Genomic DNA, 71,004 nt, shown 5'->3' with positions numbered 1-71,004 from the left:
GCGACCGAGAAGATCCTAGGGCCGAGTTGCCCCCTTGTGATGCGCCCACTTGCGCCCATAATTTTTTGACAATTTGTCAATTTGTCATTGAAGATCATTGAATGTCGACCATGCTTAGTTTGTGTCCGAAGTCTTCTCTTATAGATAAAATAACTAAAATTCACGTTGCACGACTTAAACCACTGCAGAAAATTACACTTCAGGCAAAGATTGTTGGCGATCAAGGTGAAAGGTACGAGTCACACGCTCACTTCATCGCTGATAAAGATGGTGAAGTTGATGTTTGCCGTGACTCGTCTTTGGGAGGATCTTACAGCGGAGTTTCACCCATGGGATTGTTATGGAGCATGAAACCCGCACCGGGACAGAGAAAAGGAACTCGACTGATGAAATCAGATGTCACCAAACCATACAACATCGTGTTGAACTGTTTTGATGGCCATGTAACTTCGCACGAATCTTCGCTGCAGCCTTTGTCAAGTGTGTCATTTCAGAAGTGGTACATGACGGATGGAGTGAAGAGAATTTCTGTGAGAGAAGGAAGAATCCGTGGGACACTGTTTCTACCACCGGGAGACGGACCATTCCCAGGTAGTTATAGCTGACTGATTGCTTAAAATCAAAACCAAGATTTCTACAGAACCCTCTCACCAATTATAAAATTATGCACCTATAGTGATCTATAGTCATGCAGTTTTGTGAGTCTGTTTCAGACATTTTTGCAACGTATGACTCTATCATCCACAGAGGCCTCTTGTTTTTTCGTAAAGGGTGGGAAATGGGGAGAGGTGAAAAGGAAGTGCGCTGAGCCTGGAGAGAATGGCAATGAAAGTGTGCAGTGGACACTGGGAAGGGAAACCCTTCCTGTCGTTCGCCAGGCAAATCTTTGTTCTCTGATGAAAGGGGGGTACAATAACTGCAAAACCGCACAGAAAAACCTAAAAAAACCACAATACCATGTAGAATTTAACCAAAGATTTCCACACACTGCAAAACACTTACCGTATTTATTCGATTTTTTGAATAAGCGCCCACCCGATCGGTAGGAAAAGTTAATAAGTGCCCAGCCTCGAATAAGTGCCCACCCTGCCCCACTCCTCCAAAAAATCTGAAGAGTACAAGAAGAGTATTGACCTTAGTGACAATTGGGTTGAATGTTGTTAACTAAGTACTACTAAAAGACCTTTTCGAGGACCGAGTTTTCTTAGTATTTTACAGAAAAATTCAACAAACAGTTAAAATTCTGCTTTAGCGCCCACTCTCAAGGTCCCAAAACTTTATAAGTGCCCAGGGCGCTTAATCGAATAAATACGGTAGTCTAAAAAACCGTAATACTGCAGGTTAGAATAAGAAATTCCACAAAACCACACTAAAAATAACGCAAGACCGCAATACTGCGACCTTTACGATCATAGTACATTTTGCTCCTAAGTTGGCATGGAGAGAACCTAAGCCATATTGAAAGATAGGTTTCTGTTAGGTATAAGAGGGGGTAAAATCCAGGTGGGAAACTGACTCATATAAAAGGGGTGAGGTTGACTTACTTGACTTTGCCTTTACCCTAATGGGGTAAATGGGCCGGGGAAAAGGCTCCCGGTGGAGTGTACTGGGGCCACAAGTAAACCTCATAAATGCATTAAGCAACTAGGAGTATTTCTCCTTCCCCTCAGATGGGATGCTAGTCCATCGCAGGGATTCTCCCTGTCAAAAGCTGAACATTCTATATAAGCCATTTAGTATTTGAAACCGGAAGTGACATCGCATGAATTGTTGTATCCCCCTCTTGTGGGGTTGAAAAAGCATGTGCTTGGAGAACTAAATAAAAAGGAGTTCGAACACCCAAGCATTATTTTGCCGGTACCCATTCATACACCTCCGCCCCAGAGTCCTCATAAGCCCGATGAGGATAAGTAAGTAAGTAAGTAAGTATTCATACACCTGGGTGGAGAGAGGCACTATGAGAGTAAATTGTCTTTTCCCAAGAGGCTTGAACCTGGACCATTCCATGTGGAGTCCACCGCACTAACCATTAGGCCACTGTGCCTCCCTATCAGAACTGTTTTACTTACATGTTGAATGTGCAGTTTAACATGGTTTGTTTTATTGCAGGTGTTTTAGATCTACTTGGTGGTGCTGGAGGATTGGTTGAATTCAAGGCCTCTCTGTTAGCTTCTCATGGATTTGCAGCTCTAGCGCTGGCCTATTTTGCTTTTGATGATCTCCCCTCATCACCACAGTACATTGATCTTGATTATATTGAAGAGGCAGCAGAATGGCTTAACCATCATCCCAAGGTTTTACCAAATGGTATAGCCATTCACTCAGTCTGCATGGGTGCGTGGGTTGGACTCCTCCTTGCAAGTTATAGGACTGATCTCGTCAAAGCATTGGTGGCAATATCACCATGGCATAGTCCCCTTTGGAGACCTTACAAATATAAAGAAAAGCTCTCCAATGTTTTCCGTTACTCAACGAAAAACATCAAAACTACAGATGAAGGGGTCATTCTCAGATATTGCATGCCATCAGCAAAAGAGTACACTCTCCCTTCTGCTGAGTTGTCCGCAGTGACACCCGTAGAAAGAATCACATGCCCAGTTTTGCTTGTTTATGGGACAGATGATTTGTTAATTGATACTGATTTCACAGTAAGTCACATATCTGAGCAGCTGAAATCAGCGGGTAAGGAGTCTCTTTGTACCATTATGCGGTTTCCAGGTGCCGGGCATCTGATCGAACCTCCTTATACTCCACTGTGCCATGCCACTTTCATGAAGGTATTTAAGGAACATTGGGTCATGGGTGGGGAGCCCAAGTGTCATGCATTTGCTCAGGAAATTTCCTGGCAGAAAATTTTGTATTTTCTTCAGCAAACTCTAAACAATTCCAAGAGTAGTTTATAGCAAGTATATAAGCATAATTTTCCATTACAATCCTTAAATAGAACAATAAGAGCACATACTAACACAGTTGAGTTGAATAAGTGAATGGGAGTTATCAAAATAGGTATTTTGTGACTGATTGGAATGAAATGACACAAGAAATGATTTGCAATGAAATGACACAAAGGAAATCACTGTAAACACCGTGAGGTGCCGTGACTGCAACCTCTAATAAAATCTTTTAACTGCTTGTATTTTTCAAAAATTCATTAAAAACAAAAAGAAATATTGATATGATGTTGCCTGATGTTCCGTAAAACCGTTGTAACAGGGGGGCAGGGGGGCTGTAGCCTCCCGCCCCCAACAAATGTTGTGAGGGGCTCAGCTTTCGTTTTGACCCCCCCCCCCCCCGCCACATTTCAGTGCCGAGAATATCGATAGCGCATGCATAAAATTGGTTTATCTTCAAGAAATTCACCAGGCTCGTCTTTGGCAAAATAATATGGGGACAATGTTTGACTTACAACAACGAAATTCCTCGTCCCAAAATGCTACTGAGAGAGATTCGCATAAGTGTTACGTTTTACTTCACAAATTCCTAGATGGTATCGGCGGCTTCAGAGCGTTCATTTTTGCCCTTCGACGACTAAAACCAGCTTTAACCAAATCCTTCGACATGAAACGGATCGTCTGATCTACTTGTACCTAGTTATGTATCTTCATAAATCGATTACGGACACACCGTGTCGCTGAAAAGATTGCAAAGGAGGCAGGTCAAAAAAAAAATTTGGAAAAAAAAAAAGGGAAAAGCCCCCCCCCGAGGGGTGGGTGGCGCTTGGTGAACGACGAGCCCCCCCATGTTTCAAAACGCTCCACCTAGGTTCTGATCCTACAAAAAGTTGTAAAAAACTATATCCTGCTAAAAAGTGTTGATGCACTCTTCTTGCAAATTATTTATTGCAAAGGGAGGGGGGGGATACTAAAAGTGGTGGGGGGGGGGGGGGATGGAAGAGGGAGGGGGGATTATAACCTGCGATGGGACTTGGCTTGACTTGATCATGAGTTGGCAGACTTGTCGTGTGTTGTTACAAAAGTCAACCAGAAATCTACTAGAATTTTGGGGCTCCTATATCTGTGTAAATCAAAGCTTCATGAATTGCTTTGGAGTATTGCCACAACCTCTCTGAATGGGACGCTTTATGTAGTCCATTAAAGGTTAGTTTATCACGACATTTTGTCTGTTGGTGGCCCTGATAATTTTTCTTACAGGTAAAATCGAGGGGCAGTTGTTCTCACATTTTTACAATTGTCTTGGTCCTTCTCTAACGTTGCAGAAGAAGTGTTAGCTCAAGAGGGGATCATGTATACTTTTTGGCTAGAATCGTTGACAAAAGTGTTGACACATTATCAATTTAGGCGCTATTTTATTGTTATTTTGGACCAATTTCATCCTTGTGCCCCACTTTCCCAACCCCCCTTCCCCCTATCAATGTTGTAGTTTGTTTCTAGGAGCCCTTTGCTACCATTTTACAACATTGGATGGGGGGGGGGGGAGAGGTTATTTTAGCAGACAGTCATAAATTTAAAAACTAGTGGTAAATTTATCATAACAACAGCAGAGCAAAGTCAATGTGTACACTTCTTTTGTCAAAGATTGTAGCTATAATGCTAGCTGCAATTGTAGGTTGGCAAAAAAAAAAACGCTCAGCCATTTTCCATACGCGTCCACCAGCATATATTTCTCCTCAGACAAGCGTATGCTCTGTGCATGAATTACTTTTCCCTATGCTAGATTCCGCCACAAAAATTCAAACTAAACCCAAGGAGGCGATGTACATTAGTTGGAAAAACTTTATTCCGTTTTAACCAAAAACATTGTCCCTTTTTTTTGAAAACGTTTTTCATAATGCTTGTTTTCTTATTCCTTGCAAAATAGCTATTTTATTACCAGCTTCTGTTATAATTTTTTCCGTTATTATTGTTATTTATTGTGTTACTTATTCTTCTTGAAATGTACCACATTGTCATAACATTAACAAAATAATTAATTCAGATTTAACCAACATTTAACTGACGACAGACGTTTATGTCGAACTTAATCATTGTACTTTTTTTGAAACGTGAAGAGAAATTAGACATTATAACATGTATTATATATAGTGACGTTCATATACACTTCTGATATAGAATACTTAAGTTGTAAAAATATTATGTTAAGCTATAGCAATTGTTTTCCCTGGAGGAAAAAAAAAATCCAACATTAGCAACTGAAGATAGTTTTCACTGATTTATAAACCCTCGTTCCATATGCCCTGGGACCCAGAAGGTTGATTTTTGGTTTGCGAGGACGAAGTTTTTCTCATTTCATTTCTGATTTTCCCGTGACGTAAAGACCGACTGGGTATTATTATTGACGACAACAGTCTTCTGCTGAAACATGTCTTTAAAAGTTAAAAATGTCCTTTTTTCTGAAAATTCTGATTTCTATGTGTTTTACGAGTCTGTTTCTATCACGTCCTTACGTGTTGTACATTACCGTATTTAGCAGAAAAGAGATTCATCAACTAGGAATGTTTTCATCAGTTGTACCACTAAAATCTCGCAGTGTAGACGAAAAATGTATATATGTATGTAATGAAATGCATTCAGTACGGGAGAATTAATATTTCACATTCGGGAGACTGAATAAAAAAAAGAAAAAACTGAAGACGAAATACTTTGGCCAGATAGTATTTCAGAAATGTTTTTTTTTTCTTTCGCATATATAAGCGTTCTAGCGAACGTTGCAAAGTTGCAACTCAAAAAAGCCTCGAAAGTTTGAAAAACCGGAAACTTTTGAGACGAATGCACCTGCCTGGCTGTTAATATATACGATGATGGAAAAGAATAGATTTTCGTTTCCGCTTGTCTTCGATCGCTGTTGGAAATCTTAAACGAAGAGCAAGGAGGCGAAGCGTTCACCCAAGAAAAAAAGCCCTGAAAACGGTAAGTTTACATTATTTCACCGGTTTTATTTGAATATTTGTATTTTTGCGTTTGTTAGAAAAATTATGAAAAGCTGTATGCTCTTAAACGCAGTTTAAAACGAAAAAAAGGCGGTTTACCATAAGTGGGAGAAATTATCATTCTGAATGTTCAAAATGGCGGACACGATCACTGGATAAATATAATATACCTTTTGTTTTTTCTCTACGAATCCATGCCACATAGCATAAATATGACTGTTTTTGGATTATCAACCATTTACAGTTGGGCTTTTCTGAATTTGTGCGTGTTTTCATGATGAAATCAACAGCGGCCAAAATTTTACAGGTGTCTTCACCGAGATCTCGGTAAAATTTTTAACAGTGGTCGCAGTTCACCGGCAATGTAACATGCTGTATGCCTTGGGGTTTTATTAACCTTAAACATAATTGAATCTTGATGTTCTCAGTGTTTAGTTGAAACAAAATTAAAGTCGTAATCTTACCTTGCAACAACAGTCAAGGGATAATTTTTGCCGTATGGTTTCGCGAATGAGCAAAGAATCAAAGACATCAAAATAAATAAGGCGAAAATATTTTGCCAAAAATTCGGAGGTGAGGTTTTTCTGTTTGTATCTGTTAAGAAATGAAAACTTTGTTTTTTGACGAAATAATTTTTAAATTGCATGTTGTAAGTTGTGGCGAGGATGGCTATACAAATCAATAAGCTTTGTGATCGACTGAATCAAGATGAGCACAGACAGTTTTATCGTCGTCGATAAATTTCTCTTGCGGGCGATTGTGTCACATGTGCAAAAGCCACTGCTGTTCTACTCAATTGTATCAGATTATTTCAAAAAGCTTCTTCGAAAATCAAAAATTGAATTGAATTATCCTATAAATTAAATGGGCTGTGTCACGTAGTTTTTCGGACATGAAATGGCAACAAAATCACAGTGATTTTTGAATCACAAACATAACTAGGTTTTGTAATCGTATGACTTCAGCTCTTCTTGATATTTTTTGGTAACCTTTCCAACACTGAACTATTTGGAAGTTGTCTATTAATTGCAATAAAAAAGATTTTGCATTTTGCGAAATCGCTTCAGTAAAATGAAGCGATACTCAGGGAGGCCTATTGAAACAATCTCTAAAGACATGCGATAAAAGTCTACACCAACGTTATAAAACCATACAACCATGCATGACATGCATGTCATCGATATAGCTTTTACAATTTTGGCTAGAATTCAGTTTTAGTTAGGGAGTGTTTTAAACCGATATGATAGTTTAAAATTTCTGATAACATTTATTATGAATTCAAGATGTGGACAGCCAATAATAGATCACTAAGCGAGGGAAAAATCGTACACAAAAATCGAAGATCAATTGCCTTATTGGATTTGTTTTTGCTTCTGATTGGCGAGAGAAAATACTGTTCTATGCTCTTCATCTACGATTTGATCAAACATCTTTAAAAAAAAATAAGACATAACATAATATATTCTTTAGGCCGGGAAGCTCTTGTTTCCAATTGGCCGGTTCTTAAGGTACGGAAGTTAGCCTTTAAGGTTTTCATTTTGGTGGCAGATTCCAGTTATACAGAAATTATTATGCTTTATTATACAGACGCGAGTGTTTTACTGGAAAATAGACCACTCGAAAAATTCATATCGAAACTACATCCGGGACCGTAACTAGTGGGGAAAATCGATGACGTCATTTCCCGCCTTTGCACGGTTGTTTCGTTTAAAGTGCCACCAGGACCAAATTCTTCGTATATAATGTTTTTGCATTTTCGTAATCTGTATGTGGTTCTTACTCACCTGTCCAAACCGTTTTGCTGTCTGAGCACGGGAAGACCGTTTTTTTCGACTGTATTTCTCGGGGTTTTTTGGCCGCCATTATTCAAGCATGTTCCAGGGGAAATGACGTGGATCGTCGCGGATTTACCGGATGTGACGTCAAAGACTCAGCCTCGTACGCGATTTCGCTTGTATCTCTTCGAATCTCTACAGAGATGGCTAGAGTTCTCTACAGAATTTCAGCCTTTCGAGACTTCACAAATACAATTTAAGTCCACCAGGCTTAATTACATTATGCTGGGAATTTAATGTGTGGTACATTCAAATCTTCGAGCAGCTGTTGTCCACAAATAGTTAAAATTTGCTCGCACACACACGAGCGAACCTTCCGAATGACAGCCGGCTGCTGCATGAGACAGGTTTTGTGGTAGTTCATTTTATACGGGGATTGATCTCCGAACAATTTAGACGGACCATGCATAGGCCTTCTTCTGTGTGGTTTAAAATAAGCACAATGCCGTTGTTTCACCTTCAACTTCAACTTTATTACTTCCATCACTTACACGAACTACACGAGTTGTTTACACGAGCAATAGCATTAAATTACAGTGCCTTGCTGCTTATAATTTTATTGTCGATACATGTACTCATATTTAGCCAATCTTGCTTTCAAAATTCTGTTTTTTTTGTTTTGTTTCTGTACAGGTCATCAAATGTGTGCTTTAATTGTTTTCTTAATCTGTCAGGCGTTATTGGTACAATGAGGCCCAGGATACTGTGCATGGTTGTATATTTCAATATATTTAGGTTGTTCAACAATATTACAAGTACATACCATTTGAGAAATTACAAGTATACCATTCGAGAGCATCATTATTGAAAGCATACAATGTAGCATGGTAAAATTCAAAAATTCATTGTGCTATCTTTTATTGCCACTGAGAAAAACAATATCCTGAGATCTTGCTTTGAGGAATTTAATAAGAGCAACCAATGTTCACTTTTGCTGCCTCATTTTTGTGGTTTTCTGTGACAAGCTGTTACATTTATGTCTACATGATAAATTGGTTGTTATCTTTTATCCCATGCAATGATAAATACAATCAGTCCAAAGGTTGAGGTTGATAAGAGGAAGCCACATCAGTTCTTGCTGGTTTTCATGTGGGTCTTCTTTCCATGTCAAATTGGAATTTAACAATAAAGTGTAAGGTAATGTCAATAAAAATAAATATTTACCTGCAATGCTTCTTTGGATAGTATTTTCAGATTATCAAAAGCAAATACAGATTGCAATAATATTTACAAGGTTAGAAATGGCTAAAACTTCAGCCATTTTTAGCCTTGTAAAGATTTATTTTAATTACAAAGAACAAATATTATGGACAAATTGGTGGCCTAATGGTTGGTATGCTGGACTCTGGATCGAAGGGCCCAGGTTCGATCCTGGCCGGGGTCATTGTGTTGTGTTCTTGGGCAAGACACTTTACTCTCATAGTATCTCTCTCCACCCATGGCCAGTACCAGCGAACTAATGCTGGGGGGGGGAGTAAGCCCGTGATGGACTAACATCTCATCCAAGGGGGGGGGGGGTAGAAATGCTCCTAGTCACTTCATGGTACAGAAACCAGGATAAGTTCCAGCATGGTGGGCCACTAGGCTTGACATGGACTTTACCCTATTATGGACAAATACTTCCTTTAAAAGAAGCCTCTGGGTTTTGTTGTTCTAAATTATCTACAAAACCTTGGCTTGAAGCTGAACACTGATATCATATTCACAATTCCATAACGGTATTTCATTAGTCAAAGCCAGTTGTCCGTGACTAAATAGTGACATATTTTTATCCAGACATGTTTTTTAACAAACTTTAATATTTACTTGGTCCTTTGAAATGAGCAAGGGCAATGATCTCCCAGTATGGGCTTCAGTTGAGAGCTAACATTAATAAGAAGTTTATTTGATCATCAACCTTTTGTGCACCAGGGGGAGCACAGAATAACTGTTTTTCTCTAGCCAGGTATTGATATTGCCACCCTGTCTATTAGCCAATCACCATGTATGTTGTATCTTAACAAGCCCTAGCCATGTAAAATGTACTGATCAAATATAAATTTCAGAAATCCGCACCCCCTTCCCTGCAGCCCACGAGCATTTGAAGTTGTGGTTGTTCAAGTTATTATTCCCAGGCGAAGGATATTGTTCAAATGCCCCACATAACAGTCTCATTCTGTGATCAAATTCTCTTTTCCCCGAAAACCTACTGGTAGTAAATGGGCAAAATTGACCAGTCAAGCAGAAGTTTCTTTCTTTTCTGTGTATGATTTATTGGCAAATTAGATAAACCTGAAACAAACTATTCACTTTTAAATGCAAAACACAGCTTTTGCAGGCCCTTCTTTTGCAGCCACAATGTCACAAAAGAACACGGTTGATCAGCTTAAAAGTCAAAAGACCGCTTCCTTCCTAATCTCAGCCAATAGCCACTAACATAACTGTGAACGGTTAGGAATCATAAACAAAATCAAAGCAATTAGCTTAAATCTCCCCCACCCCTCCCATATGATTTCAATTTCCCTGCTGTAATAACAACCACTGATGTCAAATTGCCGACCCTTCAGCCTTGGGGTAATTGGGTAAATAATGCCCAAGGGAGGGGGAGTGGCTACATTTCGATTTTAGTCCTAAACTTCACCACAGCCTGCTTTCAGTGTGTTAAAATACCTCAAATGGCAATCAGATCAAACAACCTTAGGCAGAGACAAGTTTAGCCTGTGAATACAGCCGCCTCTCATTCGAGTCCCTCACAGAAGAGCGAATGAGAGGCAGCTGCATTCGCAGGCTAAGACAAGTTGTGTACATTAAATTTTGCCAGTGACATTTTTGCCTGAAATTATATCCCTGTAACACTCCCACAAGCACCACCCACCTATGACAATGCCTTGTGTTCCTTGAAAAGAAAAAAGATTGGAAAAAAAAAACAACTATGCATCATGATGGTGCAAAATGTATGTGTGATGAAAATGTTGTTAACAGAAAAACTAGCCATAACTTGACTATGATAATATTATTATGTCCCTTGTCATATAATAACAACAGTCATTTTATTTATGTAAATTTTATTGTCTGAGACGTGGCATTCCATTGTGTTCAGTCATCTATTTTTATTGTTCAACAATCCATAACAAATAATTGCTTAAAACTTCCGTACTGTTGTCTGGGAACCTGATCGTGATGATCAAGGAAGTACTCAAGAAAGTGGACTGTGAACAAGAAATGGGGAAATTATTTTGGAGTGATCACTAAGCAAAATACTCACTTAAAATCGATTCAAAACCTTGAGAAATACAAAGATAGTGAACATAGAGTTTAAGGTTTAAATTTCATGAATGATAAAGCTTATGTTCCCCCTGACGTACAACATTGCGAATCAGGCACTTGAGATATTTCTGCATGTATTTCTGCATGGCCGAAATTTGTAACCCTGCATTTCATATAAGCAAGCTTTGCTTTCAAAATGAACGCTTTGAAAAAAATAAAAGAAGAAAACGACAAAAAACCAATTAACGCACTACGTACCAATTTCTAAAATTAGCGTGTCGACAAGGCGGACCGAAGTGACGGGTATTCTGAAGTTGCTCCTGAGAATACAGACTCAAAAGCACACGAGTTCACGTGGCTGCCTTTAGCTTCTTCTCAAGCGTACTCCACGGCTTCTAGATCCTTCGCAATACCTGATCTGCGTTGTCGTTGTACTATTGAATGTTTCTATTTGGTTTGATGGAGAATAGCTTCCTCCTAAAGGCTTGGAGGACGGATAATTTCATCGAATAATCGCCACACTTTTCGAGTAAAATCTCTACAAAAACAACACAGGGAAGGTCACGTGTTGAGTCTTTGACGTCATAGTGAGACCTGCCGCTGTGAAATATGCGGGCTCACTTGGAACCAGATTCGAGCAATGGCGGCCGAAAATTTGCAGTTTTCGGAGCTCGCAATTTTTATGAAGGAAGGCTTTTTAATTTTTTCTTTCTGGATCAAGGTTCTCTATAGACCCCGGTGAGTTACTCTGTGGCAAAAAATGTCCGAAAAAAAATTGTGAAATTTGGTCCTAGTGGCACTTTAACAGTTTATCCCAATTTGTGAATTTTTTTTTTCTATATAATTAAAAACAAAACTGTACGTAGGTTAAAGATTAATTTTATTTTCTCGTGTTAAAAACAATATTTTACTTATTCGCTGCGATTATTAGTAAAATATTGTTTTTCCACTCGAAAATAAAATTCATATCTTCAACCAACGCGTAACATCCTCTATGCATATTAGTTGGACTTGATATTTGAACAATAAGATCCAAGCTTTATAAAAGTTCTCAATTTGCCATTTGTTCCAATCTTCTTTGGCAAGCTTAAGGTGTCGACAATCTACCTTAAATTTGTAATTTAATTTTTTTTTTGCTTCAGTCATTTAGACCGGTAACATATGTTTTATTTTGTTCCTTGTTGATTTATTTTTGTCCAGGGTGTCAAGTTTATTTCATGGGCAAACCGGCCTCGCACTATCATGTAGCGTATATCGATTACAATCCGGCTATACGTTGAGAATACTAAGGTATTTGTTTATTCGATGTCAACCGGCAGTTCCCATAAGTTTTGACATCAGAATGGCGGAGAAACAGTAGATAATCTAAAATGCAAAAAAGATGATAACCAATGTTTGTATAATTATTTTTTTTATGTATGTATAAAAATAGATTGGAAATCATAAATGTAGTCTATAATACACTTAGTTGTTGATGCAAGATAACTTTATTTGTTGGAATACTGTATTGTTAATTTTGTGTTTTTCCGGCCGTATACATTCAAGCCCGGCCGTATACATTCAAGCACGAAAAAAAGTGAGCGCGCTTAAACGGATCGTAAATTTACTTTGCCATTTCTGAATAAGAATCCCATAGATAAAAATCTGTGTAAAATCTCTTTTTTTTAGCCATCAAATTTTGACGATTGAACATTGAAACGATTACCTTATGAAAATCGCCCATTTGAATTGAAATCTTACTTTACACTGGAACCCCTTCAAAACACAGCATTTGTTGCTTATAAAGTGCTTCCTTTTATAATCTTCGGCAGTTTGTGTTTACGTAAATACGCTTTGAATAAATTAGCATAGGATCATTGTATGGATTTTTATTGAATAAGACGAAAATTTCGCTTGCTGATAGGTAAGAAAACGTTTTTGCGGTTCTTGAAAAATATCGCCAATTCCTTTAAACGAACCCAGCCAAATCTTTCGGTTTAAACCCTGAATTTTTCAGGAATCACTGGTTTAATTTGAAAACTCTCTCTTTACTTAGATTTGTTTATTTAATCTCCACAAGACCATAATCAGCGCGTACACAATTTCCCTCGATGTCTTATTCATAAGGCTAGCTTCCATCTCCGTTTGACAGCTCGGTATAAAAGCCATTGTCATTAAATATTAACAAACATCGAAGTTTTTTGCGTCCTTCTGTTCGAAAATTCGAACGAGCTCCCAGAAAGGTTTGTGTAAAAGTTTAAATACGCTATTTACTTTACTTTTTCACGAAATTTTCGTTTAAATCTCTAAACTAATTTTTATTTCGCTTGTCTTGCCATTGCAGCTGGCGATTGTCAAGTGTATGTTGGCCAGAGGATAAATGCAAATTTCGCCGGGATCAAGATTGTCAAGGAAAACTTAAAACACACGACTTGTGTATCGACAAATTTAATCAAAATCACGACTGGATCTTAAAAAGAAACGAAGGTAGCCGAAAGAAAATTTTAAAAGGCGTATTCAAGAGTCAGCAGCGTGGTTACTCGCCAAGAAACCGACGGGTCAACTTCATGAAAACTGCCGAAGGAAAAAAAAGCGACCATGGTTTATTTGATTAAAGAAACATTGGATTGAATACTTTGTTTTGAGATTGTAACAAAGTATCTGGCTTCATTGAAGGAGAACTTTGGGAAACAAAGCCTATATCGATCATTCTTTCAGCCTTTTCGCAAATCGAAGTAAATCCTACAACAAATCTCGCGACGAGTTGTGACAGCCCTACGGCGGCCATATTGTTTCATCTGAGGCAAAAGGTCATCGACAGTGTACAGAAGTTTCGACGAAATCTTCGCTAACAATTTCAAAGAGAGCCTTCGGAAGACAACGTTTAACTGACAAATACACTCAAAGGGCCTGGTTTACGACTTAACCGAAGGAAAAACGCATAGCAGTAACACTTGAAATATTATATTCAGGTGGATTACATCTGTGAACTGAGTAAATAACAAACTGCCATCATGTGTTGCTCGTGTCTTTGTAGCTGCATCCAGTCGTTTCTTTCAAATTGCTGCAAATGCCTTGGGAAAAGTTGCATGGCAATTTGCCGCGGCATCTGCCGTTGCTTCTGTAATGCTGTTTCCCCTGGTTGTGGATTCCTCTGCCAAATCATTCTCTACGCCTTGTTCCAAGGTTTCAACATTGGCACTGATGTCGGCGTTTTCCTGGAAACGTCTGCAACGTACTCGCGCTGTGACGAGCTCTCAACCGCGACGCTGCAACCCTTGAGCAACGACACAAACTTCACGCGCCCGTATTGCGTCGCGACGCCAAACGCTACCCAGGCGTTGCTAGGCGAGAAGGCGGCAACGCTGGAGCTCCTTGAAGGCGTTTTCTTCTTCTTTATTTGCCTCTCGGGCGGGATATACGTTGTCCATATTGTGGTGCTGTTCCCGAACACATGCAAGCACTGGAGAGATGAAAACTTCGAGAACATGGTCAGTGACGCTGCGCCTTATTACCAGAAGATTCTACAGATTCATACGCTGTTTCTTTTGGTAGAAACGCTGATTCATGACGTGCCCATGTCATGTCTGGCAGTCGAGCTGTGCGCGCAGATGTGGGGAGCTGGTGGTATCAACTGCTGGGAGTGCGCCAAAACACCAGACGAGGTACCCCTTGAACCGCAGGCGCTGATCAACTGTGAGTTGTGGTTAGGGCTTCTGCTCGGCTCTATAGCCATTGTCAGCATCTATAAGGGTAAGTTAAGACTTTACTTTAATGCCTTTTAATTTCTTGAATTTGAAGTTTTTAGATGAAAGTGTGTAAATCCAGGAAAATTACATACAGAGAAAACGAACATATTAAACGTTTGGCATAAAATACAAACAGTAAGTAAAAGCCAAATTAAGTTTGTGAAAATCAAATTCTTCAGTTTTTGTTATGCGTACCATCTTGGAACCAAATATTTTCCTTGAAATTTTGACCGATTTCTTACTACTATTTTTTTTGCACGAAATTTAGTGTTCGTAAAATCGTTGAAACACCTTTTGGTTGACTGGTTAATCAACATATGGTCAAATTAATATTTTTTTTGACAACTGGCATTCATACCATCCCATTTGCTTGTTAGTACGTCACTGCAAGATATTTAGTACTGAACGGACAACTTTGTTGTCGATAATCTAAGAATTCTACGGATGAATTTCTGCTCTCCGCAGACCCTGAAATATCCTCCAGGAAGACTGCCTTCTCGCCTATAGATAGCTTGTGAAGTAAAACAAGTTAAATTAATTGTTAATCATCGTTATTATCACCAGGAATCTTGCCACTGTATGCATGGATCGGGAACCCATTCTGTTGGGCTTGTTACCCGCTCCGCGTCTGTGTAGTGCTCCCAGCTGGGTTCCTTTACTGTGTGCTGACCCTAGCCCCTGCCATGGGAGTGGCCCTAAATCGCCTGTTTGACGTGGCGCCGCAGATGAAGGAAGAAATGGGAACCATAGCAGAGACCATTTGGACGTTTGGCTTGTTCTTCTGGGGTATCATTTTCTTATTGACCTTCCTTTATTGGTATTTTTGTGGCAAATGCCTCTGCGCCGTTTGCCTTCCTTGCGAGAGGAAGGAGAAAGCAGAGGGCTCAAAAGGGGGATGCTTGTGCTGCTAGTGAGACGGTAGAACAAATTTTTGTTTTGTTTTGTTTATTTGTTAGTTTGTTTGCTTGTTCCGGCATCATAGTGGGGGAAGGGTAGGGGAGGGGAGGGGAGCTGTGATGGATGGGGAGGAGAAGGGGATGGTGAGGGGGAGCGGAAGGAAAGTAGGTATGTTGCACCCAAGCCACATTAGTCATCTGTTTATGTCCATTGCTTACAAAAGCAATGCAAGTTGTTACTTTTGAGACTGTGTTTTGCTTAACTGGACTGAACTTCTTATGTATAGACCCCGACCCTCTTTCCCCATAAAAAAATGCAAAGCAAAAAGAATAAGGAAGAAAACAAAACAAGCAAAGAAAGAAAGTGAGTATAACGTATACAAAAATGTTTGAAATAAATGAGGCAGTAAATGTCCCCAAGACATCCAATGTCATCTAGAACTGACACGCTCGGTGAACATGGGGAAAGCGGATTACTAGGGATAAACAATTTAATTTTGTTTTATCAAAAGCGCCTCACCAAAATAAAATAATGAAGTTAGAAAAAATGACGAGGACACAAAAATACAAAAAAGTTAAAAGTTAAAGTAATAAAAAATAAAACTGGCAAGTGAAAAAGATAGATTTAATATTTGTTCATTTGTTTTCGTAAAGCGCTTTGTAGACCAAGGTCCGCGCCGCCGATCTTTGTTATTTATGCTTTAAATTTTTTGGCGTTTGTTTAGTTCCAGTAAATGGGACAATGGGTCTTGGTCTTGTAAAATGCCGCTTCTTGTTTGAATAGTATAAATAGATTTAATTTGCACTTTTTTTTTACAAATTCTTTTAAGTTTAGAAATATCATTCTTATTTTAACGCTTTGATGTCTATAATATCATTTTTGAGGAAATATACATAACAAATATACAGCAAATTCGTGACTGCCAAAAGCGAAATATAATTAAGTTATTAGCCATTTATTTTTGAAAATCCATGTAAAGTGTATCTTGTAAAGACATTGATTTTTATTTGACCAGGCATGGGCCATGTCTAGTTTTTAAGGAATTCAAGGTAGTATAAGGTAACTAAATTAAGCAAGGCAAATATCGAGCTATAATATACTTTAGTCGTTTAAGTACGATTTGCTTTCCAAGTTATACCTAGCAATGTGAGGATTTATGTATGCATTCATAATTTCTCCCTTTAAACTAGTTTTCCTCGGTCCGACAAATGTCACGTAAATGTGAGCTATTTTCATTATGAGTGTGGAATACATAAACAATTCAGAGGGCTTTAAAATAATCGTAAGGGGAGTTAAGTTATAGCTATATATTCAGTAAATATCAGCTAGTCACTAGGCGTTCTCTCTTGGTTCGGTGACCGCGTAGGCCCAGACTCCCTTGAGCCGAGCACGCCAAGGGACTAGGATGATTAAACAGTGTTGTGTGTAGCGGTTGTCGTATATAATTAATTATAATTAAGTCTATGTAATTTTTACAGGTCTGTAAACTATGTTATTGACCTAAAATGATGTAATAACCCTGAAACAATGACAGCAATAGGATAGAACTTCCATTCTCGGACTTCAATTGCAAAAGACCGCAATCATAGGAAGGCTATATGCAATGTGTTTTGGTAGCTATGGCTATAGAACCGCGCGTGTGCACTATGTGCTGACCAATAGTAGCAGAGATTTAGTTTCCAGCTAGTGAGATGCTAGTCTACGCAGCTCTCGTGGTCTACGTGAGTTTTCCCGCTCTATTTTCAATTGGTTGGTGACAATTGGGTTATAATAAAAGAAATTTTTTGGTTATAGCAAACTTATGTTTCACAGGATATCGTGATATCTTGTGATAAAAATGGTAGAGAAATTCGTGCAATTTCAGTTTCTAGCTCGCTAGCTTTCCAGTAAGCTGTCTTGATACCGCTTTCTGCTATTGGCCAGTACTAGCGTAGGATGCGATAACCAGAGACGACTCTCTGCGGGTTGTGATTAATGGCCGCCACGAACTCGTAAAATTAAAGGCTATGCCAGCTATGCCGACTCATCAATTAGGTAGTTTGAAAGAAGCAACTGAAGCAAAATTAAGGAATAAGCTTATATTTAGCATCGTTTGTTGTATTGTTATTGTCCTGTATTTAAGATAAAATTCATTGTTGTAAAAGTGTGTCGACTTCTGTGTATAAAATCAGTGTAACTTACGCAAAAAAAAAATAAATTATTATTTTCAAAGTCATTGAATGGTGAACATTATATTTGTATGTAGTGAAAGTAACTCTTGGCTATAAAATAATCCAGTCCTCAATTTCGGGATTCAAACGTACCTTGATCTCCGAGACACTGCCAAAATGCCCCAATTACCAGCTGAACTATGAAGCCAAGTTGGGAGTAGCTTAAGATAATCCCAATATCAGGGATTGGTTGAATACCCAGACTAAAATCGTAAAAATTAGAAGATTGTTTGAAATCGTAAAGGAATATTCAAGTCAAGGTGTCAATATTGCAACCCATATATAATAAATAAAATTAATAATAAGGGTCGGCATCTACACCTGTTATTTAATTTTATGCCTACGCCTTTTAGGTGACTGCAAAGAAAGCTTCAAATTCTGTCATGTACAACGAGTTACCCGCCGTAATATACTATGTCCGTCACAGTTTCTTGTTTCCCACGAATCCCGCCAATAAAGTATCGCGTCGTCACTACAGTTTCCGTATATCTTCCGCCATGAATGCTCCGTCGGTCAACGTTCTGTCTGTTTCCCGTCATACTTTGCCACGCGCATCATATCGCGACACGGGAAACACGCGCGCGGGAGAACGGACTCGCGTGGGATAAGAGCTCTTGGCTCGTACTTCGCGACCTACTCGCGCACTCACTCTGCCGATCGAGGATCTCGAAAATCTGCCTGCTCTACTTGATTATGTACACAATATTACTTTTATATGAATAAAGGGGGCAATCAAGCGAGCAGAACTTCTCTTCTTCAAATGATTTCCTATTGTCATCAAAATCTAATTTCTCCTTACATCTTCAATAGGGACGCAATACATTATCAAGCAGGCATGTAATGAGAATTGACCTGAGCAATCAACGTAGTCTTTCAGTTGGATTGTTGCCTTGCATGTTAAACCACTCATAATATATAAGGTATCAAGCAAACACTAAAACATTTTTACGCCTATTCAGTTAAATAATGGTACTATTTCTGCGTTCAGAGCGGAAGGAAGTTTATAAATTCGGAAAAATTGAAACTATTCAGTTCTATTCTCTAAAAAGGTCACGCTCGAATTCTTTAGCAGGCGTATGCAAATATTTTGTACTTCCACTCATCGGATCAATACAATGTTCACTTCACGGTCGCTTGAGTCCGTCGCTTTCATTTGTATAAACAGAACTTTTGTTTCTACAAGAGTTTCGTTACCTTCCCAAAACTAGCGGTAGTTTCCTTGGATTATTAACAGACAACAAGTTAACATTGCTAGTGCTTCAAGCTGACAAGCATTCTGTGGATTTGAAGGTATTTTTTTCTTTTTTATACTTAGTATTAAATCATGCGATAAACGCAAATACTTGAAAGAGAATAATATCTAAATAGAGTTGTTGAAACATACACACGTACAGATCTGTGGAAGAAATCAACAACAACTTGACACTGCAAACTTGCAATGAGTACAGTAAATCGAAAGAGAGTCCTGGACTCTATGATCCATTGTTGATTTGATTCAAAACATCATTAGCTGTTAATTTAGTTGAAGGATTTTTATAGCAAATATTGATCAAACAGTAATTGTCATCCAGAAGTTTGTATAAACTTATGCAATCGTGGTGTAGTTTAATTTCGCTTTAGTTTGACCATACTCTTTTTAATTCATTAGATCGACAAAACTTTTGACTCCCAAACTTAAGTTCGGCTGATTAGCAAGGAATTCAAGATGGCGGATCGACTTTGTGAGTTGTGTATAGGCTGTTGTTCAGCGATTTGCGCCGTATTCTGTCGTGAAATGACAATGAAGACCTCATACATTATTCAGTTCACCGTGTACAGCGTTTTACAAGGGTACAACGTCGCCTCAGATATAGGCATGTTTTTTGACGTGTTTAACGCTGTGAAGAAATGCAATGAACTCGAAAGCAGCTCATCGAACATAAATGGCACCCAAGTTGATCCGGGAGGGACAAAAGTGATTTACTGCAGAGAACCAGGCAATTATACATTGTCTGATCTTGACAAGCATATCACTACGCTGGAGATTCTACAATGGTTTTTTCTAATTTTTGCTGGAATCGGTGTGGGACTTTATATTGCACATCTGTGCACATTACTTCCAAATTTATGCAAGCACTGCCATGATCCAGAATTTGAGCACGAAGTTGCTGCGATGGACACACCGAAATATTACCGAAGTATTGTCCACATTCACACCGTATTCATGTGCCTGGAGACGTTTGTACACGACATTCCAGTGTCTTGTTTGGCCGTGGAGCTGAGTGTGCATTACTTTGGGCCAGCAAACTGTTGGGAATGCGCAGTAAGTGCCAGCTCGATTCCCGCAGAACTCTCTCTGAGTAGGAGCAGCCTGTGGATTGGGCTTAAAGTGTCAGCCGTGGCACTAATAACTATTTATAAAGGTAAGGCGATTTTAGCTGTATCAGCATTTAAGTTTTTATGTATGGAGCAGTTTAATTTTACTTGAGTGTCGAAACCAGTAATTCGCATTTGCTTTGGTTTTGCATTACTACGCTTAGTTATTGGTTTAAAAAAAGACTAATATACGTGTACTCGTGCCACTTTTCCACTTTCAGAAGTGAACCAAAACCAATCATGACACCCTCGCGCACGTTTTTCTGCGCTTTGGGCCAGCTACATGCAGTTGTTTCGAGTTTCAATTGGTTCACTGGATTAACCAACCAACAACCATTTTTTGCCAGGAAAAGAGAGAGTATAGTACAGCTTTTAATAAATTAACTTAATGGTAAAAACTAAACGAGCTGACTAGTGGCAAAAAATTAATATGTTCTGACTGGGTTGTACATTTTTTGGCATTGGTTTTTCGGCACTCAATTGGAAACTGCTCATAACTTTCAAAAGCTATGGATCTTGTTTCAGTAAGCGAAGTGGGTTACAAAGTTAATTTACTTTTAAATTCAGTCGAACTCCTTGCCCATATTAACTTATTGCATAGGCTCTAATTTGAAAAGGAAAACTCACCTAGACCATGAGTATTTCAAACCGTAAAGCGTCACACTCAGTCAAACCAGCTTCAGGGCCTCTGGCTTCCCGAGGTGGTGGTGTTTTTGTTTCTGAACTTAAAATTACTTACGAGAGACCGCGATAGGGCACCTAACACTGCAATTTAATGATAAACACTTCTGTCTATAATTATTCACAGGGATCCTTCCGCTGTACTTCTGGATTGGGAACCCATTTTGCTGGAGCTGTTATCCATTGAGGTTCCTGATAGCTATGCCAGCTGGACTTGGCTTCATGGTGATGGTCCTGGCTCCATGTATGGGCATAGCCAAGCTCAGAGTGATGGTAGAGGTCCCGGATTTGGAGAGTACAGTTGCTGGTCCTTCTGACATCATCTTTATGATAGGCCTGGTATTCTGGGTTATACTCATTGTTGGCTTCTTGGCGTACAAGATTTTCTATAGTTTTATAATGGAGCTGTGTCCCTGCCTCGCTTGGTGCCAGGATGACGACAAGAATAAGAAAAAAGATAAAGAGGAAAAGACAACGGGTTGCTTGTGTTTCTAGTCTCGCGTGACTTATAAAAAAGCCAATCAAATGCTCAGGCTAGTCTGAGGTAAAAAACAAGCAAACAAACAAAAACGCTTGACTCTGCGCGCTCAATTCAAAAGTCGTCTTTGCAGAGATCCGTGTGGTATTTCGATTGCCTGTTACTCGCGAAAAAAACTTCATAACCAAGCAACAATGAATCACAGATTTTTGTAAGGATACTGTAACTGTATGGAATACTTAATTCCTGGGTAGACTAACCCTAGAATTTTACGTTTATAACTGTTTTAAGATAAGGCGTTTAATGGATAAATACAAGTTTATCTTTTTTCGTGTAAGACTGAACTGGACTTTTTGGCGAGTAGCTCCTTGTCATGTGAATGTTTTGGTAATGTTTGTTGTTGTTATAATTAAATTTCCTGTACAGTCCTGTACATGGCTTCGGCGAAGAAGGGTTCACACGAATAGGAGGAAACGTATCAGCTTACTGTCAGTTAAACCGATTAGGCAATGGGGTGGGGGTGGGCAGCCGAAGTAACGTTAGCGGAGAGCTTGTTTTCCGATGTAGCCAAGAGTTTCTTTTCATTTTCTTGTCAAAGCAGGTGATAGAAATTTTTCGATTGTGTAGTACAATTGTCTGTTAAGTGTTCGTCTATTAAGAACAGTTAAGTGTTTTAGTAACTAAAGAACGAGAGCTTTTGAGTATTTTTAAGTCTGTGTAAATACTGCGACACTGAAATTATTTTTTCGCATTGAAAATAATAGAATTAATTAAAAAATAATATTCAGAACTTATTGTTTATGTGTTTTCGTTTTCAAACCTTCCTCCGGGGTCGCGGTAGTGGTGGGTGGGGAGGGTTTGGGAGTCAAGAGGCTAGACTACTCAATAGCTACAGGAAATTTCCCTCCTGGTAAAGTCTGGTACTCTTACAAGTAAATTACTCTACTGCCTGATATTAACCTGACGTGCATTGATGTTGTACTTTACCGAGAATGGTTAACAAACTAAAGAAATGTGTAGTACATCTTTTATAAAATAGTTTCCATTATCATATGTTTTGTTGCAATAATGAGCAATAGCTTAGCAGGAGGCGGGATCAACCGGGTGAAGCAAAGGCGGCGGAGCGTTTTGGAACGTGGGGAGAGGGAGGCGGGATAAGACTGGTTCAAAAATACTCGGCAGGTTTTCATATTTGGAAAAACTTTTTTCCGTTGTAGCGATTGTTTGTTTTCTGAGCAGTTTGTAAACCGAAAATTTCCGAAGATCATCCGATTGTTGTTCTAAGGCCAAACGAACGTTTCGATCATTTTTCGAACTTTTCCGAAAGTTAACGAAGTTTCGAAGATGTTTGAACTTACTTACGAGAAGGAATATCTTGATAAACCAATTTTACGCTGCCCTACGTTTTGGTGCCGGAAAACTCGCACCAAAACGTGGGGGCTGAGCCCCCCAAATTTTTGTTGGGGGGGGGGGGTGCAGGCCCCCTGATCCCCTGCTTCGCCGCTTATGTGTAGTGAAGTGAAATTTACCCAAAGCCAGGAACGGAACAAACTTGAGGGAAAACATAATGCCCTTTTCACGAGACTACAAGACTATGGCCATTCCAATGCTTTAAATGTTTAAATCGATCTTTTTTTTCGAGCCAACGTGGCTAGTCGAAAAATGGTATTTAAGTAGGCGGGGTGGGGGGGGGGGGGCGGGGGGGGGGAGGTTTCTTTTGTCTCGTGTTACGTCGCGGTCACGTCGTGAACGACGTGACCGTGACGTAACACGAGATTATCCGAGGGAACTTGGTAGCTCAGGATAGTGCTTTGTGTAAGACCTCTCGTAAGGTAACGAAGTGATAAAGTAGCAAGGAAACAAGGTAAGAAATAGGCATATTTACATAGATACATTTTGCTGATAAGATGCATCGGGATGCTGTTCTTCGTATTGCGCGTTTTCTCTTGTCGAGTTTTAAACGTGCTTATTTACACGTGTGAGACATGGTGTAAATGTTTGGATTGCTAAGGTATGTGAATAATGTAATATATTACATGAAGTATCATCTTTAGTAATACCGCCAAATCTGATAAGGAGATTTTATCTCACATATGTTGCTTAAATAGGTAGTTTTTTACATGGAAAATGAATTTATCTTTACGGTAGGTTTGTGTTTTGATATTATATTTGCGGTGGGTATTGTTAAAGTATGCGGCTGGCAGAAAAGCTGTTGTTAAATTTCTGTTTGCGTTACAAGAAAGCCATTTTGGTGCGTGTTAGGGTCGAGGGTTGTTGAAGTCAGAGCAGTTTTCAGATATGTCAAATGATGTGTCAAAAGGAGAATATTAAGTGAAGTTACCACGCAAACAAAAATATTGATGTGGTATCTCATCTTCGGCTTTGTTCGTTTCTTTAAACTTTATTCAGTAAAGAATAGGAAGGGCGTATTACGAATAGTGTAGAAACAGAATAAAAGGATTAAGGGAAGTGCGATTATCGTTATCTGAGAAACAGGAAATTAATTTGCTTTGCTTTGTTAATTGTATACGCTTTCCAGAACGTGATATGATATTTTGAAGACACTAAGGTCACAAGTCAAATTCATAATTCCTTTTTGTTTGTTTTTCTTAGGGCCGGGTCGCACTAAAAAATTTTTTGGAAGAATTTGTTTACTTTGCGGTGAAAATCTATCAACACGCGAGATTTTTAAGTGCGACCTCCACTTAAAAAAAAAGGCGAACCGATTTTCCAAAATTTTGTCTTTAATAACAAAGGAAGCCGTCTCCAGTGATAACAGAACCTGTCAGGGAAATGACATTGAAGGTCATGACACAAAGCGCGGGAACTTCGCTAGAACACTCGATCATGGATGGAGGTGGCTTTTTTCTCAGTTCAACACCATTTTATCCGGTTACTTTTTTGATCAGCAGCAGCAGCAGCAACAGCAGTTTGGCCCTTTTATGAATGAACTGCATTCGCAGTTAAACGTGGGTGAAGGCAGTCAAAGCAGGCCAGGGAGCGCATCGAGCGATATAACGAGCTCCCCGACGAGTCCCGTTGCTGTTGCAAGTACAGCATCTTCTCCCGAATCCGGACCGGTAAAGAGAACTTACGACAAATGGGTCCGACGATGATCAGAAAATGCTAATTCGTCTTTGGGCTGATAATTTCGATCGCCTGAAGAGCAGAGAAGCACGAAAGGTCTGGGATGAAATAAGGCGAGCACTAAACTCGAAATTTGGCACGAAGAGGACCAGGGATAAAGTCTTTTAAGCGTCAAGCAATCAAATTCATTTCCGGTTGTCACTTGCGAAGCCGGACCAAGATATATTAAGTGTAATACACAATACATCTTGCAACAGTATCAACAAAATGCAAGTAATCAACGTTTTCACGGAACATATATCTTGTCCTTCCACGGCGTAAATTTCGAGAGTTTAAAGCGTATTTTACAAATAGACTTGAGCAAAAACAAACTAAACTAGCAAAACATGTGGCAAAGAAGTGTGAAACAAACAGGAAACCACGCAGCGCAGACTATTTATGCAATGACCTCTAGACATTTCCTTGGCCACAATCTTACGGCTCTATTTAATACATAATGCCTCCAGATAAAACAGATCCCCATTAGAAAGAAGTGAGAAGCAAATTACGTCGAAAAACCTTCTCAGGAAACTAATTTTACGGTGTACGATGAGTATCATGCGTAAAAAATCTTGAAAAGTTACATGAAATCTTGAAAAAATACATAAAATCTTGAAAAGTGACATGAAATCTTGAAAAACTCGAAAAAATCTTGAAAACAAAGTGAAAAATCTTGAAAAACGCGAAAAAATCTTGAAAAACGCGAAAAAATCTTGAAAACGCGAAAAAAATCTTGAAAAACACGAAAAATCTTGAAAAACGGTAAAAAATCTTGAAAAACGCGAAAAAATCTTGAAAAACGCGAAAAAATCTTGAAAACGCGAAAAAAATCTTGAAAACGCGAAAAAAATCTTGAAAAACACGAAAAATCTTGAAAAACGGTAAAAAATCTTGAAAAACGCGAAAAAAATCTTGAAAAACGCGAAAAAATCTTGAAAACGCGAAAAAAATCTTGAAAACGCGAAAAAAATCTTGAAAAACACGAAAAATCTTGAAAAACGGTAAAAAATCTTGAAAAACGCGAAAAAAATCTTGAAAACGCGAAAAAGCTTGAAGATTAATAAAGGTCAAATGAGATATTGATCTCACGTGAGACGACGTGCTTGCATGTTGAATACATGTCTGTTAGGCCAAACACTACTCCCTTTGAGCTGTTTCGGTAAAAGTATTGGTTGAGATTTGCGTTTTGGAACTCAACTAACTGCCTCCATTTTTTTATTCGTTTTGTCTCGTTACTTGCATCCAACAAATAAATTCCATTACAGTTTGATTACTGCATTTGAAGTCTCCAGGATGCGGTAACGATGATCTCTTCTGGCAATTTTTTTATTCTTAAGCAAGACTCGAGTTTCGGTTCTTCAGTGGAACTCATCAGTTGCTCCTAAAGTCTCGTCCAATTATTTGAATCATTCGATTTGCCGTTTTTGTACAAATCTCAACACCCAAGCTAAGGGGAGCTTGAAAACTGAAATAACTCACAATGCTTTGAGACTGCATTACCCTTGAAAGGACTCGGATCTTAGATCTTCGCATCCGTTGAAAAGACATAATCCTGCGAGCTGACCGCACGCTTATGTAAACAAAATCATTGTTCGAGATAGCCTGCAGAACAGGCGGTTTTTATATTTTTCATTCGCGCTTCGCGCTCGCCCTCGCGTGACCCGCTAAATAAAAACCTAGCACTTCGCGCCTCGACCCGCAAAATAAACCGCCTGTTCTGCAGGCTATGTTCAAGAGGTCTACTGATCCGATACACGTTCCAGACAGTGAGACAACAATATTCTTTTAAAGGACTGATAAACGACTTTTAACTAAACATGCCACAGAACAAGCAAACAAAATGGCATTAATATTTTTACTGAAACAGCTCTAGAGATCTAGAGAACGTAAAATCCATAATTAAACAGACTGAAGGTTAACTTTAAGCGGCCAACGGGAGTCGCGTTTGGCCTAACAGCGGCCTGTCAGCGGCCTGTCAGCGTTTATATCAAGATTGTCGCGTGATTTTCAATGATTTTCAAGATTGTTTGGCGTTTTTCAAGTTTTCTCGCGTTTTTCAAGATTTTTTCGCGTTTTCAAGATTTTTCGTGTTTTTTAAGATTTTTCGCGTTTTTCAAGATTTTTTTCGCGTTTTCAAGATTTTTTCGCGTTTTTCAAGATTTTTTCGCGTTTTCAAGATTTTTTCGCGTTTTCAAGATTTTTCGTGTTTTTCAAGATTTTTCGCGTTTTTCAAGATTTTTTTTCGCGTTTTCAAGATTTTTTCGCGTTTTTCAAGATTTTTTCGCGTTTTCAAGATTTTTCGTGTTTTTCAAGATTTTTCGCGTTTTTCAAGATTTTTTTCGCGTTTTCAAGATTTTTTCGCGTTTTTCAAGATTTTTTCGCGTTTTTCAAGATTCTTTACTTTTTTTCAAGATTTTTTCGTGTTTTTCAAGATTTCATGTCACTTTTCAAGATTTTATGTATTTTTTCAAGATTTCATGTAACTTTTCAAGATTTTATGTATTTTTTCAAGATTTTAACGCATGATACTCATCGTACACCGTATAATTTGCTTTGCTTTTCACCACTTCGGCTTTAGATTTCAAGTGTAGTGTCAGGTGACGTTCTTGCTAAACAAAGACTGAATGTTCGGGCAACATCTGTCGAAGATACTGTGTAGTGGGTAGTCGGGGGGTAGTGTACAATCGGGTCGAGGGTTGTTGGCGCCAGAGCACTTTTCAGATACATGTATGTCAAATGATGTGTCAAAAGGAGAATATTAAGTGAAGTTATCACGCAAACAGAAAAATTGAAGTGGTATCTCATTTTGCGTTTTGGTAGGTTGAAACTTCATTCAGGCCATAATAGGAAAGCAGTATATTGAATACGCGGTAGATACAGAATAAAACCATTAAGGGAAGTGCGAATATCGTTATCTGCGAAACGGGAAACAAATTTGCTTTGTTCAGTGTACTTATGTCTTACTAATTAGGTACCTGTATCAACAAGTTGCGCTGGAAGTTCTAAAAAGCGTATTGAGAATTAATAATTTAATCAAGGTTATTATATGTGACTGAGGGCTTTTCATGCACAGTTCTAGTTTATTTTCACTGAGAATAATTTTAGTTGCAAGGTGAGTGAACGGTAGGGTAACATGTTTGTGCAGAGGTGTATATAGAACACTTCTTTTACATATTGGAAGCCCATCTATTAAACAAGTTAAAGTTACCTTAGTTATCTGTACAAAACTTTGCTGTACAACAGTGATATATCTATCTATATAATTATAAAGTGTATTGTTGAGTTATGCTGTTTTACAAACGACTCTGTTAGAACTAATGGTTAGTCCTGTGGAGAGATAAAAACATTTAAAGTGCGGGCTGGAAAATTCCAGTAACAGCAACGTTTTTCATGAACTACACGTGTATATTTGATGAAAATTTCAACTGCAAGCTCTAAGAAGCAGCTTAGCTATTTTATATTTTTTTTTCTGTCGATCATTTAACTTAAGAACTATTTGCTGTTCAACTCATGGAATTCTTGCCTGCATTTTATATAGCGATTGGGTACCTGGTTCTCAGTTTGCAGCGTAAATGTTGAACAGTTCTGTCTGGATTTCTTTTAACGATTCAATATCACAGCAGAAGTTCTGTAAACCACAATCAGGCAAAATATTTTTCAATCTTAAAAAAACTTTGTTCATAGACTAGCAAAGACTTAATTTCTTTTTTCAACTCAAGTCGCCATCTTTCAGTTTATGAAAAAGAGCATTTTGTTTTGTGTGCTTGTGGTATGGTCTCTGTTACACTAGCAACGTAACGTTAAGTATTCTGTGCTCGTCTGCTCCAAGCTTAACATCATTGCGAAGATTTTGTTGAGTTTTTGGAAGGACAGTTGGACAGGTTTGACTATTTGAGTAGAATGTGAAGAAAGGGCACATGGTGCGATGCTGGTATAGCACAAGCTGTTGCAAATGCTTGAGAATGAAATTTGAGAATTAATATTGTAGAATCCGGAGATGGTTTTTCTGAGCTTATATGATTGTTAGCAACGGGTGCTACTTTACTGATCTGTAACACGAGACAGCCCAACGGGCACTTTGATTTAATCGACCGACCGATCGACCCATCTTTATCGGGAGGGAGGGAATGTTAGGAACGAAAATAGGGATAGCGTTTTTGCAAAAGGGTATGATAATGAAAACCTGTGCATCACCTGGCGAATCGTGAGTAGTGTCTGTAGTTCTAAATTCCAGTTGACTTCCATAGATAAAGCGACTAGGAGTATAGCTCCCCCCTGGATTAGATGGTGGTCTGTGTGGTCAGATTTCCGATCGAAATCAAGTTCATAATGCAAAGACCGAAAAACTTTTTTTCCCATTACACTGAAGTTTTCTCACCAGGAAAGTCTCGTTTCTAGAGTGATTCTAAACCTCAGAAACGATGCCATCAAGATTCCGTGATACAGGTTTTAAAAGGCTTTTAAAGTCTACGGACAGATCAAGGATCAAATTACTTCTTTATCACTACGAGAAGCACGAAATATCTACCACCGTGAAATATCTAGCCCGTCTGCACAAGTCATTTTCTTGCTTTGTTGATAATCGACGATGGGAAAATTGGACTTTTGCAGGCTAAAAATCAGCAAAAAACATCAAACTAAAAAATTTATTAAAACAACGAAAAAGAAACTCGTGTCCCTGTGTTATTTCTGTTATATTCCGGTCTTCTAGTGTTCCGTACAACTGAGCTATTAAATTCATAATGCAAGGCTAGTCAGAGTCTTCTTTGAAGAGTATGCTTATGCAATGCATTGTCGTTTTTCTGTAACAGGAACTTGCCAGCTGTAATTGGAAATAAATCATCGGTAATTGTCAGCGCTTCACGTTCTTCGGAAAACAGTCAGGCATACAGTTTGTAGCTTTTAATTCTAATCAGCCACCTTTTGTTTACACAGCCTTTACGTCTTATTCGAATTCTTCGCTATCCGTCATTAAATTGTATCGAGGATATGTAGTAGCTAAAGTTCGCGGTGTTGTTATTGTCGTCGCCTTACCCGGCTACTTGAAATGACGTTCTACCATTAATCTAATTATTTATAAATATAGTGACATTATTTTCCGACCAAACACAACCCTAACTCTTGGGAAAGTTTTAAACGTCGCTTAATTTGCGAGAAAAATAAAAGTAAAAGCCATTTAAGTCTATACGTACGGACCGTTTTTTTCCGTCGACTTAAGTTCATTTGTGGATACAAAAGGAAGCTAAGATGAATAAGCTTTTTAATGCAATTAAAATGAAATTTTGATAAGAACTCGTATAAACGTCAGGAAAAAGTGACTAAAACGATCGAGAAGACTTCTGAATTTTACACGTCTAAAAATGCCGTGTAACAAAATTACGCTGAATATATTGGGGACCAAGCGAGCCATTAAGCGCCAAACACCTGTACGTTATACCTGTCCTATTAATTCTGCGGTTGAATTTAAACTAGCTGGCTTTTGTGCTTTTCTTTCGACTCACAAATGATCGAATTTTTCAGCTTCGTTTATACTCAAGCAGACAATAAACGCAAAATTGGCCGCTTTTGTTGTCATTAAATACTTCTAAAAGGCGGGCGGTTTATCACCCTAGAGTGCAATACCGCGAACAAAAATCACTTTTTTAACCTTGCCTTGTATGATAAATTTACAAGTCCATGATGACTTAGTAGATGGTCTAGCTCGGGGCGAAATTATATGCTGAATAATTTAAGCGACGTGTTTACAAAGCTACAATGGGAATATTTATCAATTAAAACTTTACTGATGGTTTTATATGAGCGTGGCAAGTCTCTACGGCTGTTGTCAAAACTGACCAATCACATGTCGTTCTCGAGCAACTGCATTGACTTCGCTTTGTTTCAATTTTGTATTATTCATAAAGGCGACTTTCTACCCTTGATCACAAAACTTGGAAAGTGGGGGATATTTGCACCTGCTGACGGCACGAATCTCAGTTATTAACCAGTCCGGAAATTTCTTATTTCTTAAAGGCCTTTAGCGGCGGGGTATATAACCAACACTTTACGGGGAGAGAGAGAGAGGGAAAAAAATCGCGGAGTTTTCCAGCGCGATTTAAATAGTCGTGAATTTATGCGAGAAGCGATGGCCTCAAAGACAATTCAAACACTTTCGAAGCAAAGTGTGACCCACGCGGAGACTTACGTTGATCGGCCAAGAAGGGTTTGTTCTCGCAAGTCGTATTGTGAAGAAGAGACTGATGATGAGTTTACTGCAGAAGACGTCAAGCAATACAAACCCAAAGGTAACTTAGTTAAAACATTTTCAATCACTGTTCCCTGATCAGTGATTTAGGATGTGGTAATTAGTCCCCTAGCTGGTAAAATGAGTTTCTCGGAAATTTATAAATATTGTGTCATGTTAACACATTTATAAGCACTGAATGTCTCGCGAGAATACAGCAATTTCTTCTTCGCCGCGACTGTCTATTTTTAATTTCAAAAACAACGTTCCACAGTGCTAACACGCTGAGAGAAAATTCTAGGAAAGTAAAATATTTTATCACCAATTTAAAAAAAAACCAGCCGATTTAATCAAAAGTAACAGCGTCAGTAAAAGTGCCAGAGTCAGTAAAAGAGATATTTTCGTATTCAAAATTCGAAGCAAGAAAAATAGCGAAAACATTTCGCCCATCGTTGTTGTACACAATGAATAAAAGAAAAAAAACACCGATATTATACTCCTCCATAGTCTTAGAATAACAATTTAATAGGAGCCCGGCATTGTTCTGTATCGAAGCAAGGTTATAATTTTTCTTTTGTTGAAGTAAGAGTGTTCTTACTACTGCGAACAGTTTATTTCACAAGAAGGACGAGTTTTCATCGCTCTGAAGTTTTGAGTTTCAGTGACAAGTCACAGCGTTAAAAAAGGCAACTTGCTGACATACTGTCGAAAAGCTTTAAATCCTGACAATAATAACATATTACTACGGCAGGACTTGCTATTAATTACGAATAAATTGCTGATTAGAATAACGAATACAGTTTTTAATTTTTAAAACCCTGATTTTTGATACAAGCACGCGTTCACAGAACTAAACTAAATCACAATTATTTGTCTTAAAGATCTCGTTAAAAATGGTTTTGTTTTTACCCTGAGTTAAAGTACCTACTTATTGCCGAAAATGTCGGATGGATTTTAAATGCTAATTTAAAAGTGTTTTAAAGTTATTGTTCGACACGACTGATAGAACAAGAGGAAGCTAGAATCGATTTAAATGCATTTTGTTCCTCTCGACATCAAGAGTAGTTTTCTGTTTTGTCATTTTGAAGTTTCTGATCGCCGGCATAATTTGTCGTTTAGGGCTATAAAAGTAAAAAGGGTAGTGCTATAAAAGGGGTTTATCAGCGATAGAGATCTTTTTGGCGTTGACTGTTTCGAGCCCGTCTGCACGGTTTGGAAATAAATTATATTCTGCAGCTGTCGAATACGCAATGGTCGATGTTCGTTTCACCGCTTCATTTTTGACAGAAAAAAAAGTGGCAACTTGGTTTCGCTTCAAGAAAGGTTTCCTTTAGATGAGCTAGTAATATGCAATTGAGACCTTAAAGATAGTGATTTTTAATTTAGCCGATGGCGGTGGTTAACTATAGATCTTCCCGTTAACTAGTTCTGATCAACAAACACTATTTCGTTCTGGGCTTAACATAAAATTTGGTAGCGTGTTTATCTCTTTCCCGATCCTAGTGCCGCTTAATTATTATTGTGGATCTTTCCGCTTCCGAGAGCTATATCTTTGTTAAATGTATACGCCCGCAAAACACAAACACAAATTTCTTCGTGATTTGTATAATGAAAATTCATCTTTTCTGCAAGCTATTTATGAGTTACACTGATCGGTTTTTATGACTTCCGCTTCGCTATGGCTTCCACCCGAACATAGAATTGTACAAATAAGCCCTTTACGAATTTTCTAATGACTCTATCAGCTTTGTTTGTGGTAGTTTATAATGTGAGAATAGGGAATTTGCTGCGATCCATTTCCTTCTTTCATAGTAAATTGATGAAAACCTCTTCTCTCTGTAGTAGTAGTTTCGGACAATTTTTCCTTCAACAAATAGCTGCTTTGTTGATCTAACTGTTCAAAATGTCATCGGTTTTTTTATAAGACTTCTCTGTTTATCATTGCGGGTATGCTTTTGTTAAATTGCGGTGCTTCCTTGTATTTTCCTTGTTATGTTTCTATGTATGTTCTCATAGATGTTAACCGTGCCAAAACGGTGTCGTTATAATGCCTACTTTTTAAGAGCCCCTCAGAGAAAAATCTCGCAAGTTTCGTTGGAAAACTGCAGAAGCTTCAATGTTTGCGTAGCCAAGGCTCTCCACACAGAATTTTTATAGACAATGGAATTTTAGTCATACCATGTGAAGTATACACTGCTGTCGAAACATTGATTGTTTTGCTTGGCAAATTTTTGCATACGTTTTTTTAAATTTTTCTTTGTCTTGGCTTTTTTTCCCGCTACTCAAACTTTAGTATGCTCTGCATGCCTGTACCACATGGAATTTAATTGTAACATAATCATGTTGGAAAGGCGAGCATATTTTTTCACCGTGATTCATGTATTTCCTTTTGTCCTCTTGTCTGATCGACTTCCTATCGCACTGTAATTTTGAATTCTTTCGTGTTGTACGGTTCCAGAATGTCTAGTCCTGCTTTGACTGTCACATGGAATTAAATTGCCGCATAATTTATTGGAAATGTGAGCATTAAAACAATAAAAAACATACGCATCGTGGAGGCTAATAGTAACGATTTGATTTCGTAGAATAAGTATTCAAAAATCGATAAGAAGCTATTATTCAAAGGGGATGACTACAGAACAGATCAAAGAAGAGTCGCCAAGTGTTGAGGTCTGAAGTCTTTTCACTGAACTGTTATCAACGAGCATAAGCACGCGGTTAACATGCAAGGCAGCATGCGAGAATTTATTTTTTTTAATTTAACACTGAGCAAGCGAAAGTTAGCATATCGGCTTGTTAAACAGGCGAAAACTCTCGTCGAGAAACCAATCGTCGAGAAACCAATCTCTCCATGAGATTTGGAGAGATTTTTAGACCTCGTGAGCGTCGCTTCTTGTTCCCAGCATAGCGGTCACCAGGAGTAAAATGAGTGCAGGGGGGGGGGGGGGGGGGTTTTGGGCCCCCCCGGGGGGGGGGGGGGGGGGGGGGGTGTTTTTTTTACCCCCAAAAAAAGGGGAAACAGGGGGAGAAAATACCCAAAACAAACCGGGAAACTCCGGCTTAACCTAGGCCGGACACAGACTTTACCATGAACACAGAATGAGTAAAGGATTAAAATGAGTATAAGTGTGCACAGATAAAGCTTTGAATTTTTTAATTGTTTTCTTTTAAATTTGAAAGCAGTTGGCTAGATTTGGGTTGCAAAAACTCTAGCACTTTATTCTGTTGCAAAAAAAAAAAAAAAAAACCGGCAGAGTGCGAGCATACAGTCGAACTTCCACTAGCAGCCACTTCTCTGCACAGGAGATTTCGTGATCCACCGAAATAAGGAACGTCTCGGTCACCTGTCAACAAAAAACAGTTCAGTAACTCTGGCTCAGGGTGGCCTTTGTGAATAGAGATTTATTTGATAAAATAAAAGGGAAGGTTTAAGCATTATTGTCACGGAATTCAGTAGGACGAGTTCGTTTCGACGGCACTATTGCCTTAAGCAACGTATATGACAAAAATGATGTGGGTAATGTTTGCTCTGTCCTTTCTTAAAACGCAAGGGATCTTTCTCGACTGCAGCGTTGAAGAGATCATACGAAGATGTTCTTAGTTCGCTTTCTTTCATTTTAATCGAGCAGCCTCAAAAGTAATGTATTATAAAGTAATGTATTATCTTTCTCGACTGCAGCGTTGAAGAGATCATACGAAGATGTTCTTACTTCGCTTTCTTTCATTTTAATCGAGCAGCCTCAAAAGTAATGTATTAGCCGGCTTGGAATTTGCCCAATCGTGGATGTACAAATATGGATGATTTTTTAAGCCTCTCATTTAGAGTGACGAGTGTTTGATTTCTCCTCGATGTGCGTTGCCAAGCAGTTATCAAGGTTGATAATAAAAATAATAAACTAGGGAATATAATAAGGATTAAACACGAAATTCTCTGAACAAACTTTTGAAGAAATCGATGGTAGACAATAAGGAAAATTGTGATTTGAGAGGGTTAAAAACAAGTCCTTTTCTCCTTGCAATACCTCTTTTAATTATTTTATCAATTTTTCCTCATTTCGGGAAATATAAATGCTTCTAGCTAGCTAACTAAAATGATCTCTTTTAACTGACTGATGTACAAACAACTTCGATACAACTTCGTTGTAGTCGACATGCGAGGCGTAGAATCATTTTTTTAGGTGTGAAATATAGATACGGATGTTGATGTATTTTTGTCCTTTCAAATACAATTTTAACTTACATGGAACATGTTCAAATTAAAAAATATGACCTTTAAGCAGGTTTTATAAGAAATCAGTGTAGAGAAAGGTTCCTTACTCAAACGGTTTTCCCTTTAGGAAGAGAAATGACCACATATGAATGAAAGTAAAAGGAAAACGTCTGAGAATTTTTTACTTCACGCTCTTTTAATTCTCTTTCCAGAGTTATATTATGCTAATCAAAAATACCCTAAAAGCTGCTATATGGGAGGAGAACAAAAGTCTTGTTAATTGACTCCTTGAGTAAAAAATTCTGATAAGTACAGAGCGAGGCAGATAGAATGATTTTTCACTTACAAGCTCTTACAATAATATTTTTAGAATTATATATTTTTATGGATCCAAATCTTATCTCTGACTCATCAAGAGTCATGATGTTGTTTAAGAAGTCACAAAATTTCACAAACCATTCAAACACAGCTGCCAGTTTGATTGTGAAAGACCATCACCCGCAGTTTTTAAGGCTAAATAACATGTGCCTTAAATCCTTACAACGTTTTACACTGCAGCATTAAAAGTCACATCAAATTTAACTCACAACAGTCTGGAGAAATTGGTTACACTCAAAATTCTGGCTTTTCGATCAGAAAACGTAATTAAGTGCAAGAATTTTAATATTTTGCTAGGATTTATATATTAGGAAAATAAAACTTCTCCCATCTTCTTTCTTGCTTCATCTACAAAACTTGTTTAACCGTGTTTTAGATCACTGATAATTTCTAAAACTAAAATACATAAACGTTCCTTTTTAATATGACTTAAACTTCGCTTAAAAATCTGCTAACACAATAATCTTGTGTTTTACACGTGTATCTGTTAAAATTGTAATTTTCGGCAATGCGGAGAGAAATTTAAATCTCTTTTAATAGCACAGAGGGACAAACCAAGGTGTACAAACTTTACGATAGCTAACATGAATATTTACTGTTAAGATCATAATCTTTTTAATTATTCTGTGTTTTTCCTGTGTGAGTTGGCAAATATTTATTCAGCCTTCAGACAAGAACACAATAATCTTGGCCGAACCGACAAAACTGCTCTTTTTAAAATAAACCTCTCCGCATAAACGAGAACAAAATTAAGAACTCTTCAGGGTTTTTGAAATCGTTCGCGAAAAAAGGCGCCGCATGTCGCAGTATTTCGGTTTTATGCTTTAATTGTGCTTCGCCTTTTGCTTATGTTTTTCGCGAAATACAATTTTCTCTTTCATTCAGAAAATATAATAAGTTTTCTGGTGAATAAATTACTTATGACAGGTGGTTATTAAATTCTTTTGTGTTTCGTTCTACCTGTTTTTTGTTAAGAATAAATTCTCTTTGCGTGTTACCAAAAGATCATTTGCCAGTTTTGTTGCGTTTATAATTATACTTCATCCTAGGAATTTCACCCCCTTTTGAAAATTCCCATTATTTTATTCTAAATCGTACCATTTTTTGTTGTATCCTGAAAGCGGTGGTTTCAACGATATTTCTTTGAGATCGCCGGCTTATCTAAAGACTTAGAATATATAACGATATAAAAATCCTAAAACAAAAACGTTATTTAAGACTTATTTACACAAAGCAAATGATTAAAATAAACTTCGGTACGGCTTATTCCAATTTTGTGAGGTTGCCGCGCGCAATTTATTTCGGTTTAGATTTCAATTTCAATTAACTGGTCGTTCGTCGTACGGTTTAAAGAAAAGAAAAATTAAATCTAATTCGTCTTTAACTGACTAAATAAACATCTGTTAGTATAAATGTAGGTCGTCATTTTCGGGTAATTATTTTCTGATAATTGCTTTGCTCATTTCTCTGAAATTGTTTTTAAACTCTCTGTTTTAAATAACTTCAAATTCAGCTGTTTTTGTTAGGAGCAGTTAAGCTTTTCGACCTTTTTGTTTTGTGACGCCAAGAATCTCTCGATCTGCCTAAATATTTCTTTATAAAAAATCTTCTTTTTATCAAGCACTTGACTTTCAACTAAGTGGTACAATTTTACCTAACGTAATGGAAAGAGTGCTTTCTGCCAGCACAAGGGCAGCCAAAGACAGATGGAAAATATAACACCTCGCTTTTAATTGAATGCGGGTCTTCTGTATCTTTTTAAACAAAAGTGAATACTTGTCAACACGAGGATCTTCCTAAGGGGGTTTCCATTGTCCTTTCCAAAGCACGTATATGCTTGGACTGAAAAACCGCGTAAAAATGGATAATGGTCTTATTTGTAAAGTCCTCGTCCAGTTAAACACGAATTAGTTGCTTAAAGGTTCTTCAGTATGGCGTTCCTTAAAAGCATATAAATTATTTCAATATGTCACTCCATGTCCTTTCAAAAGGCTCTACAATGATCCTTATATGTTGGCTTTACATCTTTACGCTCCATGTAAGATAAGCAGTCACTGCAAAATCGCGTTTTCAATTCTTCATTGAAGCAGACTATGGTTGATTTTACGCCAGCCGTAACGTTGGTACCCAAGGATGTTGCGTACAAAATAATTCTGCCCTGTATATTCTCCACACCCACGGGACCCTGTTATGACTAGCTGTCGTATGCAATCAGATGACAGGTTGTCTTTTACTTACTAAAGTTAATATTTAACCAGTTTTGAAGTGCAATATCATGGTTCTTTTTTCAAATCGCGATGATCTTTAGTTTGAATTTATCAATGCTGCGAGATCATAGGATTTTTTTAATGGTTGGCCGCTATAAAGGAAATCAAACCCATCGGAAACCTAACCAGAGGTCTAGAGATCTTTTTAAAAAAGTCTGAATCTTGCAGCATTGATAAATACGAAATGAGGACATTTTTATCGCGATTTGAAAAGAACCTTAGCCGCGATAAAGACTGCATTATATAAGGAAAATTATTCACAGTAAGACGTTTTAGAATAATTTTCTTTGTTGAAAAAGGTCTTAGCAGGTAGTATTGCTGATATTCTAAAGATTCGAGATAAACAATGGCTGATGGCTCTTGTGAGCCTGAAAGATTAACAGTTAAACAAAAACTGGAAGGCCGAGACACTGAAGACATTATAGATATGCAGGTACTACGATATTGCATTTTGTCTTGTATGCTGCACTTACAAGGCCCAGAAAGAGCTCTGTAAGAACAATAGGTTACTAGGCACAAACAGAAGCCCACGTTGTTTCATTTTAATAAGGGCTTTGTCACTTAGACCCCTTAGGCTCATAGCACCAACAGATGTTTGTAAAGAGGGCGTCTTATAAGACGGCAAAATTGTAAAAGCTAAGTAGAGATTTTTTGGGAAGAGCACGGAGAGGCTTAACGAGGGCAACAAGAATTTCGTCCTGCCTGCCACTTGCAACAAAACAAGATTAAGGTAATTAATGGTCTTTACTCATTTCCCGATACGGTTAAGACATATTTTATTTTAATATTAGGTTTAGTGTAACGCCGTTTGGTTTTTAGTTAGAGCTAAAATGCGGGTGAAGTGATTTCTAAAACACCGCATGAAAATGTACCCCCAAAGGGCTAGCCTCAAAAGTTGCAGTAAATATGTTGTAAATTCAGTACATTTTTCTTTTTGTTTTTAGAAAAAAAAAATAAGCTAAGATGTTCTAAATGGAACATGGTGACATTTGCTTGTGTTGATATCGGACTAGTGTCTTGCTGTACAATTTAGCATTATGAAATGATTGATTTATGCGCGTTTTTTATCAGAGCATGTATACCCATCAGTTAATATTGCCCGTTATTGAATCAACCGTTGAGCATTTATAGCTACGAACCCGGGCTAAGTTAAGTCACGAATCAAGTCGTTTTGTCACAGTATTAGAATGCCGCATATCAGAAAGATAAAAAACGGCCAATAAGTTAATATTTAACGTAGGAATGTACTGACTAAAAATGCTGTATACCAGCTTTTATGGGTCCTACCATTAAGAAAGATATGCATAAGCTTTTGCAGCAAAGATTCAACCTACTTTAAAGGGACTGTGTCACGGATTTAGGGATAGGAAATGCCGATAAATTTCGGTGGAATATCAAAACAACTCTTTGAAACAGCGAAGGAACATTTCAATGACACAGCAACTACAAAAGGAAGTACGGATGGGCAAAATTGACGAAGATTGAAACGGATGCGATATGGGTTTTTGAAATATTGTTGGGCTGAAGAACAGTTTTCAAAGTTAATCTCGTTTGCTTGTTACCTTAAATTATTACGCTCAGGAGACACATTTGGATGCAATGAAGCTATGGTTTTGTCATTTCGGTCCATAGAAGTAATTTCTTTGCAAGCATTACGTTTCATAGCGAGTATTTGGCAAAACTTAATGAAATAAACTTAACTCAGCCGTGACACAATCCCTTTAACATGTAAAATCACATGGAAAATTCCAATAATGGAAAACGAATGTGGGTGCCAACATTTGGTTGTGTACAATCAAGATTTTATCAGCTTCACCTTTGTGAATTTATTTTTTTAACGTAGTTGAACTAAACAACACACCCACATCATTTCCTATTTTGAAAATAATGACGTCACTAACAAAATTAACCCACACGTTTCATGCATGCATTACGCGATTAGTAGCTGACTCCTCTAAACCGTGTTATATGAGATATAACTCAGTTGGTAATGAGAATACGGAAGTTCATAATCATAAAATGAAAGACGTCTTGATTTGATTAAATCGTATTCTCCCAAACTGATGTGATATGAGTTTTTTTTTACATTTGTTTAGCTTGCTTTGAAACTAAAGGCCCGGCAAAACGAGGAAACATCTTTCCATAATTGTTTTCTGGTTTGGCCATGGTTCCATGCCGCGTGTAAATCCGGGAATGTTTCTGCGGTGTAGCAGAAGCAAATTTTCCTTTTTGGAAACAAAAATTGATGCTGGAAACAATGCTTTCCGTGTGGCAAAACTGGGAAACATTGGGGAAACATGCGCGCTCTACGAGTGTTTCTGGAAACATCTTTCCTCGCTTTGCCAATCCTTAAAAGTGATTTGAAGAACTGCTGCAGGAGGCAACATTAATTATTATTTGACAAACCGTGCGTACAAACATTCCTCCAATTAGCCAACATTAGCAGTTACAGGAAAGTACGTAAGACATTACAAGAGCTTAATGGAAAAGAAAGAACTAATCGATATAGGTAGCTACATTCATAAAAACAGTCGCTAGTGCCAATATTTCTTTTTGAACTTTTGGACCTTGACTCATAACCTTAAATAACGAAATTGAAAAACACTGTTGACAAGTCTGAACCCCGCAATTTTCAAAAACGTTTTCGACCATTATAGAGTCCTCTACGTCAAAGAGAGAGCTTCTGCAAGTTTGAGGAAACTTCTTCTCTAGTTCGGATTAATTTCATTTTATTGAGGAGTTTTATCGTGTGCCTGAAGGGTTTGTTTTGACAGGGGGTATAAATTACAGGTAGGAGGTAAATAAAGACAGTAAAATATTTTTAATTTTTTTTCTGAAACCACATCAAAAGCAAACCGAGAAACTTTCAAAATCATTGATGTACATTGTGACCTTAACTGAATATAACTAATTATGTGTTGAGTATCATACGTAGAAATTTAATTAACTAAAATGCTAAAAAATGAACATTTATTGAGAAGGAGGTTAGTTGAATAAGGGGTGTGCCTCATATAATCTTTATGCAAGATATGATATTGTTTGCCACAGGGGAAAGACTAAACTGACGTTTTCACTTTGAGCGGTTTACCCACGTGGTTTTTCAGGCAGTGAAACAAGCAATATTAACAAAAAACAAAATTGTTGACCCTGTTTTCGCCTGTGTATGTGAATTTTCACACAGAATATTAAAACCTTATCACTAACACTATCTGATCACGCAATTTGAAATCTTTTTGCAAGATGAAAAAATACTCTTCAGGTCGAAACAAATCTTAAAATAGTTCACTGAAGTGACTCAGTGACTTCAACGGAACCTGAATCATCGAGACGACTAAGAGCCGTAAGTTGCAAAACTTGAATTTACTATACTTAGGAGATGATTTTCCTTTTCAGAGGAAAGCTTATATATGGCCTGTGACACAGCATACGACTCAATTTCAATCTAAAATCTACTTGGTGATGCACTAACCTTAAAACGTCTGAAACACGTTTTGATTTGACATGATCGAGTGAAATTAACCTAACCATGTGGTTAAAAATATAATTATCTAGATGTGCTTGCAAATTGATTGACCTCATGACCTACTTTGACTGTGGTTGGCTGGAACGCATGGGAACAGGGTAAAGTCACGTAAACTTTGATCAGAGGTTCAGGGGGGCACCGTTAGGAGAATATACCTCCCAAGTGATAGAATTCACGACTCTTAAAGATTCTCGTTTATGGGGCTTACCCTTAGAGCTTAAATTTAGAGCCAATAGTCTTAAAAACGTTATGCAAAACTTCATATTCAATGAAAGTAAATAAATTGACCCTGTTATCGTGTAAAGAACGATATTGACTGGGAAAGATGTTTATCAGTCAGACAGTGACACAAACTCCTCGTATATCATTAAAACTGTTGATCATGTTTTGGGGCGCGGCTGTTCAAAATATTAGTACTTCTTTTGCAAACCCAACGTGCTCACGCAATTTTGAAACAAGTTTCAATGCAAAACGCAGTTTACAAGTATAAATCAAAGAAAATCCTTTAGCAACAGTTTTCTTATGTGGAAATACGCCAGGTGACATTTAATACAAAACGAGCAAGGCAGGTTAAGATCTCATGTTTGAAAGTGTTTACCTTCCCTCTGACTTCAAGATTTTATGTCCATTTTTTTGCCATTTAGCTTAAAATCACGTACACTTTTTGAAATTGCAAAAGGCTATTCGATAAATTGTAATAATGTAATCTTATTACCTAATGTGATAACATTAACATATCCAGTTCATCCACCCCCGTGGTATTGCAAAATGCTAAATTGCTTGTATATTGTTGTATTAGGACACTTGAGTTCTACGTAATACCAACGTTTATTTATAGCAGCTCTCTGGCAGAGTTGAATATAAATTTCGATTTTGATTTATTGGAACAGAAAGAAAATCACGAAACACGATTGCTGATTCAATTTCTTGAAACACTTTTTCTTGAGAAATAGTTGAAAAATGATGCACGCTTTTCAAGGGCTAGGTAAGTAAGTTATAGCAAAAATTGTTTTAAAATTGATGTTTGTCAACAACTTAACTGTTGGATTATTTGTGACTGTGTGTTTGCACGATGCCCAGTAGAGATGAATGCCAGCTTTACGCATCTTTTCAAATGTACAGAATTTTTTAAAATCGAAAGAAAATTCAACATATCATTTAACTGACTTACGCGAAATGACGGAAATAGCTCAGAGAGAAAAAGTAGGTTGATGCCGGACTATGGACTGTTGAGACAGTTTACACACGACTAACTGCTAAACAATTTAAGATACATTTTTCAAAAATTAGCAATCGGTGGTATAGCTCTTAAATAACAAGAAAACAAATGGCAAAAGACTGATCAGTAATGTGAAAAAAAAAATACAAATAAAACAACTGATAAGGCCATTATTTATGATTTAAATTTGTATTTATAATTTCATAGGAGAGGGAAAATTGTCTAATCCTAAACAATTTCTGCCAGGACAGTAATATTGCATATTCAATTACTTCTGCCTGTTAGTGTCAAAACTGCTCTTTAAAGCACGAAAAAACTTGCTGCATTGAAGGCCGTAAAGGACACAAGCAACAATACAGTTGGTTAAATTATTTAAGCAGTCTTCCGACGCCTTCAACAGTGTAGTCATGTTATTATTTTAAAACGAACTGCACAATTCAATATTGCTGGAACCGGCCGAAATGGCCCGCGTGGTGTGTTTCCTCGAAGAATTCTATCACTGATCGTAGATCACGTTATTCTACCTTACACACTTTCTTGATAGTATAATTATTCGTAGTTTTAGTCGATTCTGTTGCTTTCTAACTGGCTTCTAAATGTAATGTAATGCAAATGAAAGGACGAAAAACAAGCTCTCTTGATTTGCTTGGACTAAGGGTTTCTTTACGCAGAATGGCTTTAGCTGGCTGAGGCAGTCAATTTGCGTGAACGCTCAAATCTTCGACCGTGTTGTTCGCAATAAAACTGAACTTTTGCCATAAAATGGGTTGATATTGCTTTTAAGATTTTCCTTTTTCAATAGATCGGGGGGAGTGACCTTGAATTCTCTGGGGTCTTACACGCGCCACATGGCGCAAAAAACCTAAGTGAGTAAGAATTGTTTGGGTATGAAATCGAATTTAGAAAGAACTCACGATATTTCTGTTTTTATAACTTAAAACACTGTCTCTTTCCTTTTTTTAAATTCTCCCAATCGTGACCGCGTAGAGACACATAAGTAAAATGATAAAATTGTTGAAATTCTAAATACGCCAACGCTCAACAAGATATAAGACTTTTTAACTAGCACGGCTACTATATACATAAACCTACATTTAAAGCGGAAAATGATTTAGCAAAAACCAAATTATGACGAACATAGCTTAAGAGTCAAAGGATTTGTTCTTTTAAATTTTCACCTGCTACCAGCTTCGTTAAAATCGCGTTAGCTAGTAATTAGGCTATAATTGGCCATTTTTAAAATTCCCTACCCAGTGATCTTTTTCTTGTAGAATTTAAAGTAAGTTCAGTGAAAGACTTTGATACAACCAACATTACATTCAAAATTAAAAGTATTGTGTTATCAGTTCTTCAAAGTATTACATGCCAGCTTGTGTTTTTTTAAATCTACGGCTTTGTGCATTGTAGCGAGCATCGTTACGTCGTAACAAGTGACTCCAGCATTTCTTAGTTCTTCTTTTGCCAAGCTTCAAAAGTTGTTTAAATCATTCTATTCGGTCGAAGACCCGACTAAGTAACGTTGGTTTGTGAGAAGACGCTATGACGTTAAATACGTGTAGAGGATGCTACAATAGGGTCGGACAGCGAAGCAATGAATAAATTGTGCAATTAAAATCATCTAACTCAGACGCTTCGTAAATCAGTTTTATGTTCGTTATGGTAAAGAAGCATGGTATACCAAACTATCAAATTTCTTTCTTTTATCTTTTAATGAAGAAACCCGAATCTTTCTTCAATAAAGTGACCAAAGGTTTTATTACAAATCATTCCTATCGCAACCTTTGGTGTTGTTTTTAAAGTATTGCGATTACTGTAGCTTAAATTTGCAGATCAGTAATTGCTACGCCATGTACCCTAGGAATCAAAATTGCGTGGCCTTTCTGCTCCACAATATCGTTAAAAACTCTCTTTCCCTTTGAAAGAATATTATTTGAAAGATTAAAGCTGATTTACCTATAACCAGCAACTGAACTAACCAGTGCCGTCAGCTACAATTTAGATAGTTTCTTTTTTCTATACAAAAGAACGTCGTCAGAATTCATATTTTCCAACAAAACGCACGCAGATGTTTGCTAAAAATGAGTGAAATGCAGTGTGTGGTTTTCGCTCCTTCGCTCAGCAACGTTAGACGTTAGTTAAGCTTTTTGAGAAGTTTCTCTTTGTTGCGCTACATTTAACAACTATTTTTCACGCTTTTGTGTTTGTAACTTTCTTTACGCACGTGCTTCAGAAATTTAAACAAAGCAAAAGCTCGCACGTATAAACAGCAGTTTTGTTCTCATTGTATTGAATTCTAAAAACGGCACGCTCCTTCAATGAAACTGATTGCTCATTGTATGAGCGTTAGTTAAGACGAAGAGAATAAATAGAGCAAAAGATAATCTACGATAACATTCTGTAGTTTGCGATCTTTGCTGGAGGACTACTTTATAGTACACCACCCAAAAGTATCGTATATAAAAAAGAAATCATCAAATAAGAAGACTTGTTTAAGGTAAAATGCGAATTTATCTCTAGCCCGCTTAAGTTATTTCTTTATTCTTAAAATGTAAAAACTACTGTTAATACGAAACAGGTTAACGTAGAAAGCTTAGTCTTTGACCTTAGTGCAAAGACTTATTTTTAAAACAAAGGTTTTTAAACATGAAATCTCGGAATTCGTTGAAGTTTCAGCCTGCTTTCTTTCTTTAGCACTGACTTCATCTTATCATATTGACATGGTTTTATTTAGATACAAGTGATAAAGGTTTCGTTTTTCTCCTTAAATATTCTTTCAGGAAGTAGACGAAAAGAGTCATATTCATTCATAATGTTGGAGAAAAAGCAGAGGCAGATAGCACAAACGCTTAGATGGTAAGTAGAACATTTTATACACCTGAGAATATTGCAGGCTAAAGCCGTAAAATGTCTTTAACTTTATTAATCTTAAACCGTGAACAAAGCGTAAACATGAAAATGCAAAAAGCGTGAACTGAAGACAGCTTGAAATGTTCTCTTATATTGTCAAGTGTGTGAGTAGGCGCACGCGACAACTTAAGGGCCCAATAAATAATGAAAAAAATACCGTTCGACAAATTATCATCTTGTCAGCCCTTTAACACCTAGTCTTTCCACAGTTAGACCATAGCTTTGGAAAGAAAGTGAAGTTAACATTAAAAAAATCTGTTTGCTTAATAAAACGACAGAATCATGAGACAGTACCGCAGTGCAGCTACTGGCACGACACGGGCAGCTTATATTTCGTTGTTATTCTTGTTGTCCAAAGTTGTTTTGCTCCAGTCAAGGCGAGTTGACAAATGAACAAAGGAATTCAAAAACCATGCAGTTAAAGCAAATTATGACAAAAGGACACAAGCAGAAGCAGACAGTCAGATGTTTCTTTAATTTAAGAATGCCAAGTCAAAATAGGTCAAAATAAGCAAATTTTGTTAGTCCTGCTCCACCACTTGATATTTTTACAGTTGTTTACCTTCATCCGTATTCGCTTTTGGTTTAATTTTCTTTTGTTATCATGTTACTATCATGAGGCTCAAGTCAAATTAGTACAAGTGCGCCTTTAAATAAGAATCCCCTAAAATAGCAGCAAAATACTAATTAAACGAATATTCTGTTTATGGTGCTGTTATAACTTCTTAATATACTCGAGTTAAAAAGAACATCAGATGTAAAGAACAAGTTTTTTTTGGCATGCACCCCTGCTCAACTATATTCGCTTTCAGCTGGCCTATGTTTGAATGCTCTCATTTCTTGACAATTTCTTCGCTACGTTTTCGCTAAATCTATAAGTACTTTATCTACAATTTCATGTGGCGCCTTAAATAGCACTGATTAAAAAACTAATTAAACAAATACGATTTATGGCTGTCTGAAGCCCTTTTTAATATACACAAGGGACGTTTATAACAAATAGCAGATATAACGGACAAATTGAGTACAGGATCTCTGGTCCTCAATGCTTATGACGTTGTTAAAACTTCTTAATATACTCGAGTTAAAGAGAACATCAGAAGTAAAGAACGAGTTTTTTTGGCACCCAAGCCCAACAATATTCGCTTTTAGCTTTCCTCTGTTCGAATGATCTCAGTTCTCAACAATTTCTTCGCTACGTTTTTTCTTTATCTAACTGGACTTTATCTTTCACGTAGCAGACCTTTAAATAGCATGGAAAAACTAAGTAAACGAATATGTTTTATGATCGTCTAAAGCCCTTGATATACAAAAAGGACATTTATAAAAAATATCAGATATAACAGATAAACCTCCTGTATCTCTAGTCCTTAATGGACAGAAGTTTTAAACTAACAGTCAAAATAACTAATCGAAAATAACGAAGAAGGTTTTCTGGCACTCCTGTTCTCTTTTATTATTCACTTTTATTTTTTCTGTTTACTTCTTTCATTTTCATAACAGAAGTTAATGAACGTGAAAGGCAGTGCCATAAGTATATTAAGATATCCAAAAACGTATTTATAGAATATTTGTTTATAACGGTCTAATGTCCTTAATACACACGAATTACGTTATTTATAAGTGTGTGATGTCCTTGTAATATACATAATTAACGAGAAACACGGCGTTTGTCACGAATATCGACGGAATAAAAGAACAAGCTTTATGGCCCTTAAAATTGCTCACGTATCGTTTGTCCCGCGGGGAGGGAGGGAAGTGGTTAGCCGTCCTGCATGCTTCATTACCATTTAAATCTTTAATCTCCTCTTTAACTTTTTATGGTCTTATCATGCTTACTTGGCCTTTATGAAATAATAGTCTGATGAACTAAACTAGTCAAATAAATTTGTATTTAATTGAACGTGCAAGTTCAGGTGATACTGTCAGATTTATAAATAAAGTGTTTGCAAGGACAAAGCTATCTCGTTATATTACTCTTGCGTGTCTACGGCCTAACTTTTTTTCTAGCTTTCTATCTCAACTAAATCTGTTTTAATTTTATGCAAAAATTTTACGACCAGCGCTTTGGTCGGAGCAGTATTCCAGTTCCATTTTGTTAAATTCATTGATCGAATGTTTTTTCGGGTTTACTTAGCATTCGAAATTATGATCAGAATTAACAAGAAAATAACACAAATAAAAGAGAATTTTAAGTAGAGACGTAGCAAAAAGTTTTATTGAACAGTGTTAACGTTACGAAACATGTCAGCCATTTTCTTGGAGGATCAATGTGCTTGTTTCTTTTCTTTGCAGGCTTGGTGAAAACTACGAGCTAAAGGAAGGCATGTGTCTGCCGCGATGTGTCATGTATACACACTATTTAGATTTTTGTAGAAAAGGCAAACTTTGCCCCGCTGGACCAGCAACTTTTGGAAAGGTAAAAATATTATTTAAAACTTTACTTGATATTTCCTAAATAACATACGGACTCTATATCTAAACAAGGACCAAAGGACTAAGTTAAATAATTGTACTTGCAACTTTACACTACAATTCACATTTTGAGACATTGCTAACACTGTGGCAGAAAGTTGATGTAGTTCTTCGTCTTTCCTTTTTTGCCAGTCAAGTCATCAGTCAGCTCAACGTTTCCTTATCTCCTAGATTATTCGTCAAAGGTTTCCAAAACTGACGACCAGGAGACTTGGAACTCGCGGACAATCAAAGTAAGTTTTGTCAATATATAAACACGAACTACAATTTTTCAAGGCCTGTCATGCAGTTTTGAGACTTGCCCAATTTATCAATTTAACGGATTGGTAGTATTCTTCATCACAGTACATATAGCTGCCACACTTCATTCTCGAATTGTGTAATGTTTAATAAATGAGCAGCAGTGTTTTATCAAATTTAAAACACGAGGCGCAGCCGGTGTTTTAGACTTGATAAAACACGTACTGCAATGGAAAAATCTTCTGATGTAGATCAACTCATTCTCGCACTAATATTTAGATTTGGGGTTATTTTGGCCTAGATGGACGTAAAGTTAAGCCGTGTCTTTATCAGATATAAAGACACTCATTAAACATTAATTTCTTTTGTATTTTCTTTATGAACTATTAATGAGTTTTTTAAGACGGGTATAAGTCGAACTCACTGTTGACAGGCCCTTCTTTGTGTAATTCGAAGTGGTTCATTTTACAACATTGCTCTAAACTGAACTCAATTTTTATTCTCATTGCTCCAGGTACCATTACTATGGCATAGTCGTGAAGGAAACATCGGCTTATTTTCATGCAGGCTATTCCAAAAAGGGATTATCAAGGTACGCAAGGCAGTAATTTACGTATGTATAATACTTTACCTACGGTTACATACGCGTTTGTCATTAAAGTGTCGAAATAAAATGAAATAACACAATTTTTCTGTTGCAGATTCTCGGGGATGAAAGGGAAGGGAGATGCGGTAAGTTGGCTTCTTTGTTCGTAGAAAATACTCTACACAAATTACGGTTCAACTCATCCCAATATATTTCTTCGCTTTTTTCATTGTGGCGTCTTTATTGTACAAAATCTTTTCATTTGGAGTTGAATCCTACTAATTAAAAACCAACTTTTATTTAGTGTGACATAACAGAACTTTAACTGAACATTTCTTATTTGGTTAAATATCATACATCTTTCTTTACTCAATAGTTTTTACAATCTTTTTTCGTACAGAATTCAAACCACAAGAAGTTCTCTCTTAGTTCCAAGTCAGGAACTCTGCTACCTGAATTTCCAAAAGCTAACACAGTGCAGCTACCAGATGGAGTTTCCATTCACAAGGTAAGGTGTCACGGAATACATATAATATATATATATTATTTCTACAAAAACTTTTGCATGTTGAGCTGTGAGTAAACCAAGAAAGTGTCTTTGACTTCTGCAGCATTAAGTGACTAAGAGTAACTGCTGTTCCCACTGGATCAGATTACAGCCCGTCACAAGTTACTCCACAAAACCATTCCACTTATAACAATTCCACATTTCGTAGAGTTACATTTGCGAGAGTCAAGTATTGTGCATAGAAACATCAAAAAAGTACAGCGGTTAAGATCGAGCTATTGATTTGAAATTAAACGTACAACCTATTAAGCCACCGCCATGACTAGGCCTCCTATCAGACATTTCCTCAGAAGTAACATGTTACAGTCGAAGTCAATCCACGCAGTCAACATACAAGTAACTACTTTTAAAGATCTCTATACATAGACGTACATGATCTTAATGTTCTGGTTGTCGTGACTGTATTTTTGTTATAACAGTTGCTTTTAAGTCTGCTTATTTTAATATTCAAATATTTTTGTCCACAGGTAGAGACGTTCATCATGATGTACCGAACACATTGCCAGAGAATGTTGGACACTGTCGTCAGCGCCAACTTTGAAGGAGTAAGTTTGAACTTCGTAATGAGCCCAAGAAAGCACAAGAAAGCAATGGTATATTGCTGACATGAAAAAAGTTAATATGTGTTACAGCAAGGCGCCCAAAAGTGTGACCACTTTTAATTTATTCACATTCTTTCGTGCAGATTTAATCCAATCAGAAGTCAACTGCAAGCTATCCACGGCTTTTGATTGGATTAAATCTGCACGAAAGAATGTGAATAAATTAAAAGTGGTCACACATTTGGGCGCCTTGCTGTAAGGGCAGCATGCATGCGGATACATCATAAAAATACAGAATTCTTTCAGTAGTTATATGAGGCTATAAGCTTGTTACAGGTTAAAATTGAAGGGTTTATAACCACGATTTTCAGTTGTGTTTTGTTCTTATTGTACATATCCTGTGTTTTCCCAGGTTCAGAATTTCATCACTCATTTCTGGCAAGGCATGCCGAGCCATATTATTTCAGTGCTGGAGTGCCCTGTGGTAGTCGATATTGTGGCCATTTGTGACTCCATATTATACAAGGTAAAGTGTCTCTTATCGATTTAAAATATTCAGGTCAGTTTTTTTTGGTGTTTAGACAGATATTTTTTGGATGACTAAGACATGAAAAGCCGATAACGTGTAACTTTAATTCGTTGTTACAATGACAACAATACTAAAAGAACTAAAACGGTTAACTGTGTTAGGCCTTAACGAAGAGAAAGCGAGTAATAGTTAATGTATCTTTTCTGTGATCACGAAGTTAGTCATGATCGTCAGGAAATGAGCTCGTAAGATATTCAACGTTTTGTAAAATTGCCATGTGACGTCTGATTGATTGATTGACTGACTGACAGACTGATGTATTTCTGTTAGGTTTTGACAGATGTCCTTATACCTTCAACCATTCAGGATCTTCCAGACAGGTGAGAACTCCAACGCAAATATACCTTCTCTATCTGAAAAGAAAACTAAAGGAAACACTTGTTCGATTGATTTATTGTGTAGCAAAATAAAAATATGATGTAGTGGAAGTCTATGCTCTATAATAAAACTTTAAGCAAAGTTTTGAAATACTTCTATTTTAGTCTTAGAGAAGAAATAACTGAGTTTGCTGAGAACCTGCTTGACTGGTTAGACGAGTCTTTGACGGAAGTGCCGTTGGCCCTGAAAGAAGCAAAATTTGAAGGTTGGTGTTTTATTATTAACGATGGTTCAAAACAAATTTCGATTCAAAAAGAAGATGATTTGTTAATGCTAAACTTTTCACAAGGCCTTTATTTAATACCTAAATTCTCTCCTTAAAGTGGAGAAGAATTATTTTAAAAATCCTAGGCGATCGATCACATAGACATATTTAACAGATCCTTTAATTTCTTTTCAGTTGCAAGGATTTTTGCACAAGCTCTGAAGAGACAAGTCTGTTTTGTTCATCTTGCACAGGTATGCAAAATAATCATAAAAACTTTATCTTTCGTTGTCAAGTTTTAAATATCTAAGTTGACCTAAAACAAGCTACTAAACCCTGCGATGGACTAGCATCCCATCCAGGGGTGGAGTAGAAATACTCCTATAAGCTTCATGCTACCGAAACCGGGATAAGCTCCGGCCTAATGGGCCACTAGGCTCGAACGCAGACTTTTACCTACCTACCTTTAAGCAAGCCACTTCACTGTTCACCCCGACAGCTTTTAATTTTAGTAAATTTGACATCTTTTGTCTTCATTTCTTACAGGCCGCACGTTCAACGTTGCTTAGCTACGAAGATGTATCACAGATGTTGGGTGATCTAAGAAAAATCGATTTTGGCCAAATACTTTCGAAAAGTTTTTTCATCAGCGGAAACTCTGAAATATTTCACAAAGCTAAAACATGTAAGTACTCCGTTGCAGTCCTTATTTATTTTAACACTTCTATTTCTGGTAAATTGCAACTCTCCAAAACGTATGAAACAAAAACCGTTAATAAATCCGTTTTGTCCATATTTGTTGTTAATAGCCAGTCACGGTTAGACTATTCTTGTTTTCCATCAGCTTTAATGTTTGGCTTTGATATCATCGATAGATACTTTAAGCCGACTATCCTAGACTTTTTAAGCATGCGTTTACACGGGACAGGTCCGGAACCTTTCCGAACTCGAATTGGATCGGATCGGCTACGACTATCGGCTATCGGTTCTTTCTAGAAGCTGTCCGGCACAGATCCAAATCTCGACCAGTTCCACCGCGGTCTCGTGTAAACAGACCACCTATCCGGTCCGTTTTTTCTGAGAGGAGCCATTAGGATCCTTTTGGAACCGGTCCCTCCCGTGTAAACATAACCTAAGAATTATCTAATCTTTGTCATAAATTGTGGAACTTTATTGCTTATTTTTCGCCCTTTGAATTCTTTCAGACGTTGGTGAGCTTGAAAGTCTCCTCAGTAAACAGGCCCCGTTAGAAGCTTACATAGAATGGCTTGACAGTATAGTGGATCGGTGTGTCCTCAAGGTAAAGTTCACAACACCATACGCGATAACAACCTGTCAATAGCACAAAATCTTAAATAAAACTGTTGAGACACTCAAGTTTATGTTACGGATGTGTAACAAGACCAGCGACGTTTCAATAACAACAACAACAACAACACAGAATTTATTACAAGCGAATGTAACCATTAATTGCAAAATTAATCTTCCAATAAACACAAACCTGTACGAAAGAATACGGTAAAGTTCAAAGCTTATCTGCTGACACAACCTCCACTTGCAAACCAACATGTCCACAGAAGTCATTGTCCGAAGACAAAGTCCAAAATGTGTCCGCAGAACAGAAAAAAGTCGTTCGCAAGGAGCGAAGCATCGTTCCAAACTGACTCTTCCAAAACCTCGTGTTTGCCTTCGACTATGCCCATATTTGGTCAACACTCTGACAGCCTTCGACTGTGCCATATTTGGTCATCACTCGTAACTTTTAATTTCACATACTTAATCACTGAAAGTTAAGGTTTTTGTTAATCCTTTGGCATTATTTACAGGAATCTGAAGATAACCAAGCAGTGTGTTTTGAAGACAGAGCCAGGAAATTCCTAGCCATGTGGTCATTTATTACAGCTCGAGTTCTTGCTGATTTGACGCTCAGAAGCGCCCCAAGTTTTGGTAAGAACTCACTTTATAGTTTTTTTCACTATAAATAAATTTGTATCAAACAAAACAAAACGTTTTCCGTCAAAGAAACAAATGCGGTTTTATATCAATCTAACCTGGTGCCTAGTCGTTTCATGCTACTTAAACTGAGATAACCTCCGGTCTCATGGGCCACTAGGCTTATTGTAAGCCTGCGTAAATGTTGAGCGCAGGGTTCACATTTTAAATTAGAAAACTGGAGTTAGGTTCACACTTAAAACTATTCTAAAATTCTTATTTGTTTGCTTTTATGTTTTCATTTGAACAGGAGTATTTCATTTGATCCACACGGCTTTTGAAGAGTATGTGTTTCTTGTGGTTGAAAACCAGATGATTGCTGAAATGGACAAAAAATTGAATATTTCACTTGAAACACATCTCAAGAAAGGTTAGTTTTATTTAATTTTTTCCCTAAGCTGATAACCTCTCCGGTGTTGCTAATGTTTTAACAATGTCTTGCGAATCGATCCCGGCCTGTCCAGCACATCTCACTGCTCAGACATATATTTTATCTTCGTATAAGGCCAGGTCGAAAACTTGCATCAGTTATATATCTTTTTGTTAAAAAGGTTTTGTACTTTGCATGGCTAGGGTTTTGCACACGACACATACCTCAGATTGCCATGAATGTTATTTTGGACATTACTAGAAATATTAATTAAAATGGTATTGATAATGGAATGACGTGTGTTTTATGAGAGAAGAACTCAGAAAATATTCTGAGTTCACAGATGGGACTTGACCCTCGACATTCCGTACACTAGTCGGACACTCTAACCACTGAGCTACTGAGAACTCTAGTGGTGAACAGTGTTAGTCATTTGTGGGTGATGGTATTGGTATTGCCTAACATTTACTTATTTTATTTTCAGAGAACCCGACTTTGGTGCCATCAATTGAAAGAGAACTTGACAAACCCAAAGAAAACATGCAACCAGAACGCCGCCAGGATAAACCAAAGGAAACATCTCGGGTTAGAAAGCAAAAGATTGCAACGGTCGGTTTCTTTCAGGCAACGAAACAAAATATCGGCAAAGATAAAACCTCCCATCAGCAATTCAAGAAAGCTCATGCAAACGTTTACCAGGAAGACAAGCTGTACATTACCACAAGTGCACCAAGTGTAACCTACCCCAGCGATGAGATCTACCAGACAGCGCCTCTTAATAATCAACCTCGCCAAATGGTGCATACAACGCCTTTAAACGCTCCTATGCCAATGTCGTTTGCACCCCTACAGCAATGTCGCTCAAGTCTTCAGCCAATACCAGTAACCGACCTAGAACCACCTCATGAGGCTGGTAATGTCCCAGAAATCAATGCATTCCAAGGCGATTTCATTAATGCAATCGACAAGAGCTTTCTAAGCTCAAGAGTCACTTTGAACCCTGATGAATACATGGGTGCTCCGTGGGTTCAGAACGAGCCAGCAAATCTTACCGTACTGAACCCCGTAAGCATCCAGGAACATAACCCTGTTAATAACGGGGCAATGAACTTCCCAGGGAATGGGAATTACCCGGTCAGTTACGACAACAACGTGCCCGCTCTTAACGTTTATTCAAACGCCCAAACAATGGCTTCAACTCCTCGCCCACCGGATATTCCTTACATATCCCCTACTAAGGACGACTTTGGCTATGTGCCTAGTATAACAAACATTTATCCAAGATACAACGCACCAAACTACCTCTATGATCCCATGAGGAATGCAGTGCAACCCAACGGAAGTGACGTCATGGGCTTCAATGGACTGCTCAACACGCCCGCTAGTTCCTTTGGGATGGATGGTATACCTGTCCATGATATTCAGCTAAACAGGCTTGGAATTGGTGCAGTTTAATGTTATTTGAAGGAAATAATTTTCATATACACTGTAATATGTTTATGATTGAAGAAACAATTTATACGTTTGTTAGAAACCTCTGTTAATTATCAAGGAATTCTTTATAACTATTTTATAAACAACGCCAGGATTCGTTGAGAGAAAAATATATTCTTCATAAATAGAGAACATATAAAATGGTATCTTCATATAGATATATGCTATATTTGGAAATATCTCAAGACCATTCTTGAAAAAAAGTAATTTATAGTTTGTTAGATTATATCAAGTCAACCATTCGTCCGCTTAAATCGGCTAACCAGTAGTGGCCAGCCCTGAAAAATCTCGCTTTCTGCTTGGCTTACAACGTTAAATTTCCCTATAAAACAATTTTAATTTAATGAAAATATATATGATTATAAGCTTTCTGCCCTGGTTATTAACCGACTTGCCTGGTAATACCGACTTGGTAATATAAAACGTTATTCACCTATGTGCCAGGAAACAACGCAGGATATTTACTGCCTTGATACTTGATATTACGTATACCTTTTTTTTACAAGAGCGACCACATATGGACTATAAAAGTAAGACTGAGTATCCTAGCCATAACGTAACTTTATTTAGGAAAATTACTTTAGTTAACTAATAGGGAAACTTGATAATGTCGTTCACGAATCTAGCAGCCAACGGCCAGATATATCAAAGTAATTTAATTACTATTTTTCTAATTTTGCCTCATGGAATTTACCCTTTGCAGCGAAGATTGCGTCACGAATTAAATGTAAAAAATAAAATTATATAAATTCGAGTTACCTATTTAAAACTTTATATTGTGAAAGAAAGTTGTAATATTCCATATGCAAAAGAACAAAGTTATATTCATAAATTGGCGGCCTGCTTATGCCAAACAGTAAGCTTATTTGTAAATATGCATTTAGATAATAGTTTTAATTTGGGTAAAATTAAATGAAAGATATTTAAAACATAAATCAAGATCTTACAAAAGCAGAAGGAAATCATAAAATAATTCAAATACATTATAGAATATTAAAATGGGGGATGTTTCAAATTTGACTTATCAGTGTCCTCGAAAGACTTTATTCAATAAAGTACCCATTTAAAGTAGTCATTGTTATCCTTTTTGAGGTGACTGACTTTCTTTGATTGAATAAGTTTCTCCAAGAGGTTGCAGTTTTGTTCCAATATGAATGTTCATGTGATCAGCTTTTAAAACACCTTTCATTTTACAGCATCTTGGGTTGTTTAATTATTTTTATGGTTGAAATTAAACAAGTGACCAACGGGTTTTGAAAATTGGACGTACAACAACAACAACAATAACAGCAACAATAAAAAAATCAAAGAAATGGAAATTTTAGATGGTTGGGAATTTTTAGAGTTTTCCATAACCAGAGTTAACTAAGAGCGCAAGTAACGGAGCTATTGAGGCACGCGTGCGCAGACGGAACAATATTGGTACGTGGCCTGAAACGGAAATAAATCTGGTATTTTACAGTGTAGAACGACAAGTTTGCAACTGCTGTGTTTATTACCCCAAAGTGTTTACAAAGTTTACAGGTTATATTTAAACTGTAAAAAACTGAAGTATATGTGGTATACAATACGGTTTCATCTTTCCTCTATATACATACACGTGAACTGAATTTTTCATCTAGAAAACTGGTATGATTCTCTAAGAATCGTTGGCCCATATATTATGCTTTGATCCGCATTTATTTCTTGTCCGCTAACCTATATTTTGACAAAACACACCAGCTATTATTTTATTCTTTGTTGTGCTGATGGCTTTTAACAAAAAGAACCATTTATAAAAACGTACTTGGTAGCTCCTTGAACAAGACTCAGAGTTTTTCAGTACTGGATAGCTAGATGGGAAGTATTATAAAAAAAACCTTACTTTTATTGGTGTAAATAAAAGGAAGCTGGTTACGTGGTAGCTGGTTAAGTGCCCCCTTCCCCGGTGTGGGAAGGGGGGCCCATTCATTTGAAAGGGTCTTGGATGCTCATCGCAAAATTTAAATTGCATTTATGCCCCTAAATGAGGCCAATCTGGGCGTGGCACAAGCCATTTTTGACCCATATTTTTCTTGCTTGATCGGTCTAGACACTTACAGCCAACACAATACAACGCGAAGGCGTTTTCCATTTCTTCACAAAACCTCGACGGCTAAAAATATTGGCGCAAAAAAAAAAAAAAAAAAAAAAAAATTCTATCCTGAACACCCCAAGTAAGACACACATCCGGTATTTACACCCTAGGCTAGACGAGGAGCATCCTCGTCCCTTTCATATGGAAGTCCCCCAGGGCAAAGTGCATGTATTCAAACCTAAGTAACGACCTGTACTTCTTATGAAGCAAGCTTAGTTTGATATTGTTGATTCTCTGAAAAGGGTGTTACTCATATCGAAACAAAAATGTTGAATGATTAATCTCAGAGGAATTTTCTTGCAACACCATGCATTCATTACCCTAACCAACCTCACCGTTCCCCATTCTTTTTACATGTATATAAAACCAAGGTGTCTCTACCATATTTACAACTAATTTGAATTACAACCGCGTTCATTGTTGCGTGCATAGCGGCTTTTTGTCGACATCCATCTTTCGACATGCTTAACAAACAACACGGATCGAAATCCGCCCATCACAGCACACTGACATTTACATCGGTTTTGATTGGCTCATTTCAAACAGCACGACGAAAGACGCTGTTGAAAGACGCTGTCGAAAGATGATGTCGAAAGATGGATGTAGAAAGATTACTATGCATTTAACATTGAAAGCGGGTGTAATTAAAAATTAATTAATTAATAATTAAAAAAGGGTGAAAACTGCTCCGTTCACATCTCAGTGCAGTTTTGGTAAGGCATTGGATTGCAAAGTTGGCGATCATGTTATTTATAGTGGACTTTTACCGTGTTTCTACTGAAAATTTCAATGATTGTTTAACTTACAAAGTTATTTGAGTAAGCTGGCGTCCAAACGTACGTGCAGTTGCTCGATCCAAGACGGCTCGCGAAATCTTGTCTTTGTCTTGTGCCAAAAGTCCACAAAAAGGTGCCTTGGCCAATATGCCACGATCTTGATTTTACGCCTTAATCAATAAACTTTATTTGTATCGCAGTTTTCGTTTCCATGCATCGGCTGTTTATAGTTTACAATAGTTTAACTATATGATATCAGATAGTATTTCATTAATAAATTACAGCGAAAGCCGTAGAACCATGAACGCCTAAAATTATTTCTGCAATGTTTATTGTTTCGCGACCAATCATATGCAACAAACCGCAAGAGTAATCAGCTGAAAGGTTTGCCAAGGTTTGGATTAGTCACGAAACAACGAGTTGGCTTTTTCTTCCACGCTAAATTGTCAATTTTTCCGTTAACAAATACTGAAATTGTTATTCTTTTTTCTATTGCAGAGCTTATGCATAAGCAACGAATAACTATGAACGATATTTTACTGAAGAGATGTTGAATCGAGCAGACACAGATAGACAGCGTGTCTGAGAACACAGGTGGCCCAAGCACGAAATTTGCATTTATTAAAATAAAATGGCGGCCTTTTATAATATAAGAGTTTGTATGGGTTTTAAACGGAAAACTTTTGAGCGATAAATAAAAGGGAAAATTTTAAATAAAGTTGACGGAACATGAAATGGTGTCGTTTGCTATTGTTACAGCATGATTTCAAGCAGTTTGGAACTATTTTACGTCTATTTACTGTAACGTGTTTATCGTGTATAATAATATGACAAGGTAGGAGAGCTTAGTCGCTTCTAGCGAGTCATGGAATTTACCTTAGCGGCGAAGATTACGTCACAACTTATAGGAATAATATAAAAATAAATAAATTCGAGTTACGTGTGTAAAGCGTTATATTGCGAAAGAAAGTTTTAATATTCCATATGCAAAAGAACAAAGTTATATTAAAAAAAAATTGCAGTTTGCTTGAGCCAAACAGTAAGCTTATTTGTAAATATACATTTAGATAATAGTTTTAATTTGGGTTAAATTAAATGAAAGATATTTTAAAACATAAATCGAGATCTTACAAAAGCAAAGGGAATCATAAAATAGTTCAAATACATTATAAAAAATTTGCAAATAAGTAAAATGGGATGCTTCAAATTTAACTTCTCAGTGTCCTCAAAAGGCTTTATTCAATAAAGTACTCATTTTTATCCTTTTTTGAGGTGAATCAACATGAATGTTCATTTGATTAGCTTAAACACTTTACCTTAAAGGAGAAGTTCACTCCAGAATGGCCATTTATTTTCTTTACGCCAAAAAAAAGTTTATACAAAGATATGTTATTCACCAAAATTTCAGCCTCCTATGTGTGCTATAACCCTACGAAATCTTTTCCAAAACTTGACAACTGAACGCCGCCATCTTGGAGCTGGTAATGTATGCGTGACGTCAAAGAGCTCATCCTGAAGTTTGGTGGGTAAATTTAAATACTCGAAACTCCTTGTTTCTTCGTAGTGGCTTTTGTTTGTCAAAATGCCTCTTTACGCAGCTTCATTTTGCTCAAACAGAGCTCCAAAAATACAAAAACCAAGGAGTTTCGACTATTAAAATTTTCCCGCAAAATCTCAGGCTGAGCTCTTTGACGTCACGCATACATTACCAGCTCCAAGATGGCGGCGTTCAGTTGTCGAGTTTGGGGAAAGATTTCGTAGGGTTAAAGCGCACGTTGGAGGCTGAAATTTTGGTGAATAACATATCTTTGTGTAAACGTTTTATTGACGTAAAGAAAATAAATGGCCATTCTGGAGTGAACTTCTCCTTTAAACCACCCCAGACACTTACAGTGTCTTGGGTGGTTTAATTATTTTTATGGGTGGAACAGGTGACTCACGGGTTTTGAAAATTGGACGTACAACAACAACAACAACAACAACAACAACAACAACAACAAAAACAGCAGCAACATTCTGGATGGTTGAGAATTTTTAGAGTGTTTTATTACCAGAGTTAACTCGGAGCACGTGCAACGGAGCTGACGAGGCACGCGTGCGCAGACGAATCAATATTGGTACATGGCCTGAAATAGGAATAAATCTGGTATTTTACAGTGAAAAACTAGTACTACAACTTCACAACTGCTGTGTTTATTACCCCAAAGTGTTTACAAAGTTTACAGGTTATATTTAAACTGTAAAAAACTGAAGTATATATGGTATACAATATGGTTTCATCCATCCCTTATATCAGAAGCTTATCAAGCTTCTGCTTATATACATACACGTGAACTGTATTTAGAAAACTGGTATCATTCTCTGACAAATGAGCAAACGCTAAACCGTTGGCCCATGTAAGCTGCGATCTGCACTTTTTTCTTTCCGCCAGATATTGACAAAACGCACCAGCTTCTGTTGTGTTATTTGCTGTGCTGATGACTGTTAACAAAAAGAACCATTTTTAGCGTAGTGTTTGAACTACACTTATGCAGTGGTTGTGGGTGAGGTGAAAGTGCTACCGGGATAACGCTAGGTGTGGACTAATGTACACTGAAGTAGAACAAGCGTGCCATTCATTTCAAAAGATCGGCTTTTAAATAGCATGCGTTGCAGCCGGAGTGTCACAAAATCCTCGGGCTACTTTTAAAAGATCGTATGTAATTATATGCGTTTCCAGGTATAAATTGCAAGAATTTCTTGTCTTTTGCCTCTAAAGAAACAGCAAATACATGTCAAAAACTTCGAGTTGGCAAGTAAAGTTTCTTCGATTTGTCAAGCATGAAAGCGAAAGTTTCTAAATGATTTATAAAGAGATTTGTAGAATTGTTTTTTCTAAATTTTAATACCACGGGCAATTTAATTAATCTAAAGCAACATGACCTTTTCCCGACACCGACAATCCGTCACGCAAATTGAACATTTCTGAAGTATTTCCTTCCATGAATGGAAATTTTGTTTGAGAGTGGAGTATTTCCTGAGAAGAAACTTTTCAGACCGTGAGACATTATAACAAGAGCACGAAAGCCGTGTGAAATCTTCACAGTGAAAAAAAAAAAACAATACTTTCACTGCTGATTCCATCTGTTGAAAAAAGCAAAACATTTACGACAATTACCGTGTTTTTTTGTTTTTTAACGTGGAAACTGTGGCTTCACTGTGAACTAACGAACGGTTATATAGGTTTGGTTTCGTCAGTTGGAAGGATTTTGGGCCGAAAATTTCCAAGTCTACTTTGAGAGGTTTGTGAACTATCGTTATTCAACTGCACAGAAATAGTTATTGTATTGCCCATCTTTTCGATTTTCATTGTGATTTCTTGTCCGTGACATTGTTTTGCTTTTGGATTTTCGGACGGTCTGTAGTCAGCATGAGTTTACTGAACCGGTCAAATGGCCGGAGGAGGGAAATAAGCGAAAACTTCGCATATTGTGATTATAACGAAAATTAAACTGAAATCACTACATTGCGAAATAAATGACGATGTAAATTTAATTGTCATCAACAGTACTGCAATGTGATAAGTAAAAACGTGATGCTTATCGTCGTGTCCAAGGGAGGACAATGTTATGTTGCATTTATTTATGGTCTTAACAGTAACCGCTTCGGCTTTATAGAGGTGTCAATCTTGGTTGCTACATGTATTTCAAACACTACACTCTCCGAATGGAGCACTCGTTAAGAATGCACTTGGTAACTCCTTCAACAAATCTCCTAGTAGTTTTCAGTTTTCAATAAACCGAGTTTAGCTGGTGTAAATAGAGTACAGGATAGCTAAATGAGAAGTATTTAGCAATAAGATTGTTTGTCTCATAGAAAGTTTGAGCTCATAATCCAATTGTTTTAGTGGATTCTCACTAAAGTACCTCCAATTGAACTATTTCCAATTATTTCTGCATTATATAGTATAACTTATCTTTACACATTCCGAGCTCACGCGAACTCGTATAATAACGGTTGATAGTATACGAGTAGCTCAACCAATCAGATTGTCGCTTTTGCATTAGTATACTAAAATAATTCTACTAATACTTATTGGTGTGAATTAAATGAAGGTGGCTACGTTCCAATGAAGTGCCTCCCTTCTGTGGGGGAGGGGGGCACACCAAGAAATATGAAAGGGACGGGGTTGCTCATCAAAAAATTAAAATTACGTTTTAAACCATTGAAGGAGAAACGAGCCTTTTTGGACCCCTAAACAGTATGATGCGAAGGTGTTTTCATTCCTTGACAAACGCTTGACGGCTAAAAATATTGGCGTTCTGTCCTGAAAACCCAAAGTAAGACAAAAGTCCTCTATTTACACCCCTTGGCTAGACGAGGAGCATGCGCGTCCCTTTCATATGGCAGTGCACGTATTCAAAACTAACCCTTACTCAAAGTAACGACCTGTACTACTTATCAAGCAAACTTAGTTAGATCTTTTTGACAAAAAAACGATAGCCTGCGTAATAATTAATAATTAATCACAGGGGAATTTTCTTGCGACATCTTTGCCCCCCCCCATTTCATTCCTCCAACCACCCCCCCTCCCGCTCCATGTTCCCCATTCTTTTTACAGGTATATAAACTCAAGGTGTTTCTACCATATTTACAACAATTTTGAATAAGAGAGTGATAAAATGAATCATTTCATATACATAACATCAATTTTGAATAAATAGTTCATGAATGCCAGGAATCCTCGTCATCTTAAAAAAGGTACCTCGTTATTGAATTAATTTATTTTTGCATTTGTGTGATATGAGTTTGTTTGTGCATTTGTGCTTGTTTTTTATCAAAAATGTACAAAGTTGTAAGTAAACTGGAAAAGTGAGGTGTTAAAATAGCTACACATTGCAAATATCCCATCTATTATTGCCTGTCTTTCACTCATGCGCGTGACCCAAAGGCGAGCGTGCTCACAGGCTAGTAACAGAAAAGTAGCAGGGATTTTATTTAGAGGACTTCTTTTTTCCAGTCATCCAGTAAGTTTTAGTCTTCCCTTTACCCTTTTGAGAAGAACAAAGAAAATAAAAGAATATATTATTATTAACGAATGATAACAAGAAACAAGCGACGGACAAGGAGCAGTGTACAAAATCAACTGCATGATGACTTAGTACCAGAAAATTTGGGTAGGGAGTAGAAATTTGAACACAGAACAGGCCACCAAAAAATATCATGTTAACAGTCACATTTCTTATTAACATCGCGTAAGAAAAAAACAGCGCTACATTGACTGTGACTTTGCTCAATGCATTTCGAATGCATTACCAGCAGTACAAACCACTTAAGTTCTTCCAACTCTAGAAAGTTGGCACACAAATTTAAACAAAATAATAATAACAAAATGGAATTATTTTATAGCTACCTTCAGTTCCACCATGCCTCGGAATTCAGTTCGAAATTCTGTGTTTTCCAAGCATTTTTTGGTTGCTTCGCTGATATGGACTCTCATTGGCTGAAAGGTATAAAACAACATGAACGAATAAGTATATAATTAATTAATAGTAAGGCGAACATTTTTTCAAGTCCAGTGGCACCGGTCTACGCCTGACTCCCATTTCTGTTAGATAAATTGAAAAGGAGATTTGCCACTTCCACCAGGATAGGGTGTTAGTCCATTGCAAGTATACCCCCAGAATGTTGCAAAGTTTTCCTAACACTACGATGCCAGTACTGATTTATATTTTTGTGTGGGGGGATGTCTAGTCAATTGCTCAACACAAGGCCATTGGCTAGCATAGGACGCCGGACGTACTCCTCCCTGCAGACCCTCCATGCAGTATGATGCCCCAGCATAGCGTTGAACAAGAAGTTTCCCTAAGCACAGCTAATACAAACTGCCATCATAAACGGATAATGCAAACACTTTCGTGCAGCTTACCAAGGCAGTGGTTCTAAGTCGTGAAGCAATGTTCACCGTGTCTCCAAATAGGCAGTACTGAGGTGTCTTTTCACCAACTAAACCCGCTGCCACGGAACCAGAGTGCATACCTGTTTAAGAACATGTAGAGAAACTCAAAGTTAACATTTTAATGTCGTTAAAGCGTCCAGTAAATTCTGCTCGTTACATTCGCTATTTGAGTCGTTGCGCTAGGCTTCTATTCCCTGACGCAAACAAAACTTGGAAGGACGAAAAATGAGTTACTTTTGGATACAATTTACATGCAATACAGTATTGTTCTTGTTTGTTTGGAGGAGAATGCTTTCTTTACAAAAGGGCAACGTATTACCATAAGCCGGATGAATCAACTTTACTTGCACCATGTTGATTTAGCTCCCAAGCTCAATACTTAATTCACTACAAATTCCTGTAATACCTTATTTCTATTTTATTAAGAATACGAACAAAACTTTAAACTTTAATTTGAGCTGAATAAAAAATATTATTATTATTATTATTATTGATGCAAAAGACTCCTGAAAAGCAATATTATAGCAGTTATATTTGAAATCAACATTTTTTAACCACCTTCCGAGAAAACGCTGATCTAACCAATCAGATTGCAGAATGTGTCGCCTTAACCAATCAGGAGCAAGCTACCAGCTTAACCCTCTTGATAGGGTTTTCATTGGCTTTTAAAGTCAACTACGAGGGTAACGTTTTTTCTCGATTAAACGTCCCCATTGTTTATTTGAGACTTGGCTCGTCCTGGTGGACCAACGTTTGTTTAAATTTTGTTATTTATTTTAGGCCGACATTCATTAAACATGGGTGTTTGCATTACTTTTGATCTAGCCAACTGGCCTATAGAGCTACCTATACCTGGAATAAATAATCGAGGGCTGATTTACAAGTCCACATTAGAGCCTGCCTTTACTTGGCACCCAGCTTTTAATCGAGAAAAGACGGTATTGTGATTAATATAAACAGTCTCCCCTAACTACATGAATAAAGTCATAGCTTACCAATACTCACTGTCATTGGCTTCTTAGTGGCAGGGTTCTTTAGGAGTTTAACAGCTTCCAACATGTCCAGTGCCATTGCCGAGATTGGTTCAGCATGACGAGCCTTCTTCACTGGAGCACCGCTGACCGTCATGTACATTGCGTCCCCTAAGGTTTCAAACTATATCACACAATCGTGATTAATTATTTCCATTTTTAAGTAGAGAAAAATTTCATGTTCCCCATTTTACGACAATCTTAAATCATTTTAAACTAGTCCTATTTTATTTTTGTCGCAATTTGTAATTGGCATTTCAAATTTGTCGAACAATTTTAGTGTGCCAATGATTCGTTCACGATAAACTTCAAAATGGCTATAATTTACCGTGAACAGTCTACGACACATTCACTCCTTCACCTCACAAGTCCACTTCACACCTCACCAGATTCACTTACAGTTGAATCCCGATAACTCGAATCCTCGACAACTCGAAACCCTCGACAACCCTTCCGACAAATCGCCAGATTCACTTACATGCAGTTGAATTCCGATAACTCGAACCCTCGACAACTCAAACGTCCCTGTAGCTCGAACCTTTTTAATTTCCCTTCTTGGCCATTCTCTTACTAATTTTACCCTAGATAACTCGAAACACACGATAACTAAAAGAATACCCTCGATAACTCGAAGCACCCAATACCTCGAACTTTTTTTTTTAGCTTTTTTTAATGCTCTTGAAGGTTCGAGTTATCGGGCTTCAATTGTATTCACACAATCATTATTTCACTCATGTTTTTTACTGATCCGTTAATAAGTTTATTTCTATTTTAATTTCATATCGTTACCTTATAAACATCATGCAGCTCAGTCAACTTGTCGAACTTTTTTGATTGCTCTTGAAGGTTTTGAAGGGTCGAGTATTCACACATTGTTTCACTCATGTTTGTCATTGATCCGTTAACAAATTCATTATATTAATATCATTACCTTATAAACATCATGCAGCTCAGTCAACTTGTCGAATGCAATGAACATATTATTGACAAGGTTAACAACTTCCATGGCGTCCACTTGAGAACAAACTGTGACAAAGCTATCCAAGTAGCTGAACATGACTGTGACGTTCTCGAAGCACTGAAATAACAATGTTGGTTATGGCTAAGTGACTGACTCGATATCTTTGAAAATGAAATAAAAAGGTTCTAAATAGATATTCGGAAGTCGCAGTGGCCTAACGGTTAGTGCACTAGACTTCTGATTGAGCGGTCCGGGTTCGAGTCCTGCCCGGGGTCACTGTGTTGTGTTCTTTGGCAAGACACTTTACTCTCAGAGTGCCTCCCTTAATCCAGGTGGTACCGGCGAATTTAATGCTGGGTACCGGCGGGTACCAGATGGGTACCGGCGAATTTAATGCTGGGGAGTAACCCTGCGACGGACTAGCATCCCATCTATAGAGCGAGTAGAAATACTCCCAGTCGCTTCATGCTTCTGAAAGCAGGATAAGCTCCGGCCTGATGGCCACTAGGCTCCAACGCAGACCTTACCTACCTTACTTACATAGATATTCAATAACGTGGCGGTAAAAGAAGACGAAACAGACCAGTTCTTTAGACGAATTTGCGATAAAAGGCTATAGTTTGGTTTGATTGTTTGCTTGACTAATAATGAAAAATTAAAATGAATTAATGTTAGCATTAATGTTTCCATCAGTAATATAAACGCCTCCATAACAAAGACTAACAATTCTGCCACTTTTTTGTTCGTATTAAAGAAACTCGACTATAAATATCACAAGAATGGTAAAGCGTCTTAGAGCTTTTGTATAATGCTTCATATAATTTGGTCAAAATCTTTACCGTCATCGTGGGCAGTGTCGTTTTTAGCTTCATCATCACGATTATTATACACGACCGACAAAATTGAGTTTAACCTGTGTGAACATAAATGCCAGGGAAGGCGGGGGGGAGGGGGGTAGGGTAGCGGGGAAGTCACTTTACGAAACAGAACAGAGAAAATAACAGGGAGGCAGAATAAAATCGAGGTGCTTAAAATCCGCATTTAAGAGAATGTCTCCTTTAGATCCACAAACTTAATTTGGCTCAGTAAATAGAATTCGCTCAAAATCCCTCCAGTAATTTCTTATTATAAGTAAGTAACAAATATGGAATTAGACTGGAGAAAAATTGTTTTCTTTATGAAATCTGGATGAAAACCTTTTACACCTTCTGGTGGCCTTGATGGCCATTGGCCGGATCGTGAAATTTGGTAAAGTCCAACCATTCGCCCTAATACAAATATTGCAGCTACATCGCTTAAATACCGATACTTGTGAACATCAAGCCTTGGCCTTTTAAACTGGATGAACCGCATTGAACAACTTTGCTTATCAAGGAAGAGACGAGGATCTAAAGTTTGGCTATTTTGGATGTTAAAGGCCAGCTCAAATTTCCCTTAACTTTATGTAGTAAAATATCAAAAGTGGCTCGTACTCACAAGTTAAACTGCATATCAGCGGAAAGCTCCATCCTTCCGCTCTGAGAATATGTAAAAATATTTGGCCGTTGTCTACTCCTTCGGTTGTTGACAAGGGGCGAAACAAGTGCTACTCGGCGGATTTCGTCATGTTGTCATCTTAACAATTCGCTGAATTCGAACCAACTTCAGTACCAAAAAGACGAGAATTTTGTTAAATCACTAGTACATTTATCTCGCAGTGAACGAAAAAATCACCTTGCAATCCGCTTTTATCTGAACGGAAATTATCACGTCGAGATAGTCCATTTTACAGCAACTTTTACAGCAACATATCGATCTTCTACTGTCAGCCATCTTGGTTTTAACATCCGCTGACCAGTTTAGTCGGTCAGTATAAAACACGGACTGCGGACTACGGACTACGGACTACGGACTGGGTATAAAACACGGACTACGGTATAAAATGCAGACTAAGCATGCAAAATGCTGCCAAACGTGACCTGATGTTAAAAATAACTAGAAGCAAGGCTGAATAAACTGAGCATCAAAGTTGTCTCACCTTCTCGCCTAGCTCGATAAAGTTAGCCTTTTTCCTACAGAAAGCCTGCTCGTAGATTACAGCAAAGTACTGTCAAAACACATTAAAATCCCTCCAATTGTGAGGAACTTAAAATTTGTGTTTGTTTCATTCGCTTTAGTCTTTGATTCTTGGATCGGAGTTGCAGTGGAGACTCGACTCAAAACTTAATATAATGTTGTCGATTTCATTACAGATAACTCGAACCTCCTGCTAAACTCGAACTTTCTCCGATCCTCCAGGTGTTTTTCCCTAATAATTTAGTACCCTTGCTAACTCGAACTCCCAATATCTAAAACGTTTTTCGATCTCCTTTGAAGGTTCGAGTTAGTTATCGTTATTCAACTGCATATCTGGCCAGCCTCAAGCGGCAGGCACGTGGGAGTTTGACAAACAACCCTAATTTGCATGACAATGAAAACCGGGTTGCCAGTAGAATTTTTTAACTTCTTCAGTACTTGAAATTTCGTACCTCTTTTTTGGTATTACAGAAGTCCGAGGGGTGTTGAATAAGCGAATGGCGAAACGTTAAAACAAACCGTGTGTTAGTGTAGCGAAAACAAGCAAAATTCGGCAAAATTCGTACGTGTCTGCCACGTGAAGCCAGACGATAATCCTCTCAACATTCGAGTTTGGAACCGGAGTTTTGAATCGCAAAATCGAGCTGCCGTTTTCAGTCTGTGTCCGAGCCAAGTGGCCCATACAGCCGGAGCTTATCCCGGTTTCCGTAGCATTAAGCAACTAGGAGTGTTGCTACTCCCCCTGGATGGGATACTAGTCCACCGCAGGGTTACCCCCCAGCAGTAAATTCGCCGGTACCCATTTATACACCTGGGTGGAGAGAGGCACTGTGAGAGTATTGCATGCAGCCTCTTTTCGATTCTTGTTTCAAGTTTATCCGTGGCTCCACCCGATTTTTTTTTATTTTCCTTGAAATTTAAAACTAAACGTTTTGAGCTCATTTGCATAAATTCATAAAAGTTGTTCTGCAGTGTTCCCTTTCGTAAGCGGTCAACTAGATTTTTCAGGGGCTGTCCGTCGCTATTTTGTGCAGGCCTAGCCTTTATCAAATATTTATTACCCATAAGGCAAATTGAAGAAAAAGGCACGCGATTTCCAGATTCCCTAAAACTAGCATCCCACGCAGTCCTTTTTTACTGACAAAAGAAAAAATGCGGCGGTTTAAGGCTTGAAAAAATTAATTGTAATATCCTAGACATGGGTGGATCTAGTGGCGTTAGATTGGGTGGCTAGCCACCCCCTTGATCCAAAAATTAACAGAAAACATGAAAAATATAAAGAGAGTGAAACTCGATAAGGTGTTTATAAGGTGAAGGGATATTTTGCTCAGTATCAGTACAAGTGTCCTAGGTTGAACGCCCGTCTATTGTGAGTTAAAGCAAAGCATTGTCCGTCGGTGGCATCTTCTCAATGAACGTTTTAAGACAGAAAAGTTCAAGCTTAGTTTGGTTAAGGAACAAGGACGAACTCTCTTTTTCATAAACGATAATAACCAGCCGTTCAGTTTTTCGGAAGTGCTCACAGTCGGCATCAAAGGACTCAATCGCATGGGAGGCTAAAGAGGGAAGTGTTTCTGTTTCCTCTTTAAATGCCTGTCAAGTCTGCCCTTTCCCCTAAATCTGGATGTGATGTTACAACCAGACAAAGCGTGGAACAAGGCAGAGAGCTTTCTAGGTACAGATGGAGAAATCGTAACTGGTTGTGTCTGACTTATACCTGGTTGGTTCTCAGTTGGAAACTGGAGGAGACTGATGCCGGTAACAAGAAAAGAGCCGCTTTTTGAAAGCTGTCTAAGACACCAACAGTGAACAGACCTTTCGCAGGCAAGGGATACAACTCCATCCTCGTCAAAGTGCTCGCACTCTTCAAGCTGTGTGACCCTGACATAGGAAATAGAAATTTCCAGCTGGTGTAAATGCTGGATGATCCGCTTGCATCTCGTCAATCTATGCATGTTCAGGTCAATGTAGACAGGCAGAGGCGGTTCACGCTCCCTAAAGTGCCTTGTTTCTGTATCGGATTCCTTTGATTTTTTTCTATGTGTTGTAGACAATAGGCTGATCAACGGTAAGGCATGCTTTGGACTCGTGCTTATCTTTCTTTTTCAAACCGTCTCCATTGAAAATTAAGAACATTAACGGTTTTGATGCTAGATGTTAACGACGCTTCTTGACTATTCTCTGGAAACGATCCATAAATTTATATGCCTCGTTGCTGAAAATGTATTTTCTTATTATTGAAGCTGCCGTAGCTTGACCAAAACCTTATGCGACCTCTGTGTAATCTCGTTTCTTCAAGGCTTCTTTAAGCATGTTCCGCTTCCCTGGGCGGCCACAAACTACAAGCGCATAATTACCATAATAAACATTTTAGATTACTGCATCTAAAAATTGAAATTTTAGCGAAACCTTCAACAATGTCTTCAATTTATATATATTTTTACAACATTTAAGCATAGAACTGCAAATTATTTACGGAGTAGAGGAATATTTGCTTCTGTCCAACTGTCATTGCATCAATTCAAAATGGCGTGGTAGCGGTGCTTGAGAGTTTGTTCGTGGTAAAAAACGTTTAGCAAATTTTGCAAATTGCAAGAAAAAATTCAGGTGGAGCCACGGATAAAATTATTTAATAGTCATTAAAGAATCATTCTGCAAAGTTTGGTGCTTTTATCAACCATGTAACGATTTCTCCAAACATTTGCGCTAAGCGACCTGACTATACGTTTTCGACAGTAAAAGGTAGCTTTTCACGTTGGTGATTTCCCTCAAGGTTTCTTCTCTTTTATTTTTTATTTTTTTTAGTTATCTCACGTATTGACGCTATAGATATCCGAAGTAGTTATTTTTCTAGACGCAGAGAAAAAATTCAAGTTGAAAGAGTGCAGATTGAGCATTGCGTCTTCTTTTGAAAACCAAGCACTTGTATATGTCGCAAATCCAATATGGCGGCGGAAAGCTCGCAAGTAAATTCTCGGAATCTCACCGTATATTTCTCAGAAAACATCCAGTGGAACGGACGAATGTTTTGAAGGCGAACCAGTCAAATTTCAAGAACGATGAGAGCGTTAATTAAGGTAAGCCTCTTCTTTCACAGATACCGAGCAGAGCATTTTTGAGAGAATGCAGTGTCGTAGCAAGGGTAAAATAACTGGGGGGCACGCGAGCGCCGGAGGCGCGAGCTGCTAGGGGGTGTGGGGGAATGCACCCCCCCCCCCCAGAAAATTTTGAAATCTAGAGGCTTGGAAATGCTATTTCCAGCGTTCTCCAAGAGCTATTTGTGGTTTACGCAAATCGCGAATTATTTTCTTCCTACACTGTCTCAGCAAACCAATGCACATTGAAGAGAGTACAACACTTGCAACGTCAATTACAAAATAGAAAACCGACTGTCTCTGTATCTTGAAACCAGCAAATGTTTCACTTTTCAGAGTCATCATAGTGAGTTCGTAGTTATCAAACTGTCGTTGCCTTAGAGTTGCCTTAGAGACAAACGTAGACTTCATTGGCAGGTCGTT

At 37.7% G+C, this 71,004-nt stretch overlaps 6 protein-coding genes across 11 annotated transcripts in view; 4 read left to right on the top strand and 2 right to left on the bottom strand.

The window, feature by feature from the left end:
* LOC144650994 (bile acid-CoA:amino acid N-acyltransferase-like) overlaps positions 1 to 27 on the bottom strand; it is a 19,900-nt gene extending 19,873 nt beyond the window's left edge. The window contains exon 1 of the mRNA XM_078510845.1: positions 1 to 27. This exon is cut by the window's left edge and continues 540 nt beyond it. The gene's annotated coding sequence lies outside the window, so the exon portion shown is untranslated.
* Positions 28 to 87: 60 nt separating this feature from the next.
* On the top strand, positions 88 to 3,166 carry LOC144650995 (bile acid-CoA:amino acid N-acyltransferase-like). The gene is made up of 2 exons (XM_078510846.1): positions 88 to 591; positions 2,110 to 3,166. The coding sequence occupies exons 1-2, from the start codon at positions 102 to 104 to the stop codon at positions 2,901 to 2,903; spliced, it is 1,284 nt and encodes a 427-aa protein (XP_078366972.1). The 5' UTR covers positions 88 to 101; the 3' UTR covers positions 2,904 to 3,166.
* Positions 3,167 to 4,745: 1,579 nt separating this feature from the next.
* On the top strand, positions 4,746 to 15,664 carry LOC144650991 (uncharacterized). Of its 2 annotated transcripts, none has more exons than XM_078510842.1 (3): positions 4,746 to 5,867; positions 13,292 to 14,700; positions 15,261 to 15,664. In XM_078510842.1, exons 2-3 carry the CDS (start codon positions 13,962 to 13,964, stop codon positions 15,605 to 15,607), a joined length of 1,086 nt encoding a protein of 361 aa, XP_078366968.1. In that variant the 5' UTR covers positions 4,746 to 5,867; positions 13,292 to 13,961; the 3' UTR covers positions 15,608 to 15,664. The 2 variants fall into 2 exon arrangements, with proteins under 2 accessions (XP_078366968.1, XP_078366969.1); XM_078510843.1 differs by lacking the exon at positions 4,746 to 5,867 and adding an exon at positions 12,371 to 13,190.
* A 2,979-nt stretch (positions 15,665 to 18,643) lies between these two features.
* On the top strand, positions 18,644 to 21,394 carry LOC144648955 (uncharacterized). The gene is made up of 3 exons (XM_078508408.1): positions 18,644 to 19,093; positions 19,452 to 20,205; positions 20,967 to 21,394. The coding sequence occupies exons 2-3, from the start codon at positions 19,509 to 19,511 to the stop codon at positions 21,332 to 21,334; spliced, it is 1,065 nt and encodes a 354-aa protein (XP_078364534.1). The 5' UTR covers positions 18,644 to 19,093; positions 19,452 to 19,508; the 3' UTR covers positions 21,335 to 21,394.
* An 8,989-nt stretch (positions 21,395 to 30,383) lies between these two features.
* LOC144650992 (regulatory factor X 4-like) lies at positions 30,384 to 56,312 on the top strand. The gene is made up of 17 exons (XM_078510844.1): positions 30,384 to 30,727; positions 45,041 to 45,116; positions 47,466 to 47,589; positions 47,817 to 47,878; positions 48,400 to 48,477; positions 48,587 to 48,617; positions 48,872 to 48,979; positions 49,507 to 49,584; positions 49,994 to 50,107; positions 50,441 to 50,490; positions 50,653 to 50,753; positions 50,949 to 51,007; positions 51,300 to 51,438; positions 51,959 to 52,053; positions 52,580 to 52,700; positions 52,996 to 53,115; positions 53,600 to 56,312. The coding sequence occupies exons 1-17, from the start codon at positions 30,556 to 30,558 to the stop codon at positions 54,568 to 54,570; spliced, it is 2,499 nt and encodes an 832-aa protein (XP_078366970.1). The 5' UTR covers positions 30,384 to 30,555; the 3' UTR covers positions 54,571 to 56,312.
* A 3,378-nt stretch (positions 56,313 to 59,690) lies between these two features.
* Positions 59,691 to 71,004, bottom strand: part of LOC144647741 (soluble guanylate cyclase 88E-like) — a 19,267-nt gene continuing 7,953 nt past the window's right edge. For 3 of the 5 annotated variants that reach the window (XM_078507418.1, XM_078507416.1, XM_078507417.1), the window contains 5 exons: positions 65,402 to 65,548; positions 64,435 to 64,594; positions 63,410 to 63,519; positions 62,894 to 62,983; positions 59,691 to 62,531 (listed from right to left, as the gene is read on the bottom strand). In XM_078507418.1, the coding sequence (XP_078363544.1) occupies positions 62,475 to 62,531; positions 62,894 to 62,983; positions 63,410 to 63,519; positions 64,435 to 64,594; positions 65,402 to 65,548 (564 nt within the window). In that variant the 3' untranslated portion in view covers positions 59,691 to 62,474. Of the gene's footprint in view, positions 62,532 to 62,893; positions 62,984 to 63,409; positions 63,520 to 64,434; positions 64,595 to 65,401; positions 65,549 to 71,004 lie in introns of those variants that run through there. The other 2 variants (XR_013569619.1, XR_013569620.1) reach the window with 2 other exon arrangements.

Source organism: Oculina patagonica, chromosome 4, assembly GCF_052425735.1.
Source record: "Oculina patagonica isolate OP01 chromosome 4, crgOcupat, whole genome shotgun sequence".
Classification (NCBI taxonomy): domain Eukaryota; kingdom Metazoa; phylum Cnidaria; class Anthozoa; order Scleractinia; family Oculinidae; genus Oculina; species Oculina patagonica.
This window is presented reverse-complemented; position numbering and strand designations above follow the sequence as displayed.

What these genes read in the sequence shown, in the direction of transcription:
- LOC144650995 (XM_078510846.1), top strand. Translation starts at nt 102, where the DNA reads ATGTCGACCATGCTTAGTTTGTGTCCGAAGTCTTCTCTTATAGATAAA. An exon ending in GGGAGACGGACCATTCCCAG is followed by an intron (nt 592 to 2,109) that starts GTAGTTATAGCT and finishes GTTTTATTGCAG; the next exon opens with GTGTTTTAGATCTACTTGGT.
- LOC144650991 (XM_078510842.1), top strand. Translation starts at nt 13,962, where the DNA reads ATGTGTTGCTCGTGTCTTTGTAGCTGCATCCAGTCGTTTCTTTCAAAT. An exon ending in CATTGTCAGCATCTATAAGG is followed by an intron (nt 14,701 to 15,260) that starts GTAAGTTAAGAC and finishes TATTATCACCAG; the next exon opens with GAATCTTGCCACTGTATGCA.
- LOC144648955 (XM_078508408.1), top strand. Translation starts at nt 19,509, where the DNA reads ATGGCGGATCGACTTTGTGAGTTGTGTATAGGCTGTTGTTCAGCGATT. An exon ending in ACTAATAACTATTTATAAAG is followed by an intron (nt 20,206 to 20,966) that starts GTAAGGCGATTT and finishes AATTATTCACAG; the next exon opens with GGATCCTTCCGCTGTACTTC.
- LOC144650992 (XM_078510844.1), top strand. Translation starts at nt 30,556, where the DNA reads ATGCGAGAAGCGATGGCCTCAAAGACAATTCAAACACTTTCGAAGCAA. An exon ending in TGAAAGGGAAGGGAGATGCG is followed by an intron (nt 48,618 to 48,871) that starts GTAAGTTGGCTT and finishes TTTTTCGTACAG; the next exon opens with AATTCAAACCACAAGAAGTT. An exon ending in GTTTTGTTCATCTTGCACAG is followed by an intron (nt 51,008 to 51,299) that starts GTATGCAAAATA and finishes CATTTCTTACAG; the next exon opens with GCCGCACGTTCAACGTTGCT.